Genomic DNA, 72,089 nt, shown 5'->3' with positions numbered 1-72,089 from the left:
TGATTTCTTCCTTTACATTTCGGGTGCGACATTGGGCTTAGGATTTAAAGAGACAGAGCCAGAGGAGGCTTCTGCTACAGCAATCCCCTTCCCAGCCAGGCAGAGCTGACTTAACCCCTTTCATTTTTGCGCTTTATTTTTCTTCTCCTCCCCCTATTCCAAGAGCCATAACTTTTTTTTATTTATTTTTTTTACCGGTATTTTTTCCATCCCCGTAGCTTGTTTTTTTTTTAGACGAGTTCTACTTTTGAATGAATCCAAAGCAGGAAAAAAAATTCCAAGCGCACTGAAATTGCTAAAAAAAAAGTGCAATTCCACTATTATTATTAAAAAAAAAAAAATATATATATATATATATATATATATATATATATATATATATATATATATATATATATATATATATATATATATATATATATATATATATATAATTTTTTTTTTTTTTTTTTTTTTCATTATTATTATTATTTCTTATGTTCACAATACGGTAAAATTGCCCAATCAATGTGACTCTGCAGGTCAGTACAAAGACGCCATTATCAAACATATATAGATCGTTATATTATTTCAGTGGTGAAAAAAAAAAAATCAGAAACTTGTAAGAAAAACAAATAATGTCACCATTTTCCGATACCCATGCCGATTTGATTTTTGGGGATCTGGTGCTAGGCGAGGGCTTATTTTTTGCACCCTGAGCTGACGTTTTCATTGAACCCGCATCAGCGGCAGGGACACGATCATTGATGTAAATATACGTCAAAGGTCGTAAAGCAGTTGCTCACTTTTGGAGACACTTATATATATTTTTTTTTAGTTCCATGCAACAGTGTTTGAGCTAGTAGTAATTTTTGCCATTGAGTTTCATTAAACATTGTGCACCGTTTGCCTGTTTTAGCCTTTTGTGTTGCACTGATTCTTGCTGGCTGCAGGATGAGTTAACCGAGGACCTGTCAGTGAGCCTCCTAGGATGGTGTGTAACGCTTTTGTCCTTCTCTTTCTGACGTATGACCGCAGATCACATCAAAGGTGAATATGGCCGGGGATGAAGGAGAATGTAAAAGCAGAACAGCGCAAAATGTTTAGTGAAACCCAATGGTGAAGATGATTTTTAGCCCCAAGTACATGCATTTAAGTAAAAAACAAACAAACTTTAACGTCTCCATTTTAAATACTGCATTCCCCAATGGAAGAGAAAAATACCCTATACTCTGCCCCTTTCCAGCGATGTCGGCGCCGGGTCTCCGGGACCCAGCAGCCAATCAGCGGTCACTATTGGGCAGTTGGGATCACACGTCCGAGGCTCGTAGGAAGGAAGTGAAGCTCATTAGTGACCGCTGATTGGCTGGGAGACTGCGTGCCGGTATCTCCGGAATGGCGTCAGTATATGAGGATGCGATTGAGTACTGGACCGTCCCTTTAACAGTGAGATGATCCAGTCACCTGTCATTGTTTTCAGAGAAGAAAATCTGGCAAAGATTTCCCGTCGTGTCAAAGACTACAAGGTGGAGGTCCTAAATCCCCCGAGAGAAGGGAAAAAGCTGCTGGTGCTAGACGTAGACTACACGCTGTTCGGTCAGTATGTCGCCCTCGCTTCTTGGCTAGTAAGGCCCGGTTGTCCAGAGCCGTACGGTGCCGTGTATACGATGGAGTCCGATGGTGCCGGCCACAAGTCTTTAGTAAAAAAAAAAACAACCATGAGAACAGATTGCGGCATTACCCCGGAGGTCGGCGTATAATCTACATTGTATGAGACAAATGCTAAAAAGCCAATTCCCTACTGAAGTGATCGCAGCTTTGGTCCTGATGTTCTGTTCTCCTTCATTATTGTAGACCATCGATCATGTGCAGAAACCGGATTGGAGCTCATGAGGCCGTACCTGCATGAATTTCTTACCTCGGCGTATGAAGACTACGATATTGTAATATGGTGTAAGTAACTCAAGGCTACAACTTTTATTTTTCAAGTAGATGCACTAGGGAAGGTGCCGGCTACGTTACACAGCCGGCATCTGTCTGTGACGGCAGCGAGCAGAGCTGAGCTCCGATCGCTGCTCCGAGCCATTTTGATCAGGGGCAATACACGGTATAAAGAAATGGGGTATGTGAACTTTTGATCAGGGTCATTTGGATGTTCTGGGTTGTCATTATGATTTACAAAGAGAAAACACAATAGTTAGACAATAAATGGCTTCACCCAACCACTAACCATGAGTGGCGAAAAAGTTTTGGTGTCATCATTCATATTCACTGAAAAAAAGGACAAGAAAGCAAAAATTCTGCCGAGGTATGTAAACTTTTGAGCTCAACTGTATGTATGTATAATATAGAATATATTGTACATAATAAATGTCTGCTAAAAAAAGAATACACGTGTATATGTTAAAAAATATATATATAGAGAAAAAAAATATATATATTTTTATACTTCTGATTTTATTTTTTGGTTCCTTACATAAAAAAAACTATACAAGCTTGGTATTGCTGTAATTGCACTGCCTGGGAGAATCATAGAATGAACGGTGTAACAACTATGCCCCCCAAAATGGCCTTTTTTTTACCATTTCATCCCACCCGGAATTTTTTACCCATTTTTCAGTACAGTAATGGTAAAATGAATGGTGTCGCCCAAAACTACAACTTGTCTCGCAAAAAAAAAACCCGGCCCTCATGGATGGGAAAAATGAAAACGTTATGACTGGTGGAAGTAAGGGAGGGAAAAACCCATAATGGCCGGTCTTGAAGTAGGGGGTTCGCCTGGACTTTGATAATGACCATCTATCTATCTTTTTACAGCGGCAACCAGCATGAAATGGATAGAAGCCAAAATGAAGGTGAGCAGCAGCGCGCTACGTCAGATGTGTGATGTACGACAACCGCCCGAATACCAAAGATGTGCGCATAGGAGCAGAACGCCGGAGACGCTGCATAGATGGCGGGTGCCGGCTGTATTACACAGCCGACATCTTCCTCTAACAGGAGGCTGCTTGGTGACTGCTTTCTACTCTTTATTTGGGGTTAAAGGGGTTTACACCAGTAACCATTTGCCTTCAAAACAATTTACGTAAAATATGTTCCAGTAGATCTGGGGGGGTCCTAAAACCACTTGCACATCTGTAAGGGCTCCCAATGTTTGCCTTGGCGCCGGTGTACTCTGATGACCGCATAGAAGGTCTGCATTATCTCCGCAGACGGAGACTGGTAAGTCATCACGTCCTTACCAGTTTTTGGCTACAATCCATCACTACTGTGCAAAAATGGGTAAAAGTCCAGTCCAAAATTTAGGGGGTATTCCCATCCATCTATAATATAACGCTGGGAGCGTCACTCTGTCCGAAGCCTTTATAGACTGCGCAAGCGCCGGCGCAGAGAGTGACGCTCCCAGGAGATAGCAGTATGCGTAAACACTGAACGCACACCGCGATCTCCAGCGGAGAGGCAGGGACCGTGGACGCGCCAGGAGGGTAAGTATTATATTCAGCTGTCCACCGTTCCAGCGCTGCGTGTGGCTCCGTGTTCCGGGTCCTCTGCCTGTGACGTTCACAGTTCAGAGGGCGCGATGACGCGCTTAATGTGCACCGCCCTCTGACTGAATAGTCACAGCCAGAGGAGCCGGAACACGGAGCGGACGCAGCGCTGGATCACGGCCAGGTGAATATAGCAAGTGCTGGGGGGCCTGAGCTAGCGGCGATACCGGCACCTGACCCCCACAGCGCGCCGGTGTCCCCGCCTGCTCAGGCCCCCCAGCACTCTGCACCCAGCGACGATAGGTGAGTATGGTGTTTTTTTTTATATATATATCGCAGCAGCATACGGGGCATATACTATGGAGCATCTTATGGGGCCATAAACCATAATGGAGCAGTGTACGGGGCATACACTATGGAGCATCTTATGGGGGCCATAAACCATAATGGAGCAGTGTACGGGGGCATACACTATGGAGCATCTTATGGGGGCCATAAACCTTTATGGAGCAGTGTACGGGGGCATATACCATGGAGCATCTTATGGGGCCATCAACCACAATGGAGCAGTGTACGGGGCATATACTATGGAGCATCTTATGGGGGCCATAAACCTTTATGGAGCAGTTTACGGGGCATATACTATGGGGCATCTTATGGGGGCCATAAACCTTTATGGAGCAGTGTACGGGGCATATACTATGGAGCATCTTATGGGGGCCATAAACCTTTATGGAGCAGTGTACGGGGCATATACTATGGGGCATCTTATGGGGGCCATAAACCTTTATGGAGCAGCGTATGGGGCATATGGATGGGAGCAGCAAATTACAGAATGGGGGCGCAGGATGGGAGCAGCACATGATAGAATAGGGCAGCACATGACAGAACGGGGGTGCAGGATGGAAGCAGCACGTGACAGAACGGGGGCGCAGGATGGGGGCAGCACATGACAGGATGGGGGCGCAGGATGGGAGCAGCAAATGACAGAATGGAGGCGCAGGATGGGTGCAGCACGTCAGAATGGAGGCGCAGGATGGGTGTAGCACATGTCAGAATGGGGGCGCAGGATGGGAGCAGCACATGACAGAATGGGGGCGCAGGATGGAGCAGCACATTACAGGATGGGGACTATATACCAATGTAAATACTCGCCACCCGGGCGTAGAACGGGTTCAATAGCTAGTATCAATATAATATGCCGTTACTTCTGGATCGCTGGCGGACCATCCTGAAAGTGAACGGGACCAAACGGCTGATTTATCGTGATCTCCCCTTTTAAAAGAGGTTTTCCAGTTTTGGAAAACCTTTTTGTTTCCTGGCTTGCATTGAGAAAAACAAAATGTGCTTTACTCACTCTCCCCGGGTCCTGGAGTAAGTGTCTGCCGCTGCTTCTGGCTTCTGTTATTGTCTACGGCGCTGACGTCACAGCGATTGGCAACACCCACTCAGACAAAGCCGCCGAGCTCATTGATTGGCGTCATTGCTGCAGACAACAACAGAAACCGGGACTTTTGTCTGGGACCTGGGATGGGTGAGTAAGGCCAAGTTTGTTTTTCTTTATAGCAAACTGCATCCAGGAGCTTCTCCTGCCCAGCTGCGCTCCTGGTCATCTATGCTAACCCAACAGATCAGTGCCCTGCACAGCGGGCGATCGGATAAAATCAGTGTTAGGGGAACAACCTAACTTTGGAGATCTTGGAGGTCAGACCCCCTCCAGTCATACAGCTGGGAACTCCCGGGGGGCACAATTAGGTGACACATCGCTACCAATAACGGTGTCATTTATTTGGCGCGGTGAGAACGTTTTGATGCATTTTTCGAAGAACCTGACTTGTTTTCTGATTGGTAATTTGGCTTTTAGACATTTCTCTCCTTTTCTTTCCTCTAGGAGTTGGGCGTCAGCACAAACGAAAATTACAAGATCACTTTCATGTTGGACAGCGCGGCCATGATCACAGTGCACACCCCCAGGAGAGGCCTCATTGCTGTAAGCTCATGTCAGGCTTCGGGCAACACCTCGTCGTATCCTCTCCTCGCCGATAATAATAATTACCCGTGTTACCGACGCGTTTCTCTCACATCCAATGACTTTAAAAACCACCTATGTCCCAGAATATTTTTTATTTTTTTCCCCAATACATAATGGCCACCAAAACTTTCAGCTGTTCTTGAGATTTTAACTGTTCTTTTGTTTACAGTTGGTTGCCTTGGAGACCGACCACTAGACAGCTGAACAGTGCAGTGCTCTTTACTACTGAGCTTGTAAGTACTGCTCGGAAGCTGGTCAGGATCGCAGGAGGGTTCTGTTACCTCCTAATCCCGGCAATGCTTACAAGCTGGACAGCAGTGGTGGTCGGTCTCCTAGGCAATTAGTGATGAGCAAATATGCTGGGATAAGGTGTTATCTGAGCATGCTCGGGTGCTAATCGAGTGTCAAAAAATATGTTTGAGTCCCCGCGGCTGTTTGCAGCAGACATGAAGTCGCGGGCACTCGAACATATATTTCGGGCACGCCAAAGACACTCTGCTGATGTCATTGCGATCCTACTGGGAAAGCCGGCCCATGGCTGGTGTTCGTAGGAGATAGTGATAGAAGTGCTGATGCCCTGCTGTATATAGTACAAGCGACCAGACGATCGCAGCTTCGCGTCCCCAAAAGAGAATAACAAATTATAGTAAAAGGTGGTAAAAAAAAAAATGGGGGGGGAGAATAAATGTGGCACAAGTTCAAATCACCCCCTTTTTTTCCCCATTAAAAAATAAAAAAAATTACACATTTGGTATCGCTGCGTTCGTAAAAGTTTGATCTAGCAAAATGTTAAATTAATCCGATCGGTAAACGACGGAATGAGAAAAAAAAAACCTCTAGAATTACCTTTTTTTTTTACCCCGCCCCTCCCCCGCAGTAAAAATGTAATCAGAGCCCCATATTCCGAAAAAATGAAAACGTTACAGGTCTCAAAAAATGTTAAAGTTAAAAAAAAAAAATGTAGTTTTTTTTCACTAAAGTAAAACATATCCATGTTTGGTATCTGTGCACTCTTACTGACCTGGAGAATCATATTACCATCTCAGGTTTATCATGTAGCGAATATGGGGAATAAAAAAATAATAAAATTGCACTTTATTTTTTGCATTTTCGACACACTTTGAATTTTTGTTCCCCGCTTTCCAGTACACTATGCGGTAGAACAAAAGGTGTCATTCAAAAGTACAACTCATCCCGTAAAAAACAAGCCCTCTTACGGCTATGTGGACTGAAAAATAAAAAGCTTGTGGCTCTGGGAAGAAGGGAAGGAAAAAAGTAAAACCGAAAATTGCTATGTTATGTGGAGGTGGGGCCAACTTTTGGGGACCACCAGAACAATGTGTCACCATCACTTCTATGGAGTTATGGGAACCATCGCTATCGTAGACCACGAATAAAGAGGGGGTAATGTAAGGAGTCGGACACTACCTCTCCTTTTATAATGGGGATCGGTGAGGGTCCCAGACATCAGCCTCCCCCCCCCCCCCCCTCCTTCACTAATCAAATCATGCATTTAGCACCAACCTTGTGGATATGTTTTCAGTGTTGTTACACGGAGAACCCTTTTATACCACAATGTCACCACGCATTTCAGGTCGACTCTTACAGCTTCATTAGGAGCCGGCTTGAAGCGCGTTAAGTGGATTGTGATACAATTTTAACTCTTCGGTGCTGGGTGCTCTGCCAGTCTCGAGTCACATCTATAAGTGCCCTTGTATGTTTTGTTAGGTGAAGCCGCTCGGGGTGATATGGGGCAAATACGGAGACTCCTACAGTAAGAGGAATACCATCATGTTTGACGACATAGGGCGGAATTTCCTGATGAATCCACAGAACGGCCTAAAGGTTAGTGAAAGTGTCACAGGAGGCTGGGATGTGTAGTCCGACGTCAGTGTCACTCACCCGTATTGATGACTTAAAGGCCATGTTTCACTACTGTTGGTCATGGGGGTCTTCTCCCAGAAAACCCAGGGGCAGAAGTGCTCAGTGATGCCTGAACCTAGGAGGAGCACTTCTGTCCTGTAGATTGAGTGTTCTTTGGGGGTCTCAGGACCCTGGACCCCACTGATAAAACATTCTTGAAAAGTTTAGTCGCTCTTGAAGTTGACGAGAAACGAAAGATTTCTGGTTCTGCTGACATCGGCGCCTTGACTGGTGCCAGATCTAATGGTGGAGATCTGTCAAAAATCTAGAATCTTCCATTTTGGATTCTTTCCATCACGGTTGGGATCTGTCAGTTATGGTCAATGACAGATTCATTCCATCAGTGGAAGGTGAGACCACGGCAGACGTCCATCTGTGATTGGCATGTTTAGAGCATGACCTCGTCCTCAAGGAAACATCAATCTGAAGCCACGAACGCTAAAAGACTAATTGTCGCGTTAATTTATATTTCATAGATCAATAGCGAACATGGAAATAAGCAACTGTGTAATATAAACTCTGTAATATATCGGATCAGAGAAATCTGCTTCTTTCTCCGACAATTCAGGCGTAAAATCTATATTCAGTGAAGACATTACTGAGATCCGAGATGACAGGTGGTGCTGATAGAATTCTATGTAGCAGGGAGTAAGAGGGAGGAGCCAGTGTCAGAACACCCCGCCTCCTCCTTCATCCATCTACATAGAATCTTATCAGCACCAACCGTCATCGATCACAGTAATGTCTTCTCTGAAAACACATTTTACCCGGGAATTAAGAATGATCGGTTCTGGCAGAGAAAAAAAGCGGATTCTCTGATCAAATATGTTAGTTTCATTTTTTTCATCTATCTATCTATCATCTATCGTTCTATTATCTATCTATTATCTATCTATTTATTATCTGTTTCTCTATCTAGTGTCTATCTGTATTCGGCAAGATTTAAGCCAATTATGGAGTACTTTTTTATTCCATTTCGTTTACTCTCTTTTTCTTAATTTCTATTTTCTTCTTTCTTTCAATCTTTCTGTTTTTCTATTTCTTTCTTTTTCCTTTCTTCTATTTTTTTGCTTTGTTACTTTTCTCTTTCTTTTCTTTTTTCTTTTCTTTCTTTTTCTTTCTTTCTTTCTTTTCTTTCTTTCTTTCTTTCTTTTTTTCTTTCTTTTCTTTTTTTCTTTGCTTTCTTTCCTTTCTCTTCTTTCCTTTCTCTTCTTTCCTTTCTCTTCTTTCCTTTCTCTTCTTTCCTTTCTCTTCTTTCCTTTCCCTTCTTTCCTTTCCCTTCTTTCCTTTCCCTTCTTTCCTTTCTCTTCTTTCCTTTCTCTTCTTTCCTTTCTCTTCTTTCCTTTCTCTTCTTTCCTTTCTCTTCTTTCCTTTCTCTTCTTTCCTTTCTCTTCTTTCCTTTCTCTTCTTTCCTTTCTCTTCTTTCCTTTCTCTTCTTTCCTTTCTCTTCTTTCCTTTCTCTTCTTTCCTTTCTCTTCTTTCCTTTCTCTTCTTTCCTTTCTCTTCTTTCCTTTCTCTTCTTTCCTTTCTCTTCTTTCCTTTCTCTTCTTTCCTTTCTCTTCTTTCCTTTCTCTTCTTTCCTTTCTCTTCTTTCCTTTCTCTTCTTTCCTTTCTCTTCTTTCCTTTCTCTTCTTTCCTTTCTCTTCTTTCCTTTCTCTTCTTTCCTTTCTCTTCTTTCCTTTCTCTTCTTTCCTTTCTCTTCTTTCCTTTCTCTTTCCTTTCTCTTCTTTCCTTTCTCTTCTTTCCTTTCTCTTCTTTCCTTTCTCTTCTTTCCTTTCTCTTCTTTTCTTTCTCTTCTTTTCTTTCTCTTCTTTTCTTTCTCTTCTTTCCTTTCTCATTTCTATCCGTCTGTAATAACTATTCTCTCTCTTTTCACAGATCCGACCTTTCATGAAAGCACATTTGAATCGGGATAAAGACAAAGAACTCCTGAAGCTTTCCGAGTACCTTAAAGAAATTGCTAAACTAGAAGACCTTTCGGATCTTAACCACAAACACTGGGAGAAGTAAGTGTCGGTCCGTCGTCCTGCCTCCAATACGTATATGTATGAAGCCCCCCCGCCCCGTAGACCCCTGATAACCACTCACGATGTTTGGTTTGGCTGGTGACTATTTCCTAGCTGCAGGGAGATGCTTCTGGCACCTCTTATCTCCAGGGAAAACAAATGATCTGACTCCTTGAAGTTGTCTTGCCACAGTTTACAATTCTTCACAATCCCTGGATCCCACCCATCAGATTTATGACTTAGAATTCCCCTCATCTCCATCTTCTTTTCATTTTTTACAGATATCTCTCGAAAAAACAAGGTCAATCGTAGATCGTCTTCGATGAAGAGCTTCACGTCCGGAGACTTGTATCCGGGGCGGGTGGCACGGACAAACAGCGGAGTAAAACTTGAATGTTTCACGTTGCGTCTTTTGTCCTAATTTTTTTTCGTCCCCTAGTTTATAGCGATGCACAAGGCATTTCGATAAATTTAGTTTGCCCCCCCCTTCCTCCTCCCCGGCTTTACCAATGATGGGAGTATTCAGACGCCGTGCACAGAGCTTTCTGTGTTATGATCAACTTTTGATCATTTATTTATATTTTTTATATAAACCGCTCAGAGAATGGAGGTTTTTCTTTTGTTTTTTTTTAGCTTCCGTCGTGTAGTTTTCTATACGAGTTGCTTTTAAGTTACAGATCAGATCAACGTTCCACCATTTACCGAGGACAACCCCAGAAAAGCTTTGGGGATATGCCAATGAGAACATCATGCGAATAAACATACGGCCTTAAATCAGTTTTACGTATTCTGATTCTGTCTGTAAGAAGTACAATCCATCCCAGTAATCCAGAAAGTCTGATAGTCCGGCACTGCAGAATTGCATGCTGTTACATAGGAGCTGAGCGGGAAAATTCGGCACCTCGAATGGAGCCGTGCTGGTTAGTGTTTACCAGAGGAGAGAACAGCTGATTGGTCGGGTGTCGGGGTACCGGACCCCCACATATCTGATATTGATGATGATCGGTAGAGTGCTGGGGTACCGGACCCCCACATATCTGATATTGATGATGATCGGTAGAGTGCTGGGGTACCGGACCCCCACACATCTGATATCGATGATGATTGGTAGATTGCTGGGGTACCGGACCCCCACACATCTGATATTGATGATGATCGGTAGAGTGCTGGGGTACCGGACGCCCACACATCTGATATCGATGATGATTGGTAGATTGCTGGGGTACCGGACCCCCACACATCTGATATTGATGATGATCGGTAGAGTGCTGGGGTACCGGACGCCCACACATCTGATATCGATGATGATCGGCAGATTGCTGGGGTACCGGACCCCCACACATCTGATATTGATGATGATCGGTAGATTGCTGGGGTACCGGACCCCCACACATCTGATATTGATGATGATCGGTAGATTGCTGGGGTACCGGACCCCCACACATCTGTTATTGATGATCTGTCGGGTACCGGACCCCCACACATCTGATATTGATGATGATCTGTCGGGTACCGGACCCCCACACATCTGATATTGATGATGATCGGCTGGGGTACCGGACCCTGACCCATCTGATATTGATGATCAGTCAGTTGCTGGGGTACCGGACCCCCACCCATCTGATATTGATGATCATGATCAGTCGGTTGTTGGAGGACTGGATTCCCACCAATCTGATACTGATGATGACCAGTCGGGTGTTGGGGTTCCGTACCCCCACTCATCTGATATTGATGATGATCGGTCAGGTGCGGAGTTACCAGACCCCCACCAATCTGATATTGATGATGATCTGTCGTGTACCAGACCCCCACAAATCTTATATTGATGACCTATCTTGAGGATAGATCAGTGAAATTATACGCCCGGACTACTCCTTTCCCTCCTGGGGAAATCTGACACTGGTTTGATCATTTAGTCCAGGGTTGTCCAGGGGTCCCAAAACCTAAAATTAATTCGTTTTCAATGGAGAGATGAGAAAAAAGCAGACATTTCTGACAGCCACTTATCTCTCTTGTCAGCAAAAGGATCGTCCTTTTAAATGGACCCTTCTCTAATAGCCAAAGAGAGTAAGTTGGGGCCCCCTTATATAAAAACAACCAAAGCCCCCATTTTGGCAGGATCAGTCAACATTCTGTTGTGTCAATACTCGCCATATCCTTTACATACCTGTCAGCCAGACCCATGTTCGGTCACCCCTTCCTCCATACACGCTCAGCTCAGATATACTCAATGGAGAGACCGGATTAAGCTGCTGCCAAACATTTCCGGCAGCAGCTCATCTGGAAGAATTTAAGGATTGGGCATGTTGAAATCCAACATGCCCAGTCCTTCTTTGCTCCCACCTGGGGGAAGAGGGAGAGTCGGGATTCACCCATACAAATTAGTCGGCCTCTGTAAAAAGGGATTTAAGATGGTGTGCACAATAAAACAGCCACGTAGTGAATCTCTCTTTATTCACATGATTGAGATCGTACAATGTATAACAATGGTAGCATTATATTGTATCTAAGATGGAAGGAATCTTATCATAAGAGCGAATATAGTAAAAATAAAATAATAAAAGCCGCACAAACAGCCCCGCCGGACGAACCATTAAGGGCATGCTGTGTCTTTGTCGGAATACCGTCCTAATATAACTAATTATGTTGTAATCTACGATGTGCAGGTCCGTAAAAAGCAATATACTCCTATTACAGTTCAGAAATATACCAGAACATAAATATTCGGGAAGAAAAAGGGTTAAATAAATATAATAATAAAGGGGTATTCCCATCTCCAAGATCCTATCCCAATATGTAGTAGGTGTAATAATAATATTAGCAAAAACCTCCAATTAGAAATATAGTATAGTTCTTCTGATAAGCTAAGTCGCTTACCTCATGTGCAGGGCATTGCCATAGCTAAGGTATCCATGGTTACGACCTCTAAGAACTGTTACTATATGAGTCATAACCATGGATACCTAAACTACTGGATTTCCCTGAACATGGGGTAAGCGACATAGAGAATCAGAAGAACTGTATTACATTTCTAATTAGAGGAATTTGCTGACATTATTACATCTAAAACACATTGGGATAGGCTCTTGGAGATGGGCATACCCCTTTAAGGTTAAGGGGGTCTTCTACATACCTACTACTCAAATCATAGCAGCAAACGTCCAAAGCCTGAGGCTGCACTGCTGCTCTATCCTTATGACAACCCTCCCGTATTCTCATTCTCGTCAATGTTAGTGTTGCCATAGACACGCAATTCACTTTTATGTTACCGATTCTAAACAAAATAATTGAAAAAAAATCCCTTTTCATATAAACCAAAGGCCATTTCTTTTGCTGGTTCTCCTTTAAGTTTTCAGTCCCCCTCCCCCCCCCCCCCCCCCCAAAAAAAAAAAAAGTTTAGCAAAAGTTATGCCTGCGTCATTTCTCCACCAGACTTAAAGGGGAAGACCCGCATATTCTATGTAAAGAGAAGCCAAATGGTCATTTATACCAATGTCCGAAAATAAAAAGTCACTATATGTGGACATTGATGTGAATGACGATTTGGCTATGTCCCTTTAAGGGTTTTTGCAGAACGATCTGCACATTTCCCTTTGTCCCCCCTATTATACTAAGTTACATCACACATTTTCACATGCAGTGATTTAATTTTAGTGACAGTAGTTCTGTAATATCCCTAGGGGCATTCAGGGGTTAAGTTTCAATATAGCTGAAGGTCTAGGGTGATGGCAAAGGGTTAATATTGACTATCCCTCGAGGTGTAGGGTGTTTGTTATGATATAGTCACGAGTTGGTAGGGCGGGATGGCATAGGGCAGGACATGTATTCTGGGAGCTCCGTGTATGGGATACCGTGCGCCCAACGTCCTCCCTCCATTTATATAGGCATCCAGGCAAATGACTGGATCTGTCAGTCTGCGGCTGCCACTAGGGGACGCTCACGGCATAGGGATTTTTACTATTTCAGTAACTCATGCAGTGGGTGCCCCTAGTGGTAAGAATTTTTTTTTTTTTTTTATCGATCACTGTCCTTTAAATATACTTAGCTGCAATTAAAATTTGAGCACTACATTATTTACCCAAAATGATTGAAAAAAAACAAAACTTCAAAATGCAACCACTAGGTGTCCCCCTTATGTCTAACTTGCTGTCCACTGCCTATTGTCAGGTGTAATCCATCTCTAGCAGCAGAGATCTGCCGAAACAGACTGCAAGAAGTAGGGGTGGCTCTGTGTCTCTTTACAGGCAGTGGGGGCAAGTCTTGGTCTCTGCAGCAAGTGGAGGTGGATCGTCGTCTGCAGTATTGGAGTGGTATTGTCTGCAGTAAGTGGAGGTGGATCTTTTTCTCTGCAGTAAGTGGGGGTGGGTCTATGTCTCTGCAGTAAGGGGGGTTGGTCTATGTCTCTAGTAAGTGGGGGTGGGTCTATGTCTCTAGTAAGTGGGGGTGGGTCTATGCCTCTGCAGTAAGTGGGGGTGGGTCTATGTCTCTAGTAAGTGGGGGTGGGTCTATGTCTGCAGTAAGTGGGGGTGGGTCTATGTCTCTGCAGTAAGTGGGGGCGCGTCTATGTCTCTAGTAAGTGGGGGCGGGTCTATGTCTCTAGTAAGTGGGGGTGGGTCTATGCCTCTGCAGTAAGTGGGGGTGGGTCTATGTCTCTAGTAAGTGGGGGTGGGTCTATGTCTGCAGTAAGTGGGGGTGGGTCTATGTCTCTGCAGTAAGTGGGGGCGCGTCTATGTCTCTAGTAAGTGGGGGCGGGTCTATGTCTCTAGTAAGTGGGGGCGGGTCTATGTCTGCAGTAAGTGGGGGCGCGTCTATGTCTCTAGTAAGTGGGGGCGGGTCTATGTCTCTAGTAAGTGGGGGTGGGTCTATGTCTGCAGTAAGTGGGGGTGGGTCTGTGTCTCTAGTAAGTGGGGGTGGGTCTGTGTCTCTAGTAAGTGGGGGTGGGTCTGTGTCTAGTAAGTGGGGGTGGGTCTATGTCTGCAGTAAGTGGGGGTGGGTCTGTGTCTCTAGTAAGTGGGGGTGGGTCTGTGTCTCTAGTAAGTGGGGGTGGGTCTGTGTCTCTAGTAAGTGGGGGTGGGTCTGTGTCTAGTAAGTGGGGGTGGGTCTATGTCTGCAGTAAGTGGGGGTGGGTCTGTGTCTCTGCAGTAAGTGGGGGTGGGTCTGTGTCTCTGCAGTAAGTGGGGGTGGGTCTATGTCTCTGCAGTAAGTGGGGGTGGGTCTATGTCGGCAGTAAGTGGGGGTGGGTCTATGTCTCTGCAGTAAGTGGGGGCGGGTTTATGTCTCTGTAGTAAGTGGGGGCGGGTCTATGTCTCTAGTAAGTGGGGGTGGGTCTGTGTCTCTAGTAAGTGGGGGCGGGTCTATGTCTGCAGTAAGTGGGGGTGGGTCTATGTCTCTGCGGTAAGTGGGGGTGGGTCTGCAGTAAGTGGGGGCGGGTCTACGTCTCTAGTAAGTGGGGGTGGGTCTGTGTCTCTAGTAAGTGAGGGTGGGTCTATGTCTCTGCAGTAAGTGGGGGTGGGTCTGTCTGCAGTAAGTGGGAGTGGGTCTATGTCTCTGCAGTAAGTGGGGGTGGGTCTATGTCTGCAGTAAGTGAGGGTGGGTCTGTGTCTGCAGTAAGTGGGGGTGGGTCTATGTCTCTGCAGTAAGTGGGGGTGGGTCTGTCTGCAGTAAGTGGGAGTGGGTCTGTGTCTCTGCAGTAAGTGGGGGTGGGTCTGTCTGCAGTAAGTGGGGGTGGGTCTATGTCTCTGCAGTAAGTGGGGGTGGGTCTATGTCTCTGCAGTAAGTGAGGGTGGGTCTGTGTCTGCAGTAAGTGGGGGTGGGTCTGTCTGCAGTAAGTGGGGGTGGGTCTGTGTCTGCAGTAAGTGGGGGTGGGTCTATGTCTCTGCAGTAAGTGGGGGTGGGTCTATGTGTCTGCAGTAAGGGGGTGGGTCTGTCTGCAGTAAGTGGGGGTGGGTCTGTGTCTCTAGTAAGTGGGGGTGGGTCTATGTGTCTGCAGTAAGTGGGGGTGGGTCTATGTGTCTGCAGTAAGTGGGGGTGGGTCTGTCTGCAGTAAGTGGGGGTGGGTCTGTGTCTCTAGTAAGTGGGGGTGGGTCTATGTGTCTGCAGTAAGTGGGGGTGGGTCTGTCTGCAGTAAGTGGGGGCGGGTCTGTGTCTAGTAAGTGGGGGCGGGTCTATGTGTCTGCAGTAAGTGGGGGTGGGTCTATGTGTCTGCAGTAAGTGGGGGTGGGTCTATGTCTCTGCAGTAAGTGGGGGCGGGTCTATGTCTCTGCAGTAAGTGGGGGCGGGTCTTTGTCGCTTACAGTAAGTGGGGGCAGGTCTTTGTCTCTATGGCAGTAAGTGGGGGCGGGTCCTTGTCGCTATGGCAGTAAGTGGGGGCGGGTCTTTTTCTCTGCTGCCGCCTCTTCTGTCAGACTGCATACAGGCTTAGCAGAGAGGCAGATTTTTAGTTTTGGGCTGAAGCCATTGGACAATGGCGGGTGCAATGCGTGCTTGGAAGTAACAAAAAGGAAGTTCCAGTTCACATAGTGCTGGTAGAATGCTAATGAATAAGAACTGCCCACTGAAAAAAAAAATCAATGGCAAGTTACAGAGCAGGAGAATAGGGACATATTAGACTGCTATGTGCACCAAAGGCGGTCTTAACTTGTTACCTCCTGTACGTGCAGCCATTGGAGACCTTTCTTTTACGAGTCCTATTGTTTTCTATTTTTTATGTAATATTACGATATGGGACAAGACATGAAGCACTGGAGCTGTGGAAAGTCCACATTGTACACGGTTACCAGTTACATAGACGTTACATTACGCAGCGGATCAGTATTCGAGGCCACGACTGCTCGGCCCCCTGTTCTCTCCGCGGTCCTGGTACATAGCGAAGCGTCGGAGGGGCTGGAATGGAATAATAAACACTGGACTGCGACATTTTCACTAATGACCGAGCAGGAGAAACCTCCCGGGCCTAGGTCCCATTGAAGAGAACAGACGGGTGGACGTCACAGATGTCGTACCACTTGGAGTTGATCTTCTTCCGGGGCCATAGTCCGTTGACCGGCAGTGACGAGTTGACTTGACGGTCCTGATCTTTTACCATTTTCCAGTAGTAACTGTCTTTGATGAAGTAGGTGGTTTGGTAGGTGTAGGAGTAGTAGATGGCATCGATGTATCCACCTGGATGGTCCGAGGGGTCCACCGCTGGGAAGACCTCCAGTATTCGCTTCGGGAAGTTATCATTAACCTTGTTCTTCTCGATGCTAAAGGCCGTTACCTAGAATAAATGGCGGGAATTAGGTTTCTTTTCTGGGGGGTTTGGAAAATTATTAAAGTGTTAAAATATATATATATATATATTATATTTAATTTATTTGAGGATAGGTGATCGTTATCAGATCGGTGGGGATCGAACTCCTGGCAACTGCACCAATCAGCTGACTTGAAGATGCAATGGCGCCATGCATATTCCAGTGGCCATAAGAGGTACTGCAAGCTCTCTCCTGGTTATTTGTATGAGAACAAGCTTGCAGTACCTTTTATGGCCACTACACAATGGGCGGCGCTATCTTTTGTTCTGTCATTAATCGCTTGAAGATCGGTGGAGATCGAACTCCTGGCATCTGTACCATCAGCTGATTGAAAGGTGCAATGGCGCCATGCATATTGCAGTGACCAAAAGAGGTACTGCAAGCTCTCTCCCATTTACTTGTATGAGAACAAGCTTGCAGTACCTTTTATGGCCACTACACAATGGGCAGCGCTATCTTTTTGTTCTGTCATTAATCACTTGATTGGACAGGGTTTCCCCCGCTATCCTAAGAATAGGCTCTCTGTATTATCCCTTTAACCAATACAATTTTGGCTGCCTGTCCCCCTTCACGAGGGAAGGTTATCCATATCAGACTCCGTAAAGAGGATTTCCAACATGTCGACAAATGTCATGGGTAGGGGATGTTCTAAAATAAAGAAATACCCATTACTTTTATGTTGACTCTCACAGTGCTGACATCCTGTCTATTGTTCACGTGAACGCTGCAGCCAATCACTGGCTTCAGTGCTGAGGTTCGGGGAAATGTAGTGGTTGTATTAATGATGGTCAGGAGCGGCGGAGATCATAAGAGCCGCAGGGGATTTCTTTATTTTAGAACGTTTTCTCTGTAAAATCCTGGAAACCCTCCTATAATATCTACAATTTCCACATGCTTCCACTACAGGAAGGTACTACTGTTCTCGTAAAGTGTCCATTTACATCAATTTTCTTCTAAAGAGGAGCAAAATATCGGTATTATTTGCAGGATCGTGGTCATCCTGATGCAGAGCTCCAGGTCCCTTGCATACACATACATATTACCTGCAGCCACCACTAGAGGGAGCTCTCTGCATATATTGTACTGAATGACGACACAGTATGCAGTAAGCTCCGGAGCTCCCTCTAGTGGTGGATACAGACAGATAACTTTGTATCTTTTAAAAGAAACCTGTCGGTATCACTGCTGTATGTGTAGGGGGCTTCATAGATCACTTACATTGTTTCCTCTGAAGAAGTAGATCAGACGGTCCTTCTTGTCAAAAAAAGCTGCGTCCACGGGACTTGGGGCTCCTGGAAAGGCGTCCGAAATAAGATGAGGATACTTGTTTTTTTTCCAGTCTTCAGTATACGCCATATCGTTCTCGGGGTCATAACGCCAAACTTGTGTACCTTCCAAAGACAAAAAATAACTGGGATGAAATCTCTCCGAGAGTTGGTATTCACCATGTCACAAATCCACCAATTTTTTTTGTTAGTTTTTGGCCTGCCATAGAAGAACCAATGATTTAGAAAAACAGAATGCGGGCACCAACCATGAAGTATGTAAAAAAAAAAAAAATAGGTGATTCAAACCAATGTAGCAAACGAAACACATAAAAGTTAGGAAAAAGACAAAGGGAGCTACAAAAACTGGGTCAAGAACACTAAATAATGATAAATGGGCACAGCCCGAGACGAGATTTATTAACAATGGCCCTGGAGTTTGAGATAAATAAATACAAACAATTCATGTGATGTTAAAAAAAAAAGTGCATAATAGCATAAAGCAAAATACAGGACCCATAAAAAATACCACTATAACTGTCGAGGTGAAAAATACCACCTATCTCGCCATATAACAAGGCAGACCCTGGTGTAGAAAATACAGGCAATGGTATACTGTAGACAGTGGCAAAGTGCAGAAAGAATCAGTGCAATGTGTGAAGGATACCAAGATAACGTAGTAAATGAAACAAAGTATACTAACAAATAATACTGCAATAGATGAATAAATGTTTAATTAAAAATGACCAAAGTGAATATTAAAAAAAAAAAAAGGAATGAAGGTGGTGAATTGGGGGTATGAAGTAGCCTGACGCGTGTTATCACAAAATTGACATCCTCAGGGTGAGAACGAAAAATTCTTGTCTAGTAGAGGGTACCCTGCTCAGATAGGAAAGGGTTAAGGGTATTTGGGTCAGATGATGCCTGTATAGGGGCTCACAACTGCTGTCAGAATTAAAAGTTTTTAAGAACAGTTATCATGCCTGATGTTTCCTGCTTAACCACTCCTTAACTGCCCATAGACTACAAACGTGCAGGCAGTCCACTCTTTACTCTGCAGTGACGTTCTAAAATGTCAGTGCAAAGTAAAGAACTTACATGACATTGTGCAGCTGTGGGAGCGTGAGACACAGCCAGACTGCTCACGGAGAATAGAAACATGGTTTATTACCATGTTTACCTTCTCGATCCCTGTATATACACGCTGAACCAGTGTTTGTGTATCCAGATTAGGAAGCACTCGCAGTGCTTCCTCCTTCGAACTTAGTGATCATGGGATCGTTGGGTGTAGGGAGGGAGCAGGAGCTCCTTTTTCCTAGGAGACCCAATCAGGTATGCTATGCAGGCAGGAGGCGGAAATTCCCCTGTAACTAGGGCTAAGACAAGCCACAGTTACAGGCGAAATCGGCAATAAAAAGAGTGCTTGTTCTACAAGTGCAGACCCAGGTTTGGACGTATAGGGGTTAACTATTATCCACTAAAATCAATCCTTTATTCTTAGATTCCCTGAGGTCAGTTAATAACCTCAGGGGAATCTAAGCAATGAATCTGTCCATGTAATTCATTGACAGGTCCTTCTCTTTGTAGCTACTCTCCACTATGGCCAATATATAAGGTTCATAAACAAAAATACTCAATTAACTCCGAATCACCTAGTATAGAATTGTAACTAGGGATCCTAAATTAGAAAAGCCATTTACCATAATTTGTGTTTTTTTTTTCTCTTTTATTGGGAAAGAACGTGAGATTTTCACACCCTTTGGTTCCATAGTCTTAATGATTTGTAGGCCTTGGAGCTTCGACCATGCATGATCCAGTCATATCTGCCCATGAAAAAATTAGATGCCTGTATACACCTAGTCGCTAGATTACTATTCATACCTTTAAAAAAATATTGTGCATCGATATTCCAAGTCCATACGTGAACATAAGCGTCAATGTTGTTTTCCGGGACACCTTTCCAGCCTGTCTTGATGGGAAGAGGGTCTCCAAACCTAGTTCTGTTACTCTTGTTTTCGTACATCCAGTACCAGCCGGTCTTAAAGAAGTAGGTGTTGAATCTGTAGAAAACTTCCCCTCTTGAGTTCCGTTCTTTCCTCACCCAATCGAAGACGGTGCTAAAGCTTCCATCGCAGGTCCCTAGCATGAGAAAGACACCGATTAACCACCCCATACATTGTTTGTAGAGGCTTCAGAACAAAAGAACATGTCCAAGGCTATTTTGTTGGAAAAACAAGGCTTGAGGAGGTTCAAAAGCTCCATTGCCACTTAAGGAGACATCAGGATCATAAATCCTACATTGTAGGAGCAGAACCCTTTATAGATTATGCATTGGGACCCAGTTGCCTCTGAGAAAAGTTTTATGCAAACCATTGAAAGACATGTTAGAAATTGACCCATAGGAAACTTCTGCAATTACCATATTTTTTCTGAACAGTTTTTCTGTCTTCCCAGTCTAGCTCAAAGTGCTTCCCCTGAGGAGTATAGTTTGGCTGCATGACTGATCCTAAGCGATTGATATGAGGTAAACCAAGGGCATGTCCGATTTCATGAACTGCTACCTATAAAAAAAAGAACAAATACAACAGTACGTCATCCCTATTTCTCCAGTAATGCCTACTACTGATCATCAGTACCAGGAATGGATCAATGACCTTGGAACCATCCTACTTAATTGTCACCTTTTCCAAGAACGTTCTTCACTCGCCTCCATCCAAAAACAATCCAGGACAACATGGACCTTCCAAGACTTACCTTTAAAAGGCTGATTCCTTGCTCACTGCTTGGCCCAACAAAATGTTCATCATCATCAAAATGAATGTCTCCCAGATACCAGGCGTGGGCAAACTGCTGTCCGACACCGTCGAAAGCTTGGGAGCAACCAAGGTGCTGTCCTGTTAAAAAAAACACAAACAAAAAACCCAATATTGATCGTTAATTTGAAAGCTCAAAAATATTTATGTAATCAGGTCAACTTTTCCAATCTTCAGATTTGGATTTCCCAAGTAAAGGTCACTAAGATAAAGATCACTAAGCCTCAGGTAGGCTTTTTGAGGAAGGGGTACAAGTTCAGAGTTGACTAGACTAGTGGACAAACATGGCAGATCCAGGTATATGAAGACCCTTAGATGATAAAATTAACATTCATCCTCTGTCTCCCCCACCTTATGCTTGACAAGTGTTAAGCATAGTTAATCAGATCACTATAGGTTTTCCATACCCCCCACCAAAGCCAATAAGCTCTGGCCTCTCCCCAGGACTATTAGGTGCTGATGCCAGCCCTGCAATACATTGTCTTCCATGACATGTGCTACCTGAATTTTGTTTACATTTTTTCCAAGTTTTTCATTTTAATCCTTGCTCCAGTGGGCAGTTCTATAAAGTGATTGACAAGGGTCCGGTAGTCAGTCCTATGCAGTGATTGACAGGAGTCCGGTGGGCAAGTGTGACGCTGAGTCACTTCTCATAGACCAGCCGCAAGTCGGGAAGGTCAAGGAGTCCGAGGTCAAAAACCAGGAGGGTATGTCATAAACAGAAGGAAGAGACAAAGTCATAGTCAGGTAACAATCCGAGGTCAAAATACCAGAAAGATAAAAGATTAGAACAAAGGAGTTAAACAGATGGATGGACAGACCGAGGTCCAAGGTCAGGCAATGAAAGCTCATCAACCAAAACACTAGGCACAGAGAAAACCAACCACACTTAGTTGAAGCTACATCTGGCAGAGGTCTGGGACTAACGGCTTAGTAGCCAAGCAATCACCTGGGACAATGCATTCATTGTGATTCATAGTGATTGATAGAAGTCCATTGGTCATTCCTATACAGTGATTGATAGAAGTCCATTGGTCATTCCTATACTGTGACTGATAGGAGTACAGTGGGCAGACCTATACAGTGATTGATAGGAGTCCGGTGGGCAGACCTATACAGTGATTGATAGGAGTCTGGAGGTCATTCCTATACAGTGATTGACAGGAGTCTGGTGGTCAGGCCTATATAGTGATTGATAGGAGTCCGATGGTCAGGCCTATACAGTGATTGATAGGAGTCCGGTGGGCAGGCCTATACAGTGATTGATAGGAGTCTGGTGGTCAGGCCTATACAGTGATTGATAGGAGTCTGGTGGTCAGGCCTATACAGTGATTGATAGGAGTCTGGTGGGCAGGCCTATACAATGATTGATAGGAGTCTGGTGGGCAGGCCTATACAGTGATTGATAGGAGTCCGGTGGGCAGGCCTATACAATGATTGATAGGAGTCTGGTGGGCAGGCCTATACAGTGATTGATAGGAGTCTGGTGGTCAGGCCTATACAGTGATTGATAGGAGTCCAATGGTCAGGCCTATACAGTGATTGATAGGAGTCCAATGGTCAGGCCTATACAGTGATTGATAGGAGTCCGGTGGGCAGGCCAGTAAAGAGTCTGTTGGGAAGTCATATACAGTGATTGATAGGAGTCTGGTGGTCATGCCTATACAGTGATTGACAGGAGTCCGGTGGTCAGGCCTAGTCAGTGATTGATAGGAGTCTGGAGGTCATTCCTATATAGTGATTGATAGGAGTCCGGTGGTCATTCCTATGCAGTGATTGATAGGAGTCCGGTGGGCAGACCTATACAGTGATTGACAGGAGTCCGAAGGTCAGGCCTATACAGTGATTGACAGGAATCAGATGGTCAGGCCTATACAATGATTCACAAGAGTCCGGTGGGCAGGCCAGTAAAGTGATTGATAAGAGTCTGTTGGGAAGTCCTATACAGTGATTGATAGGAGTCCGGTAGGTAGTACTCTACAGTGATTGACAGGAGTTCGTTGGGCAGTCCTACATACTGATTGATAGGAGTCTGGTGGGAAGTCCTATACAATGATAGGAGTCTGGTGGGCAGTACTATACAATGATAGGAGTCTGGTGGGCAGTACTATACAATGATAGGAGTCTGGTGGGCAGTACTATACAATGATTAATAGGAGTCCGGTGGGTAGTGCTATACAGTGATTGACAGGAGTTCTGTGGGCAGTCCTATTCAGTGCATATGTCAATATGCACACTCACAGACGGAAGGCTGTCACTCACTAATTAGTCCCGCCTACTGGACTCTTAAGCTCAGAATGAGCAGGGATTGAATGTATCACAAGCTATTCTAAATTTTTTGCCCCAAAAAACCCTCATATCAGCAAATTCATTTTACTCTCTAACATTCTGCCAACAGATCACTACAGATCCCCTTTAACAATTTAGAAAAATACAAATTTAGTTTTAACGTTTTTAGGCTTAGCTTTACTAATAAAAGATAAAACCCCCCAAAATCCTGAAAACGAGGCTCTGAAACAACCCTCCCGAATGGGAGCCACCGCTCTATTCATTCTTTATGGAACTGACAAAAAAAGCCATGTGATCTACTCAACTGTCTCCAGCAGTCCCATAGTCAGTGACTATGGCATGCATGTGTGACTACTTCTCTGACCTGAAAGGGATTACCAGTGGTCAGACCTCCACAGTTTATCACTTATTCTTTGGGTAGGTGATAACTTTTCATTACGGGAATAACCCTTTATTAGACTTCACATCTGGTTTTGCTCACAGATGAGAAAGAGCTTCAGCCCGGATCAAGCAAAATAGTAAAACATGGCGGCAGATCTATCAAAAGTATCTAAGAAGAAAACTGTCTTTGTTACCCGTAGCAACCAATCAGAGCCCAGCTTTCATTCTACCACTGCTGTTTATGAAATGAAAGTTGTGCTGTGATTGGTTGCCATGGGCAACAAAGCCGGTTTTCCTTTTGATGGACGAGGCCCATGATCTTTGTTTTCTCCATGACTCCTGGACTAATGTATAAAATGTAAATTTACAAAAAATAAACAGTATCTGATACTCCATGTTATTTGAAAGATATTATCATATAACACTATTTAATCATATGTCAATAAAGACAAGATGGAGGGGCTTTATGATCTACCATGGTTGCTGTGGCAGTACTTTTGGTTTTCTAACGCTGACAGCCATGTTGTTTTGGATGGTTTTTACCATGGATTAGACCATCAATTGGTCTCGCCCTTTGGGAACCCTATTCATGTTTAGAAAGCACTTGAACAAGCTAAATCGTACGACCAGATACAGCCACGCGGATGGAGGCAAGGTCCAGGGAGGAGTGGAGGAAAAACCCTAAATATATTAATCACACATTCATGGCCTGTCCCTATGGGCTCGTGCAGATGGCCTTAATAATTTAACGAGTCTCCATGTTATTCTATGGGGCCATCCACATTTCTGAAGTTTTCGGAGTCTGTCCGAGGTCAAAATCAATGCATACCCAAGTTTGATCCAATATATGGATCGCACTCGGCCATGCAAGTCAGTGAGTCTGTGATAAAAATCGGACCACACTCGGATGACGTTCATTTTAACTGACGAACAGAATGGAGAAGAATTTTTTTTTCCATCTTCTCCTAATCCAAGAAAATTGGATCACACTGTTGTCATTTGTGATTAGCATAATCGACCCAATTTTCTCAGGTGAGAGAAAATATGGTTGTGTGACCCTAGCCTAAGGAAGAACCATCAAAAACAATCCTAGAAAACGACCTTAGGTTATAGTATTACTTGTGGACCTCTGTGATAAATGTTTTAAAAATATTCAGTCTTGTCAATTCATACATTGCGAAATGAAGGGGGAAGAGGTTTAACCTGCCTGTGCCGAAGCCAACTCTAATGTCTATGTCTTCTCCGGTGAGGTCCTCTTCGAACTGCAGTGGGATCACCTCACTCCACATGCGGAAAGCAGTGTTGAGTATTCCTCTCTGTTGTTCGATAGTCAGTTGCATGCTGTATCCTTCCCCCATGAGTCTCCACTTCAACTTTCTCTTGGAAACACTCATCGGATTTTCATTTTCCTCCACTGCTCTATCATCCCGTTTTCTTCTAAAGTGGTCGACTATTTGGGATAAAACATTTCTTTTCCCTCGAATGTTTCCCGTGTGTGAGGAATCATGATGAGTTTCATTCGTAGCCAAGAGACTCAAGGTTGCGTTTTTACGTTTCGATGGTGCTTTTATATCGGGAACTCCGCAGCGGGGCTTGTTCATGGCCAGTTTAGTTGGGTTGTCCAGGATTCCAGTCGCATTCAGTCCATTGGCCTCTTGAAATTTTTTCAAAGACTCTGAAAAAGCCGGACTAATTTCAGTCTTAGTAGAAGACCTGAAAATATCCCGTTCTGCTGATTCCCCTTCTGATATGAGCTGCAAAACATCTTGTGGGGCTGAGTCAAGTTCAGGAGTGTCTCCAAATGCTTGCTCCTCCCAATTTACCGGTGTCACCCATCCATATTTCACGAGATATTGCTATTGAAAAACAAAAATAAGGATATCAGAACTGGTATAGGTTTTTTGATATCTAAAGGTGTGTGCACACAACATAATTATCAGGCAGGCAAACCCACTGAGTTTTTCAAGAGGAAGATACTGTAATACCGTTTTCCCCTGAAGCTTCTTATTTAGTTTTTTTTTGTCATTTCCTGAGCTTTTTTAAACAATTTTGACCACTGACATTTTTGTCGAGCATTTTTCCATCAATTTGGTGCGTCATTTTACTGGTGTTTTTCAGATGTTTCTCTACAGTTTTCAACATTGAAGAATTCATAAGTGCTTTTTGAAGCAAAAACTTTAGCAAAATGCTCAAAAAGACACCTGGGTGTCTTCTGTGACTTCAATTTTAAAGCAGAGAGCTTTTTTAGAGCGTAAAATGCATTTGAGCATTTAATTAGTGCTTTAGATGGTTTTAGGAGCGAAATCGGCTTGAAAAAGAGGTTGTGTGCACAGACCCTAATTGTCATATAATATACCGTACTTCATACATAACCATAGATTCACCATAAATTCGCGTGGTTGAAACTTTATCTTTGGCACGAAGCTTCTCTGGTTGCAGGGGGCAGCAACTTTGAGGAGAACATGTGCCTCTCTTTTACCAGTTATAGGTAGCAATCCAGTAAGGCAGTATCTGAGCCATCTAGGTGATAAGTGATAACTTCGGGATCCAAATGCTGAGGACCTTACCAATCCTGAGAAAGGGGTTTTAAAATTGATCTCCCAAAGGGAAAACCCATACCTCTCGAGAGTGCGAACCAGTCAACGAAGACCCAATCTGTACTGGCAAGGAGCAAGAATACAGATGTCTCCAGATGAGTTTGTTGAGATTCCTTCTTGTTTTTCAATGTTTCTTAAGAGTTTATTCCCAACTAACACAGGATAGGTGCTAACTTTCTAATTGGAGAGCTAAGATCCTTCCCAATTCAGAGAATAGGGTTCTAAAATGTGCACTGTTCCATTCTCATGGAGCGTTTTAGAGCTCCATTGTTAGGATCGGTGTGGGTCACCTAAGCAAGCTGTAGATAGGCAATAGCCTTAAATGTTGGGAATAAGCCTTTAACAAACTTTGAAATATGAGTAGGTATTTCGGGAAGCCAGATACACCCATATGTAGACAACTGTTTGAGTATTTCTGCTCCTCGCCAGTAGAGAGTGTGGGTAGACTGCAGTGCCCCCAGGAGGCCGTGGAGGATGAGGCCCACTTCCTGCTGAGGTGCCCCAAATACTCCGCAGTGAGGGACACTCACTTCAAGAGGCTGTCTGATCTCCTCCCAGATTTCACCTCCAAGGAGGAGGAAGAGAAACTGCCGATAATACTGGGGGAAGAGGAAAGTGCAGTGGCCGTAGCAGCGGAATATGTCAGTGCCTGCCACAGACTAAGAGGAGCCTGATATGTCATGGACTCCCGTACCCCAACACTGGACATATCCCTATCCCCCGACTAAAGAGCCCGATATGTCATGGACTCCTATACCCCACCCTGGAAACATCCCCTATCCTCTAAAAGGAATTTGATATTCCCTGGACCTCTATATGCCCCTCCTCCCCCACCCCCGTATTTTTACCATATGCTTTGGCAATGCTAACATGTACTTAGTCCTGCCAATAAAGCTCATTTGAATTTGAATTGAATTTGATAGATAGATAGATGATAGATAGATAATGGATAGATAGATAATAGATAGATAGATGATAGATAGATGATAGATAGATAATAGATAGATGATAGATAGATAGATAGATAGATAGATAGATGATAGATAGATAATGGATAGATAGATAATGGATAGAAGGTGTTCCAGAAAAGAAAGCAGAAACCCACTGCCAATCCTACCTTTATGATAGACAACCGTCCACTTACTGAAACCAACAGGTACACCTACCTGGGCCTAGAACTCAGCCAGTCAGGGAGCTTCAAGCAAGCCATAGAGTCACTAAAAGACAAGGCATCCAAAGCCTTCTATGCCATCAGAAGGCGTCTGTACCACCTCAAGGCACCAGTAACCGTATGGCTAAAAATTTTTGACTCCATCATTGCCCCAATTCTTCTATACGGTAGTGAGGTCTGGGGCCCAGTCTCATACCCAAACTGGTCAAAGTGGGACGCTGGGCCGACAGAAATATTCCACCTAGAGTTCTGCAAGCATCTTCTCCAAGTCCATCGGAGCACATCAAATAGCGCCTGCCGAGCAGAGCTGGGCAGATTCCCACTACACATCGCAATAAAGAAGAAGGCGCTGTCATTCAAGGCTCATCTACAAAGTAGCAGTCCCAGCTCCTACCATCACAAAGCCTTCCTACACCAGGAAGCCTCAGGAAGCCTCCCAAGGAAAAGTACCCAAAGCCAGTCTGACCAAGCCATCAACCTCCATGGCCTGACAAAAGGTGAAATCCAGAAAATGGTACACAAAGTCAAAGAGGAATATCTCAGCATCTGGAGGAACGACATAAACAAATCCCAGAAACTGACAATATACCGGAATCTACAGAGGGAGTACAAACTGGCCCCATATCTAGAGAAACTAGAAAACCCCAAAGATCGACAGATCCTGAGCCGGTACAGACTGAGCGCCCACAGCCTACTCATCGAATCCGGGCGGCACCGACAGAACTACAAGCCTCGAGAGAACAGACTCTGCCAGCAGTGCCCCCAGGAGGCCGTGGAGGATGAGGCCCACTTCCTGCTGAGGTGCCCCAAATACTCCGCAGTGAGGGACACTCACTTCAAGAGGCTGTCTGATCTCCTCCCAGATTTCACCTCCAAGGAGGAGGAAGAGAAACTGCCGATAATACTGGGGGAAGAGGAAAGTGCAGTGGCCGTAGCAGCGGAATATGTCAGTGCCTGCCACAGACTAAGAGGAGCCTGATATGTCATGGACTCCTATACCCCAACACTGGACATATCCCTATCACCCGACTAAAGAGCCCGATATGTCATGGACTCCTATACCCCACCCTGGAAACATCCCCTATCCTCTAAAAGGAATTTGATATTCCCTGGACCTCTATATGCCCCCCCTCCCCCACCCCCGTATTTTTACCATATGCTTTGGCAATGCTAACATGTACTTAGTCCTGCCAATAAAGCTCATTTGAATTTGAATTTGAATTTGAATTTGACTGGATGAGATGTCTCCTCTCGGGAGGAGTACTGGATCTCGTTATGGAGATCCAACTGATACCGGGAGTTTTACAGGTAATGCTCTCTGAGAAAAATATGCAGATTAAAGTTTTAATCCTTTTGGGGAGAGCTATTTTTTTTTTAGACCACATGTAAAAATTTCTATGCCAACTGGATTAGCACAATTAGAACCAAATAACCTCAAGAGGTTTTCCAAAAATCTGAATCAGAAAATTTGTACAATTTAAAAATATAGTCTTCAGGGAATCCCTAGAAGCTGAAGCAGCATGAACTTCAGAAACCTATGACCTCAGTCATTCTAAAAAGCAACCAAGATACCAGCAGATTCATAAATGTTGAGTTTGTTATCTGAATTAACTATCTGAATTTGATAAAGTTGCCCTGAATAACACAGATATTTACATATAGTCGTGCATTGCTTCCTGATCATATATTCTGAGCACGCATAAATACTCCTCACCGTGGTCTGGGTGGCCTAATGGAGATTATGGCTCTCAATCATCATTACTGTGGAAGTGTGAGAAATATTTGTTACAGCCAAACCTACATGAACTATGCTTGGCCCTCCCTGCGCTGTGTACACACTAAGTGCTTGGTGGTGATGTGCTTCGAGGATGTTTACACTGCTTCCCAGCTCATGGTTTTGCTCAGATGCTATTAGAAAGACAAAGAATAAATTGAGAAAAATACTATATATAGATATGAGAAAAAGAAATTGCATATATATATATATATATATATATATATATATATATATATATATATACAAAAAGGCAAAAGAAGGCAGCAATAGTATCCAAAGTGAAAAAAAGTGAGGTTTATTCAGCCCACATCTTTATGCAGCGACGTTTCGGCTCGCACTGAGCCTTTCTCAAGAAGCTCCTTGAGAAAGGCTCAGTGTGAGCCGAAACGTCGCTGCATAAAGATGTGGGCTGAATAAACCTCACTTTTTTTCACTTTGGATACTATTGGAGTGCTGCCTTCTTTTGCCTTTTTGTATACAATTTGGGATAGAGCGGACCACTTGACCCAGGAGGCCAGGCACCCACCGGTGAGACATTGTGCTGTTCCAATTTTGTATATGTGTGTATATATATATATATATATATATATATATATACACAATTTCTTTTTCTCACTTTATTATTGGTCTTTCTTAGCCTAAGGCTGTTGATGTTGAAGTTAAAAAAAAAAAAAAAAATGTTGAAGTTAAACTAGACTGTGTCTCAGTTATGGTGAAACCGCTTATAAGGAGCCCGATACTACCCAGGAGGAGCCCTGATGGCGCAGAGATGCAGTACCCAGGTATGCAGAGGAAGAGACATTACTGTATAAATAGAGGGGGCCAGGGTGTGATCCAGGGATTCCTCTCGGCCATGACTACCTCCCTGTCCTCATCTCACAGAGGCACTATTATCATGTGGAAGCCCAAAGGGGCACTATTCTTGTGTGGAGGTATAAAGGGCACAAAAGGGCTATTATTACAATGTGCATGCAGAAAGGGTGCACTGTTCTTATGTGGAGGCACAGATAGGGCACTGTTATTTGTAAGCACAAATGGACCCACTGTTATCTCTTATTTGGCTTATCAAGCCCTGGAACTGCAGCGCCCCAGAGATCTGGTCGTTGCAGTATGACACTCTGCCACTAAGGGGAGTGATGGTACGTCTGATGGCACTGAAGAAATTCTACTGACCAGGTATCACCAGCACACATTACATTTCACACTCCGGCCACTAGGGGGAGAAAAAGGCTTTATTTATTGGGCCACTCCTCACACTGGTAAAACTAGGGGTTGGATAGGAAGTTAGTCAGAAGCTGACTGGGTTGGATTCAGGCAACATCCCGTGGCGGGGGGTGTTGCAGGGAGAAGACACAGGGGGGTCCCTGTCAGGCGTGGGAACCTGGCAGGTGCCTAGCGAACAGAGCAGAACGATACGGAACCGCGCCTGCACTACCTTGCGGCGGTATCCTAAGAAAGAGACAAGAAGCGAAGGATATTGTGGAACAGTGAGAAACGAGATCAAGCACAAAGGAGAACCAGTAGGAGTCGTGCCGTGAGACCGAGGCAACATCCTACTGAGGCGCATAGCCGGTGGCCGGAACACCGCGGGAGTAACTGACTCTAGGCCTTACTTCGAACTCCGAAGGACAGTTAATTATAGGTTGGCTGTCTACCTTAAATTTCCTACGAAGACATAGGGGGCAACGCATGGAGAGGGGCGTCTCTAGGGTCCCAGAAGAGCTCCGAGCCTTCCCGTCATACGGGTGCGTCCTAGCCATAACATACCTGGGGGATGAGAAACTAGTAACATCTGGAACAAGCGAGAGAGAATTAGAAAGAACGAACGAACGAGAACAGCAGTTGTGAGGACTATTCCGAATGCTCAGCAGGGTAGCACTACAACACACAGGCGCTAGTGGTAGGCACTGATTTCCACCTGCAAAGGGAACTCTGGATGTGCCCATCAGACCGGTCCTGTTAACTGTGCTCTGGATTGAGGATCTTGAAGTCTACAGTAAAGAGGTAAAGACACTGCAACCTTGTGTCCTCGTTATTGACTGCACCTCACACCATCACCATCTACCTTACTGGGAAGCCCTGGGGACATACTTCACCTGTGGGAAGGCATACCATCTAGCTGCCATTCCATCACCCCAGCGGACCCCACAGCAGCGTCAGTCACCCTGACCGAACACCACAGGTGGCGTCACGAATCCCTGACAGACTGTACCACCTTTATTGGACGCCCCTTAACAGGGTCGCGGACCGGGTCTAGCCACCGTGACAGCCTCAGAACTGAACCAGAGAGGCCCGATACCGAGAACTCGTGGCCCTGTGTCTGGGGGCGCTCCAACTTGGCGTCACGAACAGGATCGTACTTAAGCCTGAAGAATCAGGTCATGTGTGCCTTGGAACTGTGATTGAAACGTGTCTGAACTGTGATTTATTGCAAAGACTGTGTATTGCTATTTGCCGCCAAGATTCCCGCCAAAACCACCGCCATTGCAGCGCCACGAGGAGTGCAGGAGAAGAAGAAGGGCGTGGAAGTGGGCGTGGGCAAGCTGAAGAGCGCGAATGACAATGGCCACCCAGTCTAAATATTTCTGTGCTTTGAGGACGTGTCCGTCAGCAGCCGAGATCCGCCTCCTGATCCTCAGTGGAGGGCGGAGACAAAGGAAGCGAAACCGCCCACGGAGGAGAGAGCGGGAAAAGGACCAGGAAGAAGTGAGTCACGTGGAGGACGCCATGTCAAGCTGCCCAGGATCGGAGCGTGGGGTCGGAGCAGAGGACTTCCCCAGCTACCCACAGAGATACCGCGGCCAGGCGTCACCTGTTGGCCCGACTTCCTGCAGGCGGGAGTGGACGAGCTCAGCTGAGCACTGAGGCCGGGTGGAAGGAGACCGTCATCGGGGGCCTCACCAGACGTCTATCGGCAGCCTCGTCTGGTCCGGAGCAAGAAAGAAGTTCCTGCGTTCCGAAGCCAGAAAGCAAGGCCACGCCGAAAAGCGAGATGCTGCAAACAGAGATGACAACGCCACAGCACAAGGCCCCGCAGTCAGCGTTCCAGATCCCAGCGGAGACGGAGCAGGCCGGCACCGGAGGGACCGCATCTGAAGCAGGTATGAGGAACGACCCTGCTCCAGTGACAGAAGACCTGCGGGTAAGCCCCGTCGCGGTGCCACCTGCTGCCCTGACTAAGACTACCTCTGAACTGACGAGTCCCAGCACTACTACCACTGTGTGCATCATTTCTACTACTACCAAAACTGACATTCGAACACCGATCCCTAACGACTTGACCATAACGGAGAAACCGATTAGTGACATTGATACCGGTAGAGGCCCGGTACCGAGAACTCGTGGCCCTGTGTCTGGGGGCGCTCCAGAACCTCTCCTCTCAGACATTCCTACCATATATTTTCAATATGCTCTAAATATCACATATGGGGATAACTAGAAACGGCCCATGTAATCTCCCTGTACAGGGAGAAGAAGAAGGTGAGCTGTTCCCATCACTAAAGCTATGTCCACCCGCACCCGCAGTATTTCCGCTCCAAAATCCTCCTAAAAGAAGCACTTAAAAATGTTTGCGAAATTCTTCCCATCCATGTCACTTCTATGAGTTGTTTTTTTTACTAGTATGTTATTGTTTGGGGACCATTTCCTAAAAGTGGAAAACCCCTTTAAACTCAAGAATAAGCTGCAGTACCAGACAACCATACCTGCGCAGCCTCCGGGCTCAGAATTGCTTCGGCTTGTGGGTGATTTTGTAACTCAAGGTCAGAATGGTCTCTGCTGTGGAAGAGTTTTTCTGCTCCGGTCCCCTTTACGAATAGGAGGCAGGGGGCAGAAATCAGAATCAACACAGTTTTCAGGCAAACAACTTGCTCCATACCAGTTGTACCAGATCGTCTTCTGTTTTCATGTGATCAGCGTTACAATTTCTTGTAGTGTCAGGAAAGGTTCCTCTTCGTTCTATCAAGTTTATCAATTCTTCAAAACTCGATTTATGTCAAATCTGTAAAAAAAAAAGAGAATGACTTTGTTATACTCGTCTTAACCAATACATATATTTCAAGGGGTATTCTTATCAAAGCAAGTGATCGGACTATCCAGACCCCACCCCCACTTATCACTCTTTAAGTAATACCTTCAGAGTGCCAGGACAGAAGTGGTGCAGTGTCAGGAAAAAAATCTGATGGTTCAGGACACTCCAACAGTGCTATGGTTCCTTTATTATGACGGATGAGGGAGGTCTTACCCAGTGCCGGACTGGCATTCCAATGGCCCACTAGTAATATCAACTCTGTGGATGCACTGCTCAGCTATCTGCAAATACTACATTACATTCATACACACATGTATATAATAATATATTGGGTAAAAGTTAAATGAAGAGATGCTGCCTGTGATGGTGTGATATGTTATGTGGGTATCATTTTGTGTATATTTATACTTTACTGATTTTCATAGTGTTCTCATGTTGCCCTGTATCATTCCGTGTATTCCCCATATTGTCTAGAGTCTCAATTACCTTCCAAAAGGCTGATAATTGGATTATCTCACTTACTGTCTGCAGCCTGGTTGTATCTATGACTCTTGATGACCCCTGTAGTGCCTTAATCCCGGAGGTACCTTTGTCAGTTCTGGGAAGCCTGAAAACCACCCCATCCTGTCTGACTACCCCTGGACATTAGGAGGGGGCTGGGTGTTCCTGTGTGGTGAGGATGGTGTGAACACAGCACGTCAGAGAGAAAGGGAAGCATATGGATTTTGAATCCTCTGTCTGCTGGACTCTCATCTCCTTGGACATCTTATCCTGCTACTGAACTGCATTCGTGTTCTGCACTATTGTATCCTCAGTGTGGTGGATTGTTTATGGACCTTTTAGTTTTGCCTATAATAAAGGTCTTGGGATTGTTCACACTTCCCTCGCTCTGTTGATTGTGTGGTATCGGAGAAGGACCCCGTGACACTGCCTTTGTCTGTACATAGTGAGTCAAGTGTATTTTGATAAGTACTACCCAGTTGGGAGGGTGGATCAGCCCACCGGGAGATTCACCTGTTCCACCGCGGGCCAGTCTGAGCCTGATCCTAGCAGTAGACCACCATAGGATAGAATATCCTATTGTTGCAGAAAAACACTTTCCGCCCCTCAATGACTTCTTAACCGTCTATTAGTGCAAATATCCATTCTGCATCAGTGGCATTTGATGAAGTTGCCTTAAAGGGAACCTGTCTATCAATTTATGCTGCTCAAACCACGGGAAGCATGAATCAGAGTCTACTGTGCGTACAAGTCCCCTTTAAAACGTAAAGTGCTGCGGAATATGTTGGTGCTATGGAAATAAAATTTTTTTATTATAGCTATTATTTTTTACACGATTGCAATCACATATATGTTTTATTCTGAAGAACTCCGGCTTTTCAGAAAAAAACATAGTTTGAAGATTTGTCTGGTTACCATCAGCAGAGACGAGACTAGTTGGGTTTTCCCAACATTGTTGCAGTTGATTGACAGGTCTCTCACTAAAGGTACCTTCACACTGAGCGACTTTACAACGATAACGATAGTGATCCGTGACGTTGCAGCGTCCTGGATAACGATATTGTTGTGTTTGACACGCAGCAGCGATCAGGATCCTGCTGTGAGATCGCTGGTCGGAGCTAGAAGGCCAGCACATTATTTCGTCGCTGGACCTCCTGTAGACATCGCTGAATCGGCGTGTGTGACGCCGATCCAGCGAAGTCTTCACTTGTAACCAGGGTAAACATCGGGTTACTAAGCGCCTGGCCGTGCTTAGTAACCCGATATTTACCCTGGTTACCATTGTAAATGTAAAAAAAGAAAACCACTACATACTTACATTCCGGTGCCTGTCACGTCCCCCGGCGTCTGCTTCTCTGCACTCCTCCTGCATCCTGTGTCAGCGCCGGCTAGCCGTAAAGCAGAGCACAACGGTGACGTCACCGCTCTGCTTTATGGCCGGCGCTTACACAGGATGCAGGAGGAGTGCAGGGAAGCGGACGCCGGGGGACGTGACAGGCACCGGAATGTAAGTATGTAGTGGTTTGTTTTTTTTTCATTTACAATGGTAACCAGGGTAAACATTGGGTTACTAAGCACGGCCCTGCGCTTAGTAACCCGATGTTTACCCTGGTTACTCGGGGACTTCGGCATAGTTGGTCGCTGGAGAGCTGTCTGTGTGACAGCTCTCCAGCGACCACACAGCGACGCTGCAGCGATCGGCATCGTTGTCTATATCGCTGCAGCGTCACTTAATGTGACAGTACCTTAACACATGGCAGAGATCTGCCAATCATCTGGAGGGTGCTGGGAATAGCTGGCCCAGGATGGCGCCAAACCAGTGGGGTCTCTGCCTATGATCCCCAGACCTTCAAACTACATTTCTTTCTGAAACATTGGAGTGTTTCAAAGACAAAATGTAAGTGGCTTCAATGAATCGACTGATAAGTTCCCTTTAAGGCCACTGCCATCTAGCAGCAAAAGGTTGGGCTCTAGATAAGGCTAGGGTAGGAGCAGTTACTGCCTCCTTTCAAGATTAGATAGCGCTCAGTGAGCACTATATAGAGAGAAGAAGTATGATCACTGAGCGCAAACTTCTGCCATGAGAGTCAACTGCTTCCTTGCTTTTTTGCATTCAATTGCATTTGCATCCTTCAGACTCAAATTAATTAAAGATATGAGCGGCATTCCAGCACTGCAGTGGCAGAAGAAAAGCACTAAACAGCTCTCCGTCCCCATGGGCGTCCTCAGCTGCTGACGTCACCAGAGCGCCACAGAGGAGGCGAAGACAGCGAGAAAGGGAAGCGCTCTATGGAGGTGAAGATTCAATGGACATTTACTATAAGCAAGGGGAGGGGATGGTGAGGGCACAGTATAGAAAGGGGACTTTATAGGGAGGAGGCATAGTATAGGGGACACACTGAAGATAGGAACAGACTGGACAGGGCAAGGTGAGGGCAATGTGGAGATAGGGACAGCTTTTAGGGAAACAGTAGAAAGAGGACAGCATTAAGTGGGGACAGAGTGGAGGTTATAGGTCATAAGCGGTGATAACATTTTATCATAGTTCACATGAGCGGACAGGCGGATGTTATTGCAGCGCCCCAGGGTCCTGGTCGTTACAGTAATATCATTCTCCTCTAGGGGGGAGTGATGTTGCATTTGAAGGCAATAAAGGAGATCTCTTTACCAGGTATCACAAACATACAACACATTTCACACTCCAGTCCACCAGGGGGAGCTATGCTCCTATTTATTAGGGCACTCTTCACAATTAGGTAAAACTGGTGGCCTGTATAGGAAGTGAGTCAGTTCCTGTCAGGCAGACAGAGAAGAAAAAGGAACATCGAGTAGTTGATGACAGAGTGGACCCTGACAGGGGTGGGATCCTGTCACAGGCCTAGACAGAAGGCCACGGAGCTGCGCCTGCCCCACGTGCAGCAGCATCCTAAGAAAGAGACACAAACAGAGAACTGTATTGTAGAAAGGGTGAAGAAGTCATAGCAAAAGGAGAGGAAACCAGAAGGAGTTCTGCCCTGAAAAGGCTGCCTCCTTCTGAGGCGCAGGATCCGGTAGCCGGAACACCGAGGGAGCAACAGTCCTTTATGCCTTGCTCCAGAGACCGGCAGGACAGCTAATTCCAAGTTACTGATCCGCCCTATACCCAGGAGGCACGGTGGCAACTTGTGGGGGCTGGGGCGTGCTAGAGTCCCTAGATGAAGGCTACTGATTTCCACCTGGATAAGGGGACTCTGGATTTGCCTTCAGACCGGCCAGACCCTGCCTGCCCTGTGATCTGGTGTCCTGGACTGTGGATGCTGAAGCCTTCAGTAAAGGTAAAGAGACTGCAACCTTGTGTCCTCGTTCTTCACTGCGCCTCTCACCATCCACCATCTACACACTGGGAAGCCCTGGGGACACACTTCACCTGTGGGAAGGTATACCATCTAGCTGTCATAACATCACCCCAGCGGACCCCTAAGCAGCGTCGGTCACCCTGACCGAATACCACAGGTGGCGTCACGAACATTTCCCCTTTAAAGACTTTCCCCCTTTTACAACGGACGTCCCGAGGGCCACGGACCGGGTCAGCCACCGTGACATCCCCCTTGAGAACCGAAGGACCCTTGCCGAGTACCCCACTGCCCTTAGGGGGGTGATCCAATTTAATTCACAAAAGTGGACAGTTTGGCAGTTATAGTTCATAAGGGCAGGCATTGTGGCAACTATCGTTCGTAATAGAGGATAGTGTGGCCGTTATCCATTATAGTTTATAAGGGAGTATAGTGCAGAGGTTATAGTTCATAAAGAAGGACAGTAGGGCAGTTATAGTTCATAAGGGCAGACAGTGTGGAGGTTATGGTTTATAAGGGCGGATAGTGTGAAGGTTATAAATCATAAGGGTGGATAGTGTGGAGGTTATTGTTCAAAATTGCAGACAGTGCTTAGGTTATAGTTCATAAGGGAAAACAGTGGAAAGATTATATTTCAAAAGGGCAGACAGTGTTTAGGCCACAGTTCTTGTGAGACATGTTGTGAAGGCCATAATTCATAAGAGTGGATGGTGTGGAGACTATAGTTCATAACGATGAATGATGTCCAGGTTATAGTTCATAAGGGTAGACTCTGTAATGGTTCTGGTGCAGTATTCATGTATTGATTGTGGTTTTGGTGTAGTATTCCTTTACTGATGGTGGTGCGGTGATTATGTACTGACAGGGGTTTCTGGTGATGTATTCATGCACTGATAGTGATTCTGGTGGTTCTGGTGTATTCCTGTACTGATGTGGTTTTGGTTCTATATTCCTGTACTGATGGTTCTTCTAGTGCTGTATTCATACTGTTGGTGGTCCTGATGCTGTATTCCTGTTTTGATGGACGTTCTGGTGCTGAATTTTTCTTGTGAAAATGGTGGTTTCAGTGCTATTATCCTGTACTCATGGTGGTTCTAATGCTGTATTCATGCACTGTTGGTAGTCCTGGTTCTGTATTCCTGTTTTTATGAATGTTCTGGTGCTGAAGTTTTTTTAATAGGAACCTTTTTTTTTTCCTTAATATGTAAATTAGCTGTTAAGATCTATGGGTCTACCCTCCAGAATCTGTCTCTAGAAATCATTTTGCATGAAAGGGGATATTACTGATGGGTTTGGGTCCTGGTACTTTTGTCAGCAAGAATAGTGCTGCAGACTACTATGGGTGATAGCTAGGTTTTTATCTAGGTATTTCCCTTCCCCTGGACCCATCAGACACAACATTGTTCTTCGATATTAGGCTTTGAAGTGCGCAGAACCTTAAAACACCCACATTAGCACCATTATGAAGGATTTTAGGTAGCTGCTGCTAAATTCCTGCCATTCTTCGTTCCTGTCGTTAATGTGCTGAATGATCAATGATTATGACAATTTTCTTTTATACTTTTATCCTCTGTTTTAAACAAGATGTCTTACTTTATGATAATATCCAGACACCCCACTCCCTTCTCCCACCATTTTTAGACTTTTTGCCACATTGTTTTTTAGATAACCCTTCCTGCAGGCATCTGAGTCATGTCTAATGTTTCCTTTCTTTCTTTTCATCTTTTCATTTGTTTTATTTACTTTTTAAAGACAAGTTGATAAAGGTAGAAACTATGGATATGGAAACTGTCAGCAAGCTGCTGTTGGCAGATCTGTTCTTCCTATTATGTGTTTTTATATAGTATAATGCTGTTCTTCTGTAACTACTTGTGTGTCCCATCGGCTTACGTCATTGTGTAGCTCAGTTCAGAGACCAAAAAAAAGTAATTCGGGCGTTTCAAATTTTTTTCTCGCTACGCCATTTAGCGATCAGGTTAACCCTTTTTTTTATTGATAGATCGGGGGATTCTGAACGCGGCAATACCAAATATGTGTATAATTGATTTTATTTTTATTGTTTTATTTTGAATGGGGCGAAAGGGGGGGATTTAAACTTTCATATTTTTTTCTATTTATTTCATATTTTTTTTTTTTTTTTTTTACTTTTGCCATGCTTCAATAACCTCCATGGGAGGCTAGAAGCTGGCACAACTGGATCGGCTCTGCTACATAGCAGCGATTATCAGATCGCTGCTATGTAGCTGAATTGCAGGTTTGCTATGAGCGCCGACCACAGGGTGGCGCTCACAGCAAACCGGCATCAGTAACCATAGAGGTCTCAAGGAGACCTCTGGTTGTTATGGCGACGCCTCACTGACCCCCGATCATGTGACTGGGGTCAGCGATGAGCGCATTTCCGGCCAGATGGCCAGAAGTGGTAGTTAAATGCCGCTGTCAGCGTTTGACAGCGGCATTTAACTAGTTAATAGCGGCGGGTGGATTGCGATTCCACTCGCCCCTATTGCATGCACATGTAAGCTGTTCAAAACAGCTGACATGTCGCGGCTTTGATGTGGGCTCACATCAAAGCAGGGGATCTGACCTCGGACATACTATCCCGTCCGAGGTGAGAAAGGGGTTAAAGAGAATCTGTCAGTACGATCAACCCTCCTAAGCCGTTGATATGGTCATGTAGTTCCTAGGAAGCTGAATAAAATGATACCTTATTATTTGAGATTTGATGTCTTATTCCAGAGAAATCCACATTTTTCTTAATATGTAAATGAGCTGTTGTTAAGATCTATGGGCAGGACATAGATCTTCTCAAAACTCTGCCTCCAGAGATTATTTTAAATGAAAGGGGGCTTTACCAGTGTGAGACATATAGATCAGGAGAGCAGACTGTCAGTCATTACATGTCTTTAGTAAAGCCCCCTTCTTTTAAAATAAGCTCTAGAGGCAGATTCTTGGGGAGATCTATGTCCGGCCCATAGATCGTAACAGCTCATTTACATATTAAGAAAAATATGGATTTCTCTGGAATAAGACATCAGATCGCAGATATCAAGGTATCATTTTATTCAGCTTCCTATGACCTACATGCCCATATGGACAACGGTTTGATCCTACTGACAGATTCCCCTTCATTTCAATAAGGACCAACTAGCTACCTTCCCTGGCATCGGCATTAGGATGCGGTCAAAGTTTCTGGTAGTAGTACCCCCTCTGATCAGTATATTGTCAAGGGACCTTTCAAATGGGTAGACAAATCCTTTAAAGGAGTTTTCTCAAAATTGCAAGTTATTCCCTATCCAACAGTAGGGACCCAAAAGTTATCCTGAGAATGTGGCTCCGGAACCCAGAGATTGGAACAAAGCTGAAAATGCTCGCCCTCTGTTCCATTCATTGTCTATAGGACTGCTGGAAATTATGCTGTGCTTGTCTATCTCCGTCAGTCCCATAGACAATGAATGGAGCGGAGGTTGAGCATTTGCACTTTTGCTCCATTCAAGACTGGACTCGGAGACCTTATCGCAGGGCTCCAGACCCCCGTTATTAGGATTGCAACACCCAGACCCCCAGCAATCAGCAAGTTACTTGCATTTTTAGGAAAACCCCTTTAGGGTAAAATTTAAAATGCAAAATTCATGATACAAAATATTATCACAATGCAAAACAAATAAACCAATAACTAAACATTCACTTAAAGGGTTGTTCCCAAGATTGAAAGTTATCACCTATCTACCGTTTGCTGATCCTTGGTTTTCCGAGAGCCGGGTTCCCAAGAACGGGGAATAGAAATACCCAATCAGAATGGGGGTCACATGCGTCACCTCTTCATTCATAGTCTATGTCATTGTCTCTGATACTTCGGCAGTCCCATAGAAATGATTGGATCGGTGACGTGCATCGTGGCCACCCTGCTATTCTAAATGGGCATGTCATTCTCGATGGAGATTTCAATGGTTGGAACCCTAGCAATTAGCAATCTGTAGATAGGTGATAACTTGTCAAGTTGGAAATATCCCTTTAAACAAACACTCAATAAAATTGCATAAACCCTATAAAGGGACCAAAAAAAAAGTGCGGGGGTCCAAAAAGTGGAATAAGACTCAGTCTCAGTCCCTTGTGCAGAAAAGTGGGACTAGGGCCAGCTTATTCTCTGATCCAGCCGACTGACCTACACTTATTTGACTTTTTCGGCTGGATGTACTCGTTTTTATATTTTTCGTTATTTTTAAGATTTATCACAGTCTTTCCTTTACACACTTGAAAACCCTTTTAATATGCACTATAGTCTGGTGCTAAAAAACAACATACACAGTACATAGATACCAGTAACAAAAAAAGCAAAAAAACAACATACACAGTACTTAAATACTAATAATAAAAAAGCAAAAAAACAACATACACAGTACATAGATACCAATACCAAAAAATGAAAAAAAAAAACAACATACACAGTACATAGATACCAATACCAAAAAATGAAAAAAAAAAACAACATACACAGTACATAGATACCAATACCAAAAAATGAAAAAAAAAACAACATACACAGTACATAGATACTAATAACAAAAAAAAGCAAAAAAAACAACATACACAGTACATAAATACCAATAACAAAAAATGAAGAAAAAAAAACAACATACACAGTACATAGATAGTAATAACAAAAAAAGCACAAAAAAATGAACACATTCATTCAATTTCTTTAGATCTGATAAATATAAAGTTACCGTATAGAACAAATAAGTAAAGTAAAACTCAAATTATAGTTACTCAAGATGCTAAAGCGAGTTCTTTATAGATCTTAGAAGAAAAGTGTTCCTCTCAGTAAGCTGGATGAGGACTAGCATTAGGAGAGCGAAGACCGGGCACGCTTCAGCCTAATTTCGGTTGGGTCAGGTTGTACTCACCTGCGGAGATTCTCCTGGTGTAAGTGTCGGATGTTAGTCTGCAGCCCACTGACTGGTCTACTTTAACATGGTCGGAGCAGGGATGTGTATGATCCCGCCCAGGCATAAATCATCAACTTTCATCTGAGCTGTCATACAAGCTGTTAGTCTATAATGAATGGGGCAAGGAATGCCAAAAAAACCTAATTATGTACCTCTGCACTCAGGCTACTTGTCTACAGCTGGATGGTCCTGGCTGTTTTCAGACATCAGCTACCAGGATCTCTGGACTGATCACTCATAATGTCAACTACTTGGAAATATTAACCTGCAATGATGGGAATAGGACAATGTCCACCGTGACCTCCGTCTTATCCTATGTGAACTGATGGCACGGAACAGTGAGTCTTACTAGACTAAAGAGTGGATACAGAACATGGACAAAAGTGTTGGTGCACAGCTCTTAATCATTGAATTTCGGTTTCACATTCTGAGACTATTCCTCCCAAAGTGTATAACATCTGTCCCCTCGCTCCCCAGTGTATAACATCTGTGCCCTCACTCCCAAGTGTACAACATCTGTCTCTTCGCCCTTGGTGTATAACATTCACCCCCTAGTGTACAACATCTGCCCCCTCACTCCCCAGTGTACAACATTTGTCCCCTCACTCTCCAGTGTACAACATCTGTCCCCTCACTCCCGAGTGTATAACATCTGTCCCCTTGCCCCTGGTGTATAACATTCGCCCCCTCACCTCCCAGTGTACAACATCTGTCCCCTCACTCCCCAGTGTACTACTTCTGTCCCTTCGCCCCTGGTGTATAACATTCATCCCCTCACCCCCCAGTGTATAACATCTGTCCCCTCACTCCTGAGTGTATAACATCTGTCCTCTCGCCCCCGGTGTATAACATTCACCCCCTCACCCCCAGTGTATAACATCTGTCCCCTCACCCCCGATGTATAACATCCACCCCCTCGCCCCCGGTGCATAACATTCACCGCCTCACCCCCCAGTGTACAACATCTGTCACCTCACTCCTGAGTGTATAACATCTGTCTCCTTGCCCCCGGTGCATAACATTCACCCACTCACCCCCAGTGTACAACATCTGTCACCCCACTCCTGAGTGTATAACATCTGTCCCCTCGCCCCTGGTGTATAACATTCACCCCCTCACCCCCCAGTGTACAACATCTGTCCCCTCACTCCCCAGTGTACAACATCTGTCCCCTCACTCCCAAGTGTATAACATCTGTCTCCTCGCCCCCGGTGTATAACATTCACCCCTCACCCCCCAATGTACAACATCTGTCCCCTCACTCCCCAGTGTATAACATCTGTCCCCTCGCCCCTGGTGTATAACATTCACCCCCTCACCCCCCAGTGTACAACATCTGTCCCCTCACTCCCCAGTGTATAACATCTGTCTCCTCACCCCCGGTGTATAACATCTACCCCCTCGCCCCTGGTGTATAACATCCGCCCCCCTCATCCTGGGGTAAAGCATCTGCACCCTCGCCCCTGGTGTATAACATTCACCCCCTCACACCCCATTGTATAACATCTGTCCCCTCACTCCCATGTGCATAACATCTGTCCCCTCGCCCCCATGTATAACAATCATCCCCTCACACCCCAGTGTATAACATCTGTCCTCTTGCCCCCAATGTATAACATCCGCCCCCTCGCCCCTGGTGTATAACATCCGCCCCCCTCGTCCCGGAGTAAAGCATCTGCTCCCTCGCCCCTGGTGTATAACATTCACCCCCTCACACCCCATTGTATAACATCTGTCTCCTCGCCCCAGGTGTATAACATCTGTCTCCTTGCCCACTAGTGCATAACATCTGTCCCCTCCCTGCCTTGTGTATAATATTCATCCCCTCGCCCCCAGTGTATAACATCTGTCCCCTCGCCCTGGTATATAACATCCGCCCCCTTCCCCCAGTGTAAAACATCTGTTCTCTCGCTCCCCACTGCATAACATCCACCCCCTCACCCCCCGATGTATAACATCTGTCCCCTCGCCCCCCAGTGTATAACATCCACCCCCTCGCCCCCAGTGTATAACATCTGTCCCCTTGCCCCCAGTGTATAATATCTGCCCCTTGCCCCAGTGTATAACATCCACCCACTCGCCCACAGTGTATAACATCTGTCCCCTTGCCCCCAGTGTATAACAGCCACCCCCTCGCCCCCCAGTGCATAATATCCACCCCCTTGACCCTCAGTGTGTAACATCCACCCACTTGCCCCTCAGTGTATAACATCTGTCCTCTTGCCCCGGTGTATAACATCAGGCCTCTTGCCATGCCATCTACCTTTACTGATATGTGATAAAATGGCTAGTCGTAAAGAGCCCACTGATACCAGTGAGGCCCTGTAGGAGCCACCGACGCACCATCCATGTCAGTTATTGCCGAGCAGCTGCATGCAGCCTTATGTCACCAAGCACAATGCCAAGTGTCAGAAGGTGTGGTGCAAAGCAGCCACCAAAGTGCAAATGTGTTCTGTGCAGTGACGGATCACACTTCTCTTTCTGGCGTCTGATGGAGGAGTCTAGGTTTGGTAAATGCCAGGAGAACGTTACCCGCCTGACTGCATTGTGCCCACTGTACAGTTTGATGAGGGAGGGATAATGCTACGGGCTTGTTTCTCAGGGATTGGCCTCAGCCCCTTAGTTCCAGTTAAGAGAAAGTTTCATACTTCTGCTTAAAAGACATTTTTGACAATTGTAGCTTCCAACTTTGTGGAAATAGTTCTGAGAAGGCCCATTTTTGTTCCACTTGACCGTGCCTAGACTACAAAATCCATAAAGCCATAGTTGGGGGAATTTGGTGGAAGAACCTGACCAGCCGCACAGAGCCCGGACCTCTACCCCATCCAACACCTTTGGGATGAACTGGAACGGAGATTGTGAGCCCGATCTCTCCTCTCATCCTCTCCTGGATGAAGGAGCAAAAATTCCCACAGACACCACCACAATCTAGTAGAAAGTCTTCCAAGAGGAGTGGAATTTGTTGTAAATGTAAAGGGACCAACTCCATATTGATGTCTATGGATGTTGAATGAGACGTCATAAAATCTTCTATATGTGGATGTCCCGATACTTTTATCCATGTAGTGTATATTCCAGAGCGATACAATGGAAAATACAGGAGAGAAGAAAAGCATAACTAAAAGAGATTGTCGGATATTGGCAAAGGGGACGTTGCCAATCTTGTCCATTGGTGATGTATGATATTGCAACGAGGCCACAAAAGTTGGTGGGATAAACCCTGTAATAGTTCTGCTCTACAATACCAGATCCAGCCTATGAACATGAGTACAAACAAGACTTTCCCTTATTTTATACAAACCCCTAACTCAGGCTGGTTTCACATTTGCGTTTTTTGCCGCTGCGTTTTAGCACAAAAAAAGCATGTGTTTTTTTTTCTATACTTAACATTAAAAACGCATGTGTTTTTTGCATGCGTTTTGCCGCGTTTTGACGACGCATGTGTCGTTTCTATGCTTGCGTTTTGTTGCGGAAATGCAACCTGTAGTAATTTCTAGCGGCGTTTTTTTGCCGCAAAAAAAGCATGTGTTTTTTTGCCGCAAAAAATCACATTGCTGTCTATGTAAACGCATGCGTTTCAAAAGAAAAACACAAGAATACACACTGATAAGCCACCTCCCAACCCTAACCCTAGGGATCCTAACCCTAACCCTAGGAATCCTAACCATAACCCATAGGGTTAGGGTTAGGATCCTAACCCTTAGAGTTAGGGTTAGGCTTAGGGTTAGGATCCCTAGGGTTAGGGTTAGGATCCCTAGGGTTAGGGTTTGGATTAGGGTTATGGTTAGGATCCCTAGGGTTAGGGTTAGGATCCCTAGGGTTAGGGTTAGGATCCCTAGGGTTAGGGTTACCTAGGGTTAGGGTTAGGATCCCTAGGGTTAGGGTTAGGATCCCTAGGGTTAGGGTTAGGATCCCTAGGGTTACTAGGGATCCTAACCCTAGGGATCCTAACCCTAACCCTAGCTATTTCTGTTTATAGTTGGTTTTCCAGTTGGTTTTGACTGATTGGCATCTGTCACACACTTGTCATCATGTGTTTCAAAAACGCAAACGCGGTAAAAAAACGCATGTAAACGCGTCAAAACGCTGCTTTTTTTACCACATGCAAAAACGCATGCGTCTAAAAAACGCAGCGTTTTCACGCGTTTACATGCGTTTTTTGCACCACATGCGTTTGCGTTAAAAACACTGCGTTTTTTAACGCAAATGTGAAACTAGCCTCAGTCAAATAATTTTTCGACTGAAGGTCTCCAAAAGGACTGTCCTTCAGAAGTCCAAAAGTCTAAGTCATGTCAACAAAAGAGACTCTACCAGTCACTTTACTGGTATTTTCACATTTTGTAGATTAGTTTAAAAAATTGTTGTGATGGTCCTATTCAGAAATCCATGTGCATCCTGCAAAAATAACCCCATCCAGATGTATGGAATTGATTCCAACAAATCTGTCAGGTATATACTCTTATTATGCAGACTTGATAAAGTGAGGCATAGCGTTATGTCCTTCGAATCTACACTGAGCGGGTGGTGACACATGCGTGCCGATTAAGTTCTACTGTATGATGATATCATTATCGGTGGTATCCTTCTGGCCACAGAAATCCTCCATAGGAAGTCTTGTATCAGAAAACAATTTTCAGAACTATATGGAATAATGGTAGACCTTTATTTATATCATAAAGGTTTCTTAAGATATTAGTAGTAACGTTTAGGACTCAGTCCTTCTTCAGGCTTGAGCAGTACAGGGCCGGATTGGCCATCTGGCATTTCTGGCAAATGTTAGATGGGCCGGACCAGCCGTGGGCCACATCAATTGAAATTCTATTAACAGTATCGGCGTCCTCAGGACGTTCAATGATACTGTTAACAGCTGTGGCTGAGCACGGAGTCACGGCTCCATCCTCATCCTCACATACAACAGCAGACTGAAGGTTACTTCTGGGGGATATAACTCTGGAACAGAGGGACACAGAAGAAAAAGAAAAATTGTTCCAGAATCAGTGAAGACGCGGCAACTGGAGAAGGTACGCATATTAAATTTAAAAAATACAGTGAAAGTTCCCCTTTAATTGTGAATTTTTGTATTTCCTGATTCTGCTCCAAGCTTGAAGAATGTCTTTGTCTGAAAGTTTGTGACCCTTGGCCAGGAAAATAATTCGAGAATTGAGTACGGACACAGAAATATTTAAGTCTAAGACGTGGTCCCAATGGAACATGCATCATCCAGTGCTGGAGGTTTCGTGATACATTCATCTACCTGATCTTTGCTAGATTTTTATGGGAATTTAGAGTAGTTACCAATCCTGGTTTCTAATAAGTAGAGATGAGGGTAGGTGATTTATAGAATTTGAAATACTTTCTAAGGTCCAGGGGATTTAGGAAATATAATCTGCTGAGTACAGTAGGTGCTGACTGAGGTGAAGATTTAACAGAGGGAAGTGAGACATGTCGATGTTTTGGATGTTAACCATCTGAGGTCAAAGATTTTACCATGTACTGTATGTGTGTTACGTTACCGGGGTCATCCGCTTATGGGGACAATTTTTTTTGTTCACTTAAAGGCTTTTTGGGGCTTGGTATGCTAACAACAAAGGAAGCTAGACTCAACTCGTGGCACTTACCAGGATTCAATGCAGGCTGCCCTGTGGTTCGCGTTTACCAAGAAGGAAGTCGTCAACCTTCAAAGCAGCAGCAGAACCTCCAGGACCTGTGATTGATGATTTCCACACCATGCTATTAATGAAGTCACCGATTACATGCTGTGGAATTTACTTGGATGCGGCGACCCATCAAGGTCCCAACTGTCCTGCTATCGCTTTGACCGGTGACGACTTCCTGTAAACCCAAACTATGGAGTGGCTTCTACGTTGGATACTGGTAAGTGCCGGCAGGTGATTATCTCTTCATTTAGACAGTGCAACACATCGGCTACAGCAGTTAAATGGTGCAACATTTTTCTCAATTTCTAAAAATGATTGTTATCCAACAATACATGCATTTAAGTCAGAGAAAATCAATTGTCTCCAATGGTGGACCATCCATGGTGACGTGTGACCGACTCCTAAGATTACGATAAGTGTCCTCCAATTGACCCATCAGATACCTTTGTTTTATAACCCCTAAGAAAAATGGACCAGCAGGTTATTTTGGAATGAAATTAAATCTTGGAATACTTTGGGGGTCCACACAAGGTCGAACTCAAGCCGCTATATTATACTATGGAATCCACACTCCCTGGCACCAAAGAATAGATATTTATTTAATGATGCCAAAAACTTTGATAGTGAAACGCTTGAGCCACATTCTGTATTTTCCAAGAAATTTCTGTTGTGTTTATTTTTTTATATGAAGAATGATTTTTTTTTCTTTTAAATGAATTATTAAAGTGTGTTTGACATGGGTGGAAAGCCTCTGCGTATATTCCAATACTCCCTTCGTGTGCTTGACGTATATTATAGGATAAATGGTAAATGTAGGTTAATACTATTGTTTTGGGGCCAAGCTGGATGAACTCAGACGTGCTGAGGGAGGTAAATTATTGGAACCAGCTTTCGGGATAATATACGGTACTTTTCTTGGCACTCAATACATTTTTATTCTGAGTGATAATTTGTCTGGAGTCCGGAATCCTTTTAGACCACCTACAGACAGAAGGATTCAAGCAATAAGTCATTGTTGGATAAGACTTATGGGGTTTTTCAGTAGATCTCCAGCTTCCAACCTTGGTCCTGGGTCTACTACCAGTTTGTGCTTGGCACCGGAGAGAAAATCGGGTACAAGTACATATAACCCAAGTTGAGGACCTAGGACACCTGTAGTGGAGATCCGCAAGTACCAGTTATGACCCTGCTACTATACTACTGTATCTGAACAAACCCGGCCAACTCACCTATACCTTGGCTCTTCAAAATGGTTTTCAAATGCCACCAATGTTTCCGTGGACTTGTACCATATATGAGAGGCAAGTCCTACTAGATATAAAGAGTCACTGAAACTGGTCCTCGTTAGGATAGGATGGGTCTGTCAGTGAGATAAACCGAAACTGAGCTAAATAATCCATTCTAACAAATGAAGCAAATCCTTATGTGTAACTCTTGTGTAAATGCAAGTGCCATGACGTGTGCGCAACCGGTTCATTTTATAGAAGATGCGTGCTCGGCCGTGCAATGACATTCTTCCTTAGCGAAGTCCTCGCCATTAGTTCGGGGTCATTACTTTGAGAAATAATGTCTGACTGCTAGAAGACGGGGCTGATTTACTCTGAGAAAGGAGAGATATGTGATATGTAAATCTGACATATACTTGTTAGAAACAATGCATGGCGTGGAGTAAGGAAAAACATATAGCTAACAAGCAGTGAAGTAGTGTAGGGGGCTACAGGGGCAGTTGCCCCCGGAGCAAAATTGCGAGGGGCAGAAAGTTTTGTTACTGGCTAATTTGAATAATATCGGTATCAAAATGGCACCATTAGAGATCGAAATTGTGGTAGAGCAAGAAGCCACAGGCACTTTGGGGCAATATTACTTGAAGGGGGAACTCTGAGAGCATTATTACTTTAAGTGAACACTTACTGAGTATTAATACTAGAAGCGGGCAACATTACTTGAAGGTGGCACTTGGAATTACTACTTGAAGGGGGCATTATTACTTGACTGGGCACTCATGCGACATTATTGCATGAATGGGCACTATGATGTCATTATTATTATAAGGGAACACTTATTAATACTTGAATGGGGCAATATTACTTTTAGAAGGTTCTCAAGGAGTTCTAAAGCTTCACAAGTTGGGGCGTAAAAAATGCTAGCCTTACTTCGGGTGCTGGCAACCCACACTACTCTGGAGTCCATGAAAATAGCTTAATTTGGAGCGTAGTTCCCAAACCTTTCTGCACAATGATAATATACTGCACTTTAGGATGCAGTTAAAAGCTTCTGTTAGTATAAACATATGGTGGGTGCAGCGCCCCAGAGTCCTGGTCATTGCAGTAATGTCATTCTTCCACCAGGGGGAGTGATGTTATGTCTGATGGCACCAAAGGAGTTCACCCTGCCAGGCTGCCAGGTATCACAAAACACACAGCACACTTCACACTCCATTCCACCAGGGGGAGCAAAAGGTTCTATTTACTAGGCCACTCCTCACATTAGGGTAAAACTGGTGGGTTGGATAGGAAGTTAGACAGAAGCAGACTGGGCTTTGCCCAAGTAACACCTAGGAGAAGGCAAAAGATGACTGGAAGGAGTAGGAGTAAGAAGGGAGACGCAGACTGGGCTCGGCCCAGGGAATACCTGTCAGGCAGACAATGGGAAAAGGAAGAACATCAGAGGCTCAGCAAGACAGAAAGACATGGAGCTGCGCTTGCAACCCATGCGGCAGCATCCTAAGAGAGTACACGAGGGGAATTGTGTTGTAGAGAGTGAGCCACAAAGTCACAGCAAAAGGAGAACAAAAACCAGAAGGAGTCCTGTCCTAAGAGAGGCTGCCTCCTTCTGGAGCACGGGCCGGTGGCCGGAACACCGAGGGAGTAATAGACTCTACGCTTTACTTCAGAGACCGGCAGGGCAGTCAATTCCAAGTTGGCTGTCCGACCTAAATACCTAAGCAGACACGGTGGCAATTGTGGAGGAGGGGCGTCTCTAGGGTCCCTATAAAATAGCCTCAGGCCATCACCGTCATACGGGTTTGTTCTATCCATCTGGGGGACAGAGAGAGAAAGACATAACATCCACAAAAGTTGTGAGGACCTTACTGATTTGCTCAGCATGGGGGTACTACAACACATGAGCGCTAGTAGGAAGGCTACTGATTTCCACCTGGATAAGGGGACTCTGGAATTGCCATCAGACCGGCCGGACCCTGCTACCCCGTCATCCGGCACTCTGGACTGTGGATACTGAAGCCTTCAGTAAAGGTAAAGAGACTGCACCCATTGTGTCCTCGTTATTCACCGCGCCTTGCACCATCCACCATCACCATCTACACTTCTGGGAAGCCCTGGGGAAACACTTCACCTGTGGGAAGGTATACCATCTAGCTGCCATAACATCACCCCAGCGGACCCCTGAGCAGCGTCGGTCTCTCTGACCGAATACCACAAGTGGCATCACGAACACTACCGTTATCTACGAACTCTGCCTTTTATTGGGCGCCCCTCATAGGGCCACGGTCCGGGTCGGGCCACCGTGACATCCTCGCTGAGGGAACTGAAGGACCCGGTACCGAGTACCCCATTGCCCTTACGTGGGGGCGATCCAGTGGGCCATTATGGTGACTAGCCCTAGTGGACTTAGGCCAGCCTTAGAGAAGACAAATCAATGTGCAAATGCTGAAGCTGCACAGGGCTTCGTAGATTCGAGAAGAAGTGTGACCGTAAAAGTATCTACCTACTGTCTTTGATTGTGTAAACTACTGAAGAAGGTTACTTACTATATATAGGGTGGTGTTTTGGGGAAGTGTTTGAGTAATGAACAAAACATCCCTAGAGAGGGGACAATAGCAGGCTTCTACATTGTGTAGTTTGTGTGCATCACTGGAGTCAAAATGTCCAAGAGTGGTGGCAATGGCAAAGAATCTCTGGTGGCATACCAGAAAAGATTAAAAGGTGAGAGCAGAACCACCTTCTGGTCCTCACTTTGTTCTAACAAGGATGGTCACCTCCAAGACGGCCTGAAACTTGCATTGTCTCCTGAGAGTTTGCCAAGACAGAACCAAAAGAAGTAGTCCAAACCAGAAAGGACAAACAATGGTGGGAGAACATGACACCATTGATTTAGAGCCAAGTTTACCAACAAGACAACAAAAAGTAAGGTCAGATAGACCATTCTGCTCCAACCTAAGGCCACAGATTGATTGTGTATACTGCGGCACATTGTTCCCAAATATTTTTAGTAATTCTCTTTGAAAACGTTTACAAAGTTACATATAAGGGAATAGCCACCAATGGAAATTTTTACTACTTCTCCAAAAATATACATATCTGGCAAGTTAAAGAGATTCTTCACTTGTTGACAAAAAACTGATCACAACGTTTTTCCATGCGAGATCACTCAGCGATTAGCTGTGATCTGTAGGTAAGCATGACAATAAGTCTTGCACTGCATCACTCCATTGCAGAGATACTTCCATTTGTTTCTTCAGAAGTACAGTATGTGAAATCTCTGTTTTGCAGGCCACCTGTTCATTGTTTCACAGTCTTCTCTGAGTTTTTCACCTGTTCCCAGAGCTGCCAATCACAGCTCGGCAGCATTATGGACTGCTAGACTGTTAGATCAGCTGCCGAGCTGTGATTGGCAGTATCTGGGAGGGAGTGGTGAAAGTGCTCGTGCCCAGTGAAGAAACGCCCAGTTGGTCTGCAGAGATTTCACATACTGTGCTCCTAAAGCAATAAATGTGAATATCTCTGCAATGGAGCGACTCAACGCAAAACAAAAAAAAGGCATCAGAATCAGGCGATCTCAGGGATTTTTTTTTACAAAGTATTTAACTCAATTTTTTTTTTTTTTTAAATCAAAGTTGTCTATATAATACAGGACAGGGCAGGTCCTCCAGAAAGAGAGACGCTCATTGTAACTGCTCCTCACTTCTCTGGCCAAGAGATTAGAATCCTAAGGTTATATGCACACATCTTGTTCAGGCAAATTCCGGGATGATAAAACGCCCTAAAAATGCTCCAAAGATTGAACACGTATATTTCTATGTCAACACGATTTGCTGTTCATATGTCCAGTCTGTTGATCATCGTTTGACCACTTACGGCTTCAAAAGACAAAAAGAAGTGACCTGAATTTTTTTCTGGTGTCTTAGAAGATTCCACAATCTACATAAAGAAGTTGAAGGAAAACCCAAAAAGTCTTCGGGGAGCCTAAAAACGCTTTTGTCTGTCTGTGAGCCAGAAATTCAAATCTCGGCCATCCAAGGTTGGATAAAATTGTTTTCTATAATTTGTATAAATTTCCACTTAGAAAAAATGGGGAGTGATGTCATTAAGGGCAGGAAAACGGAAACATTTTTGGGGGGATTTGGGGCCAAAATAAACATACGGCAAATTTGCAATTTTGTAAGTCACAAGGTAAATTTCCCCCAGTCTCTGTACACTGCTGTGGAATATGTTGACGATGTATAAGCAACTTAAAATAAATGATGAAAACCAAGAAAGTGCTGCTGAAATAAACAAGGTTATCCCGTGCGGCTCCACACCCGAGCGCTCTTTTCCTCGTACTGCCTGGAGAATATATTGCACGAAGGCTTGATAAATTATGTCTATTAATTTACTACTCATGAAAACAGAGATGACTGATGTCAGTGGCAGAGAACATGGAGTTTGCCTCGTTCCAGAACAGCCAATTACTTATAGTGATTTATTATGGGCATATGACCAGGTTACTATCAGTTGAGTGATTTTACCTTTCTATGTTGTTTTTACTCACAGGTTTATATAAACAGTGTGCCACCTACTTTAATTACTGGTGATTTATATATATATACTCACTGCCTGCTGAAAGCAATAGTGCACAGGACTAACAATGACAGATAAAGCAGGACTTCATTGGTCATTGAACTCTTTGTAACTGCATTTCTTGTGTATCATGATAATTCAAGTCATGTGCATTTTGTGTATATAGATTTAATTAAAAAGAATATTGTAACGTTTTGTGTATATAGTTCTAGATAAGCTTGAACAATGGGTAGCGACTAATACAAAGATATTTAACAGGGAGAAATGCAAGATTCTATGTCTGGGAAAGAAAAACAAAAATTACAGCTAAGGAATGGGAGGAATAGAACTAAGCAACAGCACGCGTGAAAAGGGCTTGGGCATACTAATAGATCACAGACTGCACATAAGTCAACCGTGTGATGCAGCAGCAAAAAAGGCAAACACACTTCTAGAATGTATTCAGAGAAGCATAGAGACTAGATCAGCTGAAGTAATTAATCCCCTCTACTCCTCCTTGGTCAGGCCTCATCTGGAATACAGTGTCCAGTTCTGGGCACCACATTTTAAAAAAGACGTGAACAAACTGGAGCAAGTTCAGAGAAAAGCTACCAGGATGGTGAGCGGACTGCAAAGTATGTCCAGGCTTGGAACTCAACTCTGCAATCACTCTTAATGACTGCAGCAGACTTGTGAATTCTCACATCATGCACAGTGAGAGAGCTGTCAGGATTCTTCCATGCTGGTAGCAGTCAGTCATTTGATTACAACTACAGTATTTCATAAAAGTGAGTACATCCCTCACATTATTGTAAATATTTTATTATATCTTTTCATGGGACAACACTGAAAATATGTCACTTTGATATAATGTACAGTAGTCAGTGCACAGCTTGTATAACAGTGTAAAGTTGATGTGCCCTCTAAATAACACAAACAGCCATTAATTTCTAAACCACTGGCAACAAAAGTGAGTACACCCCTAAGTCAAAATGGCCAAATTGTGCCCAATTAGCCATTTTCCCTCACCGGTGTCTTACGACTCATTAGTGTTACAAGGTCTCAGGTATGGATGGAGAGCCGGTGTGTAACATTTTATGTTATGGCTGTCACACTCTCTCATACTGGTCACTGAAAGTTCAACATGGCTCTTTGTGGCAAATAACTATCTGAGGATCTGAAAAAAAAGAATTGTTGCTACATAAAGATGGCCCAGGCTATAAGAAGATCGCCAACACCCCGAAACTGAGCTGCAGCATGGTGGCCAAGACCATACAGCGGTTTAACAAGACAGGTTCCACTCAGAACAGGCCTCACCATGGTCGACCAAAGAGGTTGAGTGAACGTGCTCAGCGTCATACCCAGAGGTTTTCTTTTCAAAATAGACATGTGAGTGCTGCTAGCATTGCTGCAGAGTTTACAGGGTTGGTGGTTCGGCCTGTCAGTGCTCAGACTTTACACGGCACACTGCATCACATTCGTCTACATGGCTGTCATCCCAGATCTAAAGATGATGCACAAGAATGCCCTCAAACAGTTTGCTGAAGACAAGTAGACTACGGACATGAATTACTGGAACCAAGTACTGTGGTCTGATGAGACCAAGATAAACTTATTTAGTTTAGATGATGTAAATCATGTGTGGTGGCAACCAGGTGAAGAGTACAAAGACAAGTGTGTCTTGCCTACAGTCAAGCATGGTGGTGGGAGTGTGATGGTTTGGGGCTGCATGAGTGCTGCCAACTGTGGGGAGATATAATTTATTGAGGGAACCATGAATGCCAACATGTACTGTGACATACTGAAGCAGAGCATGATCCCCTCCCTTCTGAAACTGGGCCGCAGCCCACAGGGCAGTATTCCAACATGATAACGACCCCAAGCATATCTACAAGTAACCACTGCCTTGGTAAAGAAACTGAGAGTTTAGGTGCTGGACCGGCCAAGCATGTCTGAAGATCTAAATCCTGTTGAGCATTTGTGGGGCATCTTCAAATGGAAGGTGGAGGAGCACAAAGTCTCTAACATCCACCAGCTCCGATTCCAGTGGCCACCTGTGAAGCTCTAGTGAACTCCATGCCAAAGAAAGTTAAGACAGTGCTTGAAAATTTTAGGAGGCACACAAAATATTGACATTAATGGTAGCATGGGACCTAATGCCAGAGCCCTTTTACAGCGTGGAAGCTAATGCATGGGCCATTATACATTGTGGTAGCTAATTCAGAGGCCAATAGACAGTTTGAGGGTTACTGTGGGGCCATTATACAGTGTGGGGGCCTTTATACAGTGTGGAAGGTACTGTTGGGGCCATTATATAGGGTGGCAACTATTTTGAGGGCCATCATACACTATGAGGACCTTTATACAGTGTGGGAGGTACTGTGTGGTGCTGTCAAACTGTTGGGGGCCTATTGTGGAAGCTACTGTGGGGGACAGTAATAAACTGTAGGTACTACTTTATGGGCCATTATACATTATGGGAGTTAATGTGAGGAAGATTATACAGTTTGTGGGCTGCTGTGAGGACCATTAAACAGTGTGTGGACCATTATGCTGTCTTTTGGGGAAACTGTTCTGACAACGTACTGTTTATAGGGGAGCTGTGGGCCCACCATACTGTAAATAGGGGAGCTGTGGAGGGCATTATACTGTGTACGGTGGAGCTGTGGGACCATAATACTGTAAATAGGGAAGCTGTTGGCCCACTATACCGTGTATAGAGGAGCTGTGAGCTCATCATACTGTAAATTGGGAAGCTGTGGGGAAATTACACTGGGTATATGGAACTGTGGGACCATTATACTGTGCATAGAGGACTTGTGGGCCAATCATACTGTGTATAGGGGAGCTGTTGAACCATCATGCCATATATAGGGAGGTGTAGGGGCATCATACTGTGTCTCATGGCCGCCATCAGGGCATTACTGCCCTTATTGTTGTATAGTGCCTGATGAGAAGAAGCAAAGAGGGAGGGCCCAGACCCAGTCTGAGCCTCCCTCTTGTGCTTCTGCTCACCAGGCCCCAGGGTATAATAAAGTACTGTGTGAAAGTCTGCAGTGATATAGAGTATGAATACTTTTCCAAGGCACTGTATGTATTAATTCAGCCACTGTACCTGTATTTCTATTTAACAAAGCACATACAGTAATAACCCCTGGTATTTGTGAATTGGAAGCAGATGAGTTACATTTATCGGTGTCTTTGATACCAGAAGCACCATGCCCGTATCTGTTTACAAACTAGAGAATTTTTAGCAGGAAATAATCTGAGCTGGCACTGCGAGAAGTGGAATGTCTTCTAATAAAAATTAAAGAATCGTCTTTGTTGATACGATATATCTATTTTAAGCCCAGAAAACCACCCATGTTACACGGAATGGGGAACAAAGACACGGAATATTACACAGAACGTAGGTTCCGTGGGTTTCCCCCAACGTAGGTTCCGTTTTCTGAATTGATCCAGAAAAAGCATGACTCTTGGTAACCAAAAACAGGCTGATTGCAATGTGCTCCTCTGCTAGAATCCCCAGCACTGTGTTCATTTCCGTCAACGGCTATCTCCTCTTGCCCTCCTGAACACATGTATGCTCAGTTTGGCCAACTTATCTTGCCTCCCTCCTCTGTACACATGTTCACTCAGTTTGGCCAACAGTTGTCTCTCATTGCTCTCCTGTACACATGTGTGAAGAATATTATAGATTTAATTTCAAGGCAATCATTTGTATATTTTTTGGCATGCGGTTATAAAAACCCCTACTGTCCATCACTGACAGGAAACCGGGCTCAGCAGGAAGCCCACATTCTCAAAGCCCCCTAGATCAGCAGGGGAGCCAAGCCTCAAAGGCTGTGAGTAACAGATCTCACACCTTGACCAGCTCAGAGCAGGACAAAGGATTGCTTGCAATATAGAGTCCTGCTGAAGCTGCGTACACCTTCTAGAACATTCCAGAAACATAATTCCATAAGGAATTATGGGGATACTATATGTCTTAGCCGTATATCATGTATGTTTAGGAGATCCCCAGAACAAGGTAAACACCCGCATGGGTTTAGACCCATTCTAACACCCAGTGGTATGGAGATGCATAGAACAGCAAGTAGAAACCAGATAGCAAACCTGTGTTTGGTCTTAATGCATAGCAGGGCCCAGCTGGATCCAATGGAGCAAAAAACTGCCCCCCTAGGACTGTGCATTAAGGCTTTATGACACATGTTAAGTTTTGGAGTTTTTAGCTGCTAGAGGCAAGGGGAGGGAATTTAGGTTCAGTCCATAGGGCAGGAGGGGAGTGACCCAAATGGGTTAAATGCCAATATAAAGCATGGCCTATTGCTTTTTCTCTGGGGAGGTTGTGATGACATATTGTGTGGGGAAAAGTTAAGGAACAGAGATGACCACAAGCCTCCCATGTAGGAGCCTCTCCCCTGAAAGCCAGGCCTTTCATCTACTGGTAATGACCCAAATATTCTGCTTATATCTTTTGCCCTACCAATATCTGTATTTGCATACAAACCATTGCATAGGTACAACCATTGTGAATATAGTGTATTGTCTAGTGTGCCCTTAAGGCGATTGAACATATAATTTAACCTTGGGATACTTTTTTATCTCGATCCCCGAGTCCATGCATCCATTTCATGGTTTAACTTTCCATGCCACCGGTGCTGGTTTCTGGCCTGATATAATCCCGTTAACAGACCTGGCTTATATCTAATGAGGAACTGATGGTAGTCCTACCGGGCTGTCAGCGTTCCGTTTCACTGGTGCTAGTGAAACGGGCCTCTCAGAATCTTAGGCTTCTGAGCGAGTGTGGGCCATATCAGTGAATGCGTGGGCCACATCCTCTCACTTCCTGTGCTTCCTTGGGCTGGTGTGGACAGGAGACATCTATGTAAAATTGTACCAAGCTGATCTTTTGTGTCCCCATGGGGTGAAGAACGTCACGTTGGTGAAAGTGGAGAGACCGCATTACATGATCCGTCTGACATAACAGTGACGTCAGGTGGGGTGGGGAGGTGTGGGTTCATCACATGTGGTTGCAGCGGTTGGATTTTTCATGATTTCTCTAGTGTCATCCTTCACAACATATATGCTCAGTTTGGCTAATAATTCTCTTGCCTTACTCTCCTGTACACATGTACGTACAGCTTGTCCAACAGCTCTGTTTCCTCGAACCCCTGTACACATGTGTAACACCCCAGGTTCCTGGTTGTTACAGTGGCACTGCTTTTCTCATGGGGAGAGTGATGTCATGCTTGGAAGCAGGGAAGGATCACTTTTAGCAGGTAATCACAAACATGCAATATGTTCTTACTCCAGGCCAGAAGTAGAAGCTCTGATCAAGTTTGTGGGTGGCTCCCCTATATATATATCCTGGCTGGAGGGAAAGTAGTTAGTTGGTGCCAGACAGCAGTCTGAGGCAGGCAGTCTGAGAGAGGAAGAGAGGGGCCGTGCAGCCACGTGAGGTGCTGCAGCTCCTGGAAAGAAAGAAAGAAAGAAAGAAAGAAAGAAAGAAAGAAAGAAAGAAAGAAAGAAAGAAAGAAAGAAAGAAAGAAAGAAAGAAAGAAAGAAAGGGAAGCAGAATAAGTTGTAGAGAGCATGATGGAGGAAAAGAAGCAAAGGAGAATGAGGAGCTAGAGGAGAGCTGCGATTGGGCTCCCTCCAAGCTGAAGCGCAGATACTAGCAGCCAGAAGACCGAGGTTGTGGGGGTAGCTTCATGCCCCACGGCAGAAACTGGCGGACAGCTGGATTTCAAGTCCTCTGTCCACCATAAACACCTGAAGACACAGTAACTCATAGAGCCCAGGTGGTGATAGAGATCTTGTAAAAAGGCTCGAGTTACCTGTCATGCGGGTTAGTATCCTACCTAAAGGGGGACAGAGAGCACGCGAGGACCTTGTGAGAGGCCTAAATCAGCAAGGGACTACAACACAGCGCATAGAGGAAGGCTTCCAACCCCAGCTGGTTAGGGGGATTCCTGAATCGCTTCCAAGCCGGCTGGACCACACCAGCACCCGTGATCCGGTACCCTGGACTGTGGCTGCCTGAATTCTACAGTAAAAGGGTAAAGAGATTCCAACCCTGTGTCCTCCGTTTCTTGCTACACCATCTACCATCTTTATTTATACACTGGGAGCCCTGGGAACCCAGCTTCACCTGTGGGAAGCTATACAATCACTGCTGCCATAACATCACCCCAGTGGACCCCTTTATGCAGCGTCGGTCATGACTGACAGAATACCACAGGAGGCGTCACGAACACTTTCATAAACTTTATTCCGCCTTGTATTGGACGCCCAGAGCCACAGACCGAGTCACTGCCACCGTGACACATCCCTTTAAGAACTGTCCCGGTTCCGAGTACCCTATGGCTCTGGCAGGTGCTCCACATGCACCTTCAGTTTGGTCAACAGCTTTCTCTTCTCAATCCCCTGTACACAATTAGGTCAGAGTCACACTAGAGAGGAATATGGACGAGTGCTATGCGATAAAACATCACATAGCACTTGGACCAGTATTCCTCTATGGGGCAGCTCTCATCACCGTTTTTTTCCTCGGCCGTATAGTACGTACAAGTGAAATGATTATAGTATAGTATAGTATATAGTATAGTACGTGCGAGTGATTGTCACCGACACTCGGCTAAGTCTCGGCTCACTCGCACCCATATAAGACTATGGGTGCGAGTGAGACAACGCACATCACTCGGATATCATCCGAGTGATGTGCATTATATACTGACCCCGGCAATGGCGTAGATGGAGAAATTAATTTTTCCACCTCCTCCGCAGCTGTGCTCCGATCTGCTCTGTGTGAGAGGCTCGGAGCACAGTAGCATGACACTCGGCTCCTGCTCTCAGAAGAGCAGGAGCCAAGGGTCATTAGCATATCGCATCCAATGCTCTTGCATCGGATGCAATATGCTAGTGTGACTCCAGCCTTACGCTTAGTTTGGCCAACAGTAGTCTCTCATTGCTCCCCTGTACCCATGTACCTTCATTTTGGCCAATAATTCTCTCGCCTTACTCCCCTGTACACAGTGACGTTCAGTTTGGCCAACAGCTATCTATCCTCGCTCCCCTGTACACATGTACGCTCACTTTAGCCAACAGCTATCTCCTCTCGCTCCCCTGTACACATATATGCTCAGTTTGGCCAACAGCTCTCTATCCTCGCTCCCCTGTACACATTTACGCTCAGTTTGTCCAACAGTTATCTCTTCTCGTTCCCCTGTACACATGTAGCTCTGCTTGTCCAACAGCTATCTATCCTCGCTCCCATGTACACATTTACGCTCTGCTAGTCCAACAGCTCTCTATCCTCGCTCCCCTGTACACATATATGCTCAGTTTGGCCAACAACTATCTAACCTCGCTCCCCTGTACACATGTTCGCTCACTTTGGCCAACAGCTATCTCTTCTCGCTCCCCTGTACACATATACGCTCAGTTTGGCCAACAGCTATCTCTTCTCGCTCCCCTGTACACATGTACGCTCAGTTTAGCCAACAGCTATCTCTTCTCGCTCCCCTGTACACATGTACGCTCAGTTTGGCCAACAGCTATCTCTTCTCGCTCCCCTGTACACATATACGTTCAGTTTGGCCAACAGCTATCTCTTCTCGCTCCCCTGTACACATATATCCGCTCAGTTTGGCCAACAGCTATCTCTTCTCGCTCCCCTGTACACATGTACGCTCAGTTTGGCCAACAGCTCTCTATCCTCGCTCCCCTGTACACATGTACGCTCAGTTTGGCCAACAGCTATCTCTTCTCGCTCCCCTGTACACATGTACGCTCAGTTTGGCCAACAGCTCTCTATCCTCGCTCCCCTGTACACATATACGCTCAGTTTGGCCAACAGCTATCTCTTCTCGCTCCCCTGTACACATATACGCTCAGTTTGGCTAACAGCTATCTCTTCTCGCTCCCCTCTACACATGTACGCTCAGTTTGTCCAGCAGCTATCTATCCTTGCTGCCCTGTGCCCTGTACACATGTACTCTCACTTGGGCCAACAGCTATTTCTTCTCACTCCCCTCTACACATATACGCTCAGTTTGGCCAACAACTATCTAAACTCGCTCCCCTGTACACATGTACGCTCAATTTGGCCAACAGCTATCTATCCTCGCTCCCCTGTACACATATATGCTTAGTTTGGCCAACAGCTATCTATCTTTGCTCCCCTGTACACATGTACGCTCAGTTTGTCCAGCAGCTATCTATCCTTGCTGCCCTGTACACATGTACTCTCACTTTGGCCAACCGCTATTTCTTCTCGCTCCCCTGTACACATATACGCTCAGTTTGGCCAACAACTATCTAAACTCGCTCCCCTGTACACATGTACGCTCAGTTTGGCCAACAACTATCTAAACTCGCTCCCCTGTACACATGTACGCTCGGTTTGGCCAACAGCTATCTCTTCTCACTCCCCTGTACACATATACGCTCAGTTTGGCCAACAACTATCTAAACTCGCTCCCCTGTACACATGTACGCTCAGTTTGGCCAACAACTATCTAAACTCGCTCCCCTGTACACATGTACGCTCGGTTTGGCCAACAGCTATCTCTTCTCACTCCCCTGTACACGTATATGCTTAGTTTGGCCAACAGCTATTTATCTTCGCTCCCCTGTATACATATACGCTCGGTTTGGCCAACAGCTATCTCTTCTCGCTCCCCTGTACACATATACGTTCAGTTTGGCCAACAGCTATCTCTTCTCGCTCCCCTGTATACATATACGCTCAGTTTGGCCAACAGCTATCTCTTCTCGCTCCCCTGTACACATATACGTTCAGTTTGGCCAACAGCTATCTCTTCTCGCTCCCCTGTACACATGTACACTCAGTTTGGTCAAACAGAGCTGGAAAATGGAGCTATTGTATCCTGAAAACAAAAAAATATATGATGTTGAACTTAAGCACAGCCTTTCCCTCAACATTTACTATTGAGGGTTGCGTCTCAATAGTTGGCAAGTCATGGCTATACTGGACGGGTACTGTAGCCATTTTCCTAATGTATATTGCCAGCTTTCATTTGCTTGTCCAATAAGACTTGAAAAGTGAAAATTAGAAATGTGGTGAAATCAGTTGTCACTTTCTCCACTCTTCTTCCCTGTCTCTACAAAGTGCAGTATGCAGCAATAAGGAGCACAGGGTAAGAAAACCCTGCAAATTTGAGTAGAATAAACCAAATTTTGGAATTAAAGTAAATTATAAGACTTTTTTTAAATGTCCTATTTTATGTTCCTGACCTGTTTTCTATTTTCTGGCTCGTGGTCTCCATGTGTGGTACCTTCTCTTGATCATCTATTGATTTATAAGGTAAGCAGGTAAGCTTCCATGAGATCTGCTGCACCGTGTTCTAGGGAAGTGCCAGCCTGCCCCAAACTTCTCTCCTGGAACAGTCCAGCATTCCTCAAACCTGTAAATCATTCTAGATGCAGGTTTATCTGCCAAGATCAGTAATCACATGAGCTTCTGTCTTTTGCCAAAGTGCAGGCTGCTAGAATTGTAAAGACTTGTTTACTTTAATCTGCAAACTTCTTTAAGAAATGTAGCAGAAATAAGTGAGCCACTGATCAAAGAACTGGTGAGCTTAATTAGCACTCCAGCCTTGTTTTTTGCTCTTGCAATGCTCACTTATGTATCTGATGTGTTTTATTTCAGCTCAGTAGCATCCACACACTTCCCTCCTTCATTATGGGCAACAGTGTCATGTGATCACAGTCAGACAACCAGTGTAATACAAGCTCCTGAAGATATCACTTCTGCTTTGTACAAAAGTGCAGAAGTATAGTAGCGATTAAATGATTGCCTCCAGCGTTTTAAAACTCCCCTAACTTAGACTGACTGTCTACCCTATCCTGTGAGTGAGTGCTGAATCCAGAATCTCCAGTTTATCCTATGAGATGCAGTTTCATCCTGTCTCCTTTGACTGTTTCCCTGTAACAAGAAGAAACCTATCACAAGCAGGAGGCAGAAAGATCAGGCTATAGCTGAATTACATAGGATACACTAGTACTGAGCAAATATTTGTCATTGGTTTTTACTTGCTGGGATTAGCCATTGCTAGAGAAGTCTGGCAGTGGCTCTCTCATAGAGAACAAAGCAGCGCTCCTGTTTACGGAGGAGTCAGGATTAATACCTGTTGCTCAAATGATCAGTTAAATAATAGCTCGGATGTCAGCTATCTAAAGTGTATGGGGGCATTAGAATTGGATTCTGAGCAGAGCAAGTTCACTTCCTCTGCAAAGTCAACATGGTAATATAATTTTGTATTATTTTAAATTTGTGGAAAGAAAAAAATTTGTTTTGCCATTTTCTGAGATTTGTAAAATTTTTCCATCCATCGACCTGTATGAGGGCTTGTTTTTTGTGTGTAGAGCTGACATTTTTTTACACCATTTTGGGGCACATATGACATTTTGAATGCTTTTTATTGTCTCAGCAAAAAAGGCAATTCTGGCCTTTCGATTTTTATCCTTTCTGTGTTTGGTTTCCGGTTTAAATCATATTAGATTTTGAATTATCAACACCGTGCAGGATGCTTGGCATTTACCACAGAACACCAGGATTGGCAAATTTGCCACTGGCGCCCTGTGCTCTTCAGAGATGACAGCAGGTTCACACTGAGCACATGTGACAGACGTGACAGAGTCTGGAGACGCCGTGGACAACAATCTGCTGCCTGCAACATCCTTCAGCATGACCGGTTTGGCAGTGGGTCAGCAATGGTGGCATTTCTTTGGAGGGCCGCACAGCCCTCCATGTGCTCACCAGAGGTAGCCTGACTGCCATTAGGTACCGAGATGAGATCCTCAGCCCCCTTGTGAGACCACATGCTGATGCGGTTGGCCCAGGGTTCCTCCTAATGCAGGACAATGCCAGATATCATGTGGCTGGAGTATGTCAGCAGTTCCTGCAAGATGAAGGCATTGAAGCTATGGACAGGCCCTCCCGTTCCCCAGACCTGAATCCGATTGAGCACATCTGGGACATCATGTCTCGCTCCATCCACCAACGTCACGTTGGACCACAGACTGTCCAGGAGTTGGCAGATGCTTTAGTCCAGGTCTGGGAGAAGATCCCTCAGGAGACCATCTGCCGCCTCATCAGGAGCATGCCCAGGTATTGTACAGTAGGGAGGTCATACAGGCACGTGGAGGCCACACACAATACTGAGCATCTTTTCCTTGTCATGAGGCATTTCCACTGAAGTTGGATCAGCCTGTAATTTGATTTTCCACTTTGATTTTGAGTATCATTCCATGACCTCCATGGGATATTAATTTTGATTTACATTGATAATTATGTTTTATCGTCCTGAACACATTCCACTATGCAATGAATAAAAATTTTCAATAATTCACCTATGAAGCCCATCCTGTGGCTCAGCTTCACAGGAACACTAACATGGCAGTTTCAGGCGCTTTCAGTAAACCATCGGTTTCCCACAGTCGCATCACGGAGGCCATTGGGAGCCAGTACATTTAAATGTTGCTGTTAGAGATTCACAGGGGCATTTAAATGGCAACATTTAGTGATCAGAATGCAATGAGGTCAGGCCTCTGGTCTGATTAGTCAGCAGAGATGCATGAATTGAGTGTCCCCAACGTGAGTGGACACCGAGACAATGGATAGCGTGAACCCGAGTAGAGTTATCTGACAGTCAAGTGATGGAGCAGTGCTGAGAAGGATAGCGGGACGAAGAGACAGTGCCCTGTGTGGCAGTTACAAAGCGTCGGCAAGCAAGGAAGCTAAGTAAAGGCCATAGTGGCAAAAGTAGCTCCTCTAAGGGGAAAATTATGCGGAATCGTGGGTTGAGAACTAGGACTCTTGTTTACCGGTTAGTGTTGCTGTTGCTGAGGACTAGGAAAGTCCCTGAGCTCAGGAAGGGACGGAATGGGTATGAAGATGTCATATATTCTAACAGAATTGTCCACAAAGTTTTGCACTCGCTATCTACTATACGTACTTCCTCATAAGTTGTTTTTTTTTATAAAAAACTTTATTTTTGAGTGGTGGTCTCCCTCATTGAACTCAACATCTGGTCCTGGTCAGCCAAAGTTAACGCACCACAGATAAAGTCCACACACCCAGCTAAGACCTCCTTTTTCTTGTAGTATGCCAGGGTGTGGAAGACGAGTACCTCACCCACGGCTATCGCCCAACGCCATGTTACATATGCTACGCCAATGAACTAGTAAGCTAGAAGGAAATGAAGAGATCAGGGTTGTACATATAGGTCAGAGGGTCCTAAAGGACATGTATAAATTGTGACTTCTTTGCATAAGTAGAGCCCTTTTTTTAATTAATGTTATTATCTATAGCGCTATCATATTCAGCAGTGCTTTACACGCATTATCATCGCTGTCCCCTTTGAGGTTTGCAATCTAAATTCCCTATCAGTGTGTCTTTGGAGTGTGGGAGAAAACCCGAGAACCTGGAGGAAACCCAAGGGAAGAACATATTCCTTGCAGATGTTGTCCTTGGTGGGATTTGAACCCGGGACCCCAGTGCTGCAGAGCAACATTGCTGACTACTGAGCAACCGGGTCAGGCTCCTTCCACAAATCCTACTTTATAACTCCTGAATATGTTTTGTGCTGCTGGACTCCATCTGAATGCAAAGTATCTTCCACTTTATAAGAAAACCTTTAAAAAGAACTGTTCTCTGTGAAACTTCTTTTGCACCTGGGATAATTGCCAAGTCTTTTGGGAGTCTAGCAGAGTTGGCAAACATGTCCTTGGCACAACCACACAGAAGGCTTGGCAGAGGATTTGATCGTTTGCTACACTTTTGTATTTTTTTTTTGCAAGGGGTGCGCCTTATCTGATCCATTCATTCCATGACAAAAGATTCCCACTACCACTGTGGCATTCCGAGCTGCAGCTAAATCGGGGCAGTAAAAATTCCCTTGGGCAACACTCCAGTATATGGGGTCTAGCCACTCGTGGATACATACAGAAGATGGCCCTTGTGCAGGAACAGTATATGGGCCCTTTTTCCAATAATTCAACAGAATTAAAAATTCCACCAGCTTTGAAGCTCGACGTGGGCCTCCTTACCTCTTGGACCCTTGTGTGGTTGCACAGGTTGCCCAAATAGTATATACAGTACGCCCCTGCGTGTAACTATAAGAGTACCAAGGTTAACAAAGGCCACATAAGAAGGCATCAGTAAAGGCATAATTACAATCAAGCCTAGCTATAGATCTGTCCTGGTCAAGTGATGGTCACACTGACGTAGGGCTGGTATAGTGTCAGAGTGGAGTCTTGAAATGACCAATTAAGTTGTGTGTTAATCACATAACCAGGGCAGATGTTTAGTAAAATATGAAGGCTCTTATTGAAATGGAAACAAACACCATGGGATATTGATAAGTAAAATGTATTAGAAAATTGTATTCTATGCTAAATACTTAAATGGGAATATCCCTGTATGGTATTTACTGAGGGTAATGACACGGAAAATTCTTTCTACACCATTGTCACATCCTATAAGTATATTCCAAGATCTGGTTGATGGCCAACTGAAGTCTATCATTAAACAGCTGAGGTAGACAAGTTCTCAACTATTTTCCTGCCTCTGACTTTCAGACTGAAGGTCGGATTCACTTCTACCTGCTCAGCAAATACAAATGCCAAATACTGTGCCTCTTAGCATTTATCTCTATAGGCATGCATCGAATGATACCTTGTGAGCCGACCAAAAACTGCTAGGGTGCCACTATCTCCTACCGCTTCAGTTGATGTAATGCAAAAATTGAACATCATTTAAAGGGGTTATCGTAATGGAAAATCCCATTTTCAATTGTCTTTTTAGGGATATCTGGCTTGACATATGGGATCCCCATTTCAGATTTATCAATTGATATGAATGCACAAGACCCAGGTCAGTAATCTGTGGCCGCTGGACAGGAGTTCTGAGAAGCGGCTTCTACCTAACGGTATCCATGGCTCTTCTTTTGATCAGCCTGCCTGGGTTGATGTGTGATGGCATGGCACCAAAAAGGTGAGCCATGGATGCCGTCTGGTTGAAAACAATTCTCAGGGCTGCCGTACAATGACCACAAATTATTGACAAGATCAATGGACCGGCTCCTATGAACCGATTTGCAGCAACTCTTGTCAATAACCCTCGTAGAGAGTAGCTACAAAGAGTACGTGTTCCTATGGAGGTATGCCGATCATTTCCAACCCTTGTAGTATTCTTGCATTGCCAAAAGTACTGGGTAACTTAAAAGAGTAACTGTACTTTCAAAAAGTTTTGACATGTCCTAACTATATGTCAGAAGGTATGACCATTGGGGGTCTTGGTGATGATACCTTACCAAAATGCTGAACATAAAGAGGCACAATTCCTCCGCTGGTTGTATAGGGTTAGCTGGAGATAAACTCATGGATTTTCTTCTTAGTTCACCTTCAGTTAAGGTGAGCTTCTGCATCTTTGTTTTTAGAGATTGGTGTTGGCCTCAGCACCCAGAATCTCATCATTCAAAAGTTCACTACGACATTTGAAAAGTTTTTTGAAAGTACAATTACTTTTTATTAGTGATGAGTGGACGTTCTTGGATAAGGAGTTATTTCACCATGCTCGGGTGCTCACCAAGGCTCGAAAAATATGTTTGAGTCCCCACGGCTGTTCGACAGCCGCAACACATGCAGAAGTTGCCTGTTTGTTAGGCCGAACAGCTGCGAGACATGCAACCGTGGGGACTCGAACATAGTATTCGAACACACCGAAGTCACTCGGTGAGCACTCGAGCATGCTCGAAGAACACATTATCTGAGCATATTCGCTCATCACTACTCTTTCAGTGGTTGGTGCAGGCCACTAAAATTCATGGATGTTTCCTTGTATGTCTCAAATTGTGTTGTATACTTTGGGCAAATGTCCCTTTATGGAAATATCCTGGTATCCTGAAAATTTTAGAATCTCTAGATTCTTTAGAGTCTCTATTATCTCCCAGAATGTCTCTCTTCTGGAATAAAACTTCAGCTAAACTCTAAGACATCTCAGTCTGACTGTGAAATGTCTTTGTGATGTTTATAGCCTATGACAGTGGTTACGTTTCTTGAATGATAACTATGTTCCACGATCTTCCACTTAAAGGTATGCCCTGATCTAAAAACATTATATAGATCGGGGTCTGGGATCTTGAAGAATGGGGACAGCCATAGTAGTCAAACCCCTTCTAGTTCCTAGCTATAATCTTCCAAAGTAGAAAAAGAACATTAAGCCAATTGTATATCTATACAAATACTCAGAGATTTCTTCTCTTTTCTTGGTGGTAAACAACCTAACATAAAAGATTTGAATTTTTTTTCTCTTTCCCTAATGCATTTTAATCTGTTCCACGAACAGACAATAAATTTAGCTTAACAAAAAAAAAACATGAGTTTTTAATGAAATTTTTGAAAGCATAGAGGCACATAATCAACTAAGAAATAATTAAAAATGATAATGAAACCAATAAAAAAATTAGAAAGAAATAAGAAAATTTGGAAAAACAATGAATTGAAGTAAAAGCAAAAAAAAAAACACATTGAAAGGATCTAAAATATTGAATAAGACATTGTCGTTAAAATCTATGAAAAAAACATTTGTAATTAAGATGTTCAATCTGTATAATTCAAAGTCAGAAACTAAAACAACCCATAATGTTAAACAGTACAATAGTAATTTATAAAAAAAAGACAAAAATAGGTTAGAAATTAATATATTAAAATTGAATGTATATGAGTAGATCAGATCAGAGCTACGATTCTGTAAATTAATTTTTTTAATATTTTTTTTTAGCAGCCGCTCCTAGTATTCAGTTCTACAGAACGGTACAGTCTTTACAAATATTGTTCATGAATTTTAAGAGAAATTCAAGTTTTCATTTTTCACAATGGATTTCACAATGTAAATTTAGAAAAATACCGACTTCTATAAATGTTCTTAGCTGAAGTTTTACAGTCAGTTGCCAAGAGATCGGGGCAGATTTGGTGTAATATGTGTGATTTATAGAAATAAATTACCTTTTCGTTGTGGCTTGTTTATACTATTTCCTCTGCTTTGTAGACAATGAGACGGCTAAGCTTCGCGTAGTCTATGTAGCGATAATGACGACCGTGCTGGAAAATAAAAGAATCTTGAACTCCCAACAGCTGTGTCTCTTCTGCTCCTCCCACACTCAGCCATTTTTAAATCATGTGGGTTTATTTTTGTTTTTTCAAACCTACTTTTTCTTCCTTGCCGTAATATGCGGGAATGTAGCCAAGAACAGTTTACTTAAACTGGGTGTTTGATTAGGTCAATGGTTGTATTTTTATCTTTTTTTTCATTAGATTCACTTATTATATTTTTTATTGCTCATTTGAAATATTATTATTATTCAAGCCACATTTTTTCATTGTATTTAAAAAACTTTTTTTGTTAGATTCACTTATCGTAATTTTTTTATTACTCATTTGAAATATTATTTTTATTTATATATAAAGCACTTTTTTTCATTGTATTTAAAAAGCTATTTTAAGGATATTTTTTAAATACTTTTTGACATCTTATATACTTAGTTTAAGTAATTTTTTCCAGGGGCGAGAATCTGAGACCACCGTCAATCACTCAAACCAAGTATCAGAGTTTCATATATTTTTATTAGTTCCTTCTTTTTTTTGTTAATTAAGGGTTATTCAGAATTAGAAAAACATGGCTGCTTTGTGCCAAAAACAGCACCGCACCTATCTACAGGTAGCGTCAGGTCAGTCCCATTCGATTCAACGATCCTGTCAGTGTAGCGGGGGTGGTGGGACCACTGTGCCATAATCCGAGGAAAGCCTTGAGGGGCATAACTAGGTGCTACAGCAGGACTGACCTCGGATGCATGGTAGCTGGTCTCCAAAAGATAGGATGCTAGAACGGCCAAGAAGGGAAACTCAGCTGGTATAGGCAGGCATGGCATGAACCCTGGAGCGGCAGGTTCTGGCGGGCACGGCTGGTAGACAGGCGTACACTGGGTGGTGCAGGCAGGGAAAGCAGATATACAGGTGGACACAGGCAGGTGCAGGCTGGTATGGCTGGCATGAAGGTAGGCACAGGCAAGGGCAGGCGGGTATGGCTTGAATACAGGTGGGCACAGGCTGGTGCTGATGGGTACGACTGTTATACAGGTGAGCACAGGCAGGTGCAGACTGGTATGGCTAGTATACAGGTGGGCACAGGCAGGTGCAGGCAGGTACATATAGTGTACAGGTGGGCAGAGGCAGGTACACTGGAACTCACAAGCAAGGACAGGAAAGAACAAGACAAAAACAACTTTGTACGGATAGATATGGGCAGACACTAGTGGAACTAGCAGATTCTGGTAGGTACTGGGGACCAGAGAGCAAGCAAGCATGCTGGGAACATACTAATCATGTTGCTCAGGCACCTCCCATTAGATTTATCTGTTTGAGAACTTCGAACAGACAGACAAAGTGAGAACCTAATTTACACGAGGAGATCTTGAGATGGATATACTTAGAAGAGAGCCAAACTTTATCCCCAGGATAAAAGAGAGGAGGGTCCAGATGTCTCTTGTCCACGTGTCTATTCATCCATTCGGAAGATCTCTGTTAAAGAAGTCTTAGTGACTTCTAAGATCTTAGAGAAGTCTCTGAGGAGAGTTTCAGCAGCTTGAATATAGGTGGAAGTAGACATGGAAAGGAAAACTGGGGTATTGACCATACACCACGTAAAATGTGAATTTGACTGAGCATTCACTCACATGATTTTTATATGATCAAAGGACAGTAGGAGAAATCAGAGCAAATAGGGTCTTATCCCATATACAAAATAGGTATTACTTAGATTAAACTAACCTGATGTATCCGTCGAAAAAGCATGGAATGTCAGCATCAGCTGCAGCGGATCCACGGGTCAGTCAGTGACCATTAGACATCAAATGAAAGGATATGTGGTCACTCCTGAGGAAAAAGTAATTTTGGACTTTGAAACACGTTGAATACACCACTACCTTTTCACTCATTACACCGGAATATACATCACAGTTCATCTAGCAGCACGGAAACCTTTCATTTGATGATTGTTATAAGAGAATTTGGCCCAAGGCAGTTGTTTGGCCCTATCACTATGGTGAACATTGATGAAGTGCCGCAGATAGTGGGTCAGGATCTGGTTGACCCATTCTACCTGGCCATTGGATTGTGTGTGATCGGTTGAAAAGAAGTCCAAGGTGACGTTTAGTAGTTTGCAGGCAGCCCTCCAGAAGCGAGATGTAAACTGGACACATCTGTCAGAGATTATTTGTAAAGGAAAATCATGGAGGTGGAAGATCTGTTGAATGAACTTCTCAGCAAGCACCGGAGCAGACAGGAGGCCGGCCAGGGGAGTAAAATTGGGTATTTTAGAGAAGTGACTCACCACCACCCCAATGACGGGTAATCCAGCCGATACTGGAAAAGAAATACCTCACGATGTGCTGCTAGGGAACTGATGGTAAAGGGAGAGGAAGTAATTGGCCAGTCGGAAGTTGCTTCGGGGTCTTATTCTGAGCACAGGAGGGACAGGCCAAAACAAAATCTGCAATATCCTTGAGCATGGAAGGCCACTAATAATGCCATCAAATGAGAAGTGATGTTTTTTTTCTGTCCGGCATAACTAGCCAATTTGGAGGAGTGACCCCACTGAAGGACCCATTTCCTGTCTAATTCTGCGACAAAAGTTTTTCTAGATGGAACCCAGCACAGGTCCTCCGGAGCGACAGCTATTATTAGGAGAACTCATTGATATGCTGAAGTTCTTTCTCCTGGTCAGAAGACAGAAAAGACCTAGA

The 72,089-nt window shown here is 44.4% G+C and overlaps 2 protein-coding genes across 3 annotated transcripts in view; one reads left to right on the top strand and one right to left on the bottom strand.

Moving 5' to 3' along the window:
• UBLCP1 (ubiquitin like domain containing CTD phosphatase 1) overlaps positions 1-10,206 on the top strand; it is a 13,561-nt gene extending 3,355 nt beyond the window's left edge. The window contains exons 4-10 of the mRNA XM_069763492.1: positions 1,460-1,575; positions 1,834-1,932; positions 2,797-2,834; positions 5,359-5,457; positions 7,228-7,344; positions 9,301-9,428; positions 9,710-10,206. Coding sequence (XP_069619593.1) covers positions 1,460-1,575; positions 1,834-1,932; positions 2,797-2,834; positions 5,359-5,457; positions 7,228-7,344; positions 9,301-9,428; positions 9,710-9,740 — 628 coding nt within the window. The 3' untranslated portion in view covers positions 9,741-10,206. The remainder of the gene's footprint in view (positions 1-1,459; positions 1,576-1,833; positions 1,933-2,796; positions 2,835-5,358; positions 5,458-7,227; positions 7,345-9,300; positions 9,429-9,709) is intronic.
• A 5,669-nt stretch (positions 10,207-15,875) lies between these two features.
• On the bottom strand, positions 15,876-69,399 carry LOC138675362 (matrix metalloproteinase-21-like). Of its 2 annotated transcripts, none has more exons than XM_069763491.1 (8): positions 69,295-69,399; positions 32,721-33,016; positions 24,679-25,327; positions 20,743-20,882; positions 20,408-20,549; positions 19,870-20,127; positions 17,942-18,114; positions 15,876-16,689 (listed from the first exon to the last, which is right to left on the bottom strand). In XM_069763491.1, exons 2-8 carry the CDS (start codon positions 32,889-32,891, stop codon positions 16,384-16,386), a joined length of 1,839 nt encoding a protein of 612 aa, XP_069619592.1. In that variant the 5' UTR covers positions 32,892-33,016; positions 69,295-69,399; the 3' UTR covers positions 15,876-16,383. The 2 variants fall into 2 exon arrangements, with proteins under 2 accessions (XP_069619592.1, XP_069619591.1); XM_069763490.1 differs by lacking the exon at positions 69,295-69,399 and adding an exon at positions 41,784-41,822 and having other exon boundaries at positions 16,139-16,689.
• Between the last annotated feature and the right edge of the window lie 2,690 nt (positions 69,400-72,089).

The sequence above is a fragment of the Ranitomeya imitator genome, chromosome 4 (assembly GCF_032444005.1).
Source record: "Ranitomeya imitator isolate aRanImi1 chromosome 4, aRanImi1.pri, whole genome shotgun sequence".
Classification (NCBI taxonomy): Eukaryota; Metazoa; Chordata; class Amphibia; order Anura; family Dendrobatidae; genus Ranitomeya; species Ranitomeya imitator.
The sequence above is the reverse complement of the archived record's forward strand: the minus strand, read 5'-3'. Positions and strand labels throughout refer to the sequence as shown.

Excerpts from the sequence above, each read along its gene's own strand:
- LOC138675362 (XM_069763491.1), bottom strand. The coding sequence starts at position 32,891 with ATGGAGCAAGTTGTTTGCCTGAAAACTGTGTTGATTCTGATTTCTGCC. Across the intron at positions 18,115-19,869 it reads TGCACAATATTTTTTTAAAG|GTACACAAGTTTGGCGTTAT; the intron begins GTATGAATAGTA and ends TGTCTTTGGAAG. Across the intron at positions 16,690-17,941 it reads ACTTCTTCAGAGGAAACAAT|GTAACGGCCTTTAGCATCGA; the intron begins GTAAGTGATCTA and ends CATTTATTCTAG.